The following is a 69,227-nucleotide window of genomic DNA, read 5'->3' on the forward strand; positions in this document are numbered from 1 at the left end:
TGAAAGCTCAACTCCCCACCACTGGAGCACGAGCTGCCAATTAAATATTAGCTACAAATATAATATTTATACTCTCTTTAGGCGAGGCCGAATAATTATACAAAGTATACAAATCTTGGAAGACATGAGGTTCGAACCCCCAACTTCTTTCATAAGAGCTCAACTCCTTACCACTGGAACACGAGCTGCCAATTAGACAACTGCTACAAACTTTGTATTTATACTCTTCTTAGGTGAGTATATAAATATTAAGATATATATATATATATATACATACATATATTAATATCTTAGTCTTAATTTCCAAGCCTTATTTTATATATAGCAAAGAAATTAAGATATATATATATATATATATATATATATATATATATATATATATATATATCCTAAGATAATATTTAAATCTATCACCTAAGAAGAGTATAAATATAAAGTTTGTAGCAGTTGTCTAATGGGCAGCTCGTGTTCCAGTGGTAAGGAGTTGAGCTCTTATGAAAGAAGTTGGGGGTTCGAACCTCATGTCTTCCAAGATTTATATATTTTGTATAATTATTCGGCCTCGCCTAAAGAGAGTATAAATATTATATTTGTAGCAAATATTTAATTGGCAGCTCGTGCTCCAGTGGTGTTCGAGGTTGGGGGTTCGAACCTCATGTCTGTCAAGGTTTATATATTTTGTATAATTATTCGGCCTTGCCTAAAAAGAGTATAAATATGAAGTTTGTACATAACATATTGAGTATAGCTCCTGCTCCAGCGGTGGGGAGTTTGGCTCTTGTGAAAGAGGTTGGGGGTTCGAACCTCACCTCTTTCAAAGCTTATTTTGTATAATTATTCGGTCATAAAATGACCATTTTAGCCCTCAAGCTTATTTTGTATAATTAATCCAAAAAAAAATTTATTAAAAAAAAAAAAACTGAGGGCATAATGGACATTTTGGTGTCAAAAATTGACGTCGTGTACTGATAGTGGGTCGAGTTTCAGATTTCGTGTACCGAAATGTTTGGTTTGAAACTTTGTGTATAAGAATTATTAGTGGTCTTTACTTGGTGTACTGTTTGCGAAATTTTCCCTTTTTTTAACTTTCTAATTGTTTTTCCTTCACGTTCTTATGTGTTGATTCACTCCAGATTCCCAAAATGCAAATCCCTACTCGTAAAAAGTTGGGTGTCAAAGTGAGTGAAATGTTTACTACGGGTCGGTCAGCTGCGATGTCTTGGTTATTTACATATTTTATTCGAGAGTTTACATGTTCAATTCTTACTACAATCAGTCACCCGTTAGTTACTGGGTCAAACAGTATTCACTATTTTTTTATGTTTGTTTCCATCCGCTGGGTCATTAGGTCATTTTAGAAACTGACCTGGATTATTTTGAGTCAATTTATAAGTCATGAAATTAACCAAGAGAGTGACCGAACTAAACATAAAAAAATAAAAATAAAAAAAGAATAGTGTCTGACCCAGTAACCAATGAGTGAATTTGCTCTCATGAAATGAATGAAGTCAATCAGAGTTGATTAAGAGTGACTTATTAATTAGTGAAAACATAATTCACTTAGCACAAACAACACATGCTGCAAGAACAAAGTTTTTTAAAACATTGTAAATTTCACCGGCAATTCATAAAGTACCAAATAGCGGTTAAATATTTACTCATAAGGATTTTAAAGATATTTTGAAAATAGGTTTGAAACCTAATCAAACTAAGAGGCTCATCCCCATATCCCTGTTGATTTAAATATGGCTCAAATATGGATGAAGTGAAATTATGAAAATTTCAACTTGTTTTGTAAATATTTGAAACCTTGGTTAGTAGTTAGTAACCATTGCCTTAGTCGAATGGCTCATCTTATGTGCTTAGAAATCCTGATAAACAACAGATAAAAACTCATAATTTTCCATCGACTGCAGACAGTACACCAGCTTACCATCATTTCATACAGAACATTAACTAATGACCAACTAATATATATCTACGGGTCTCCACAAGCCTATAAATTGGTAGCGCACTTACATCTAACAAATTTCACCAATCAGAAGCTACCTCTCTACAAACCACCAGAGCCACTTCCTGATCCTCCAAGTGTTAGAACCAGACCTTGAAAATCATTTCGGTGATTAGGTTCTCTGACTAAAGATGAAGCTCTAACTCCTGAAAATGGCCGAGCTACCTGAGGTTGTCTGAGGCCTAGACTAGACCCTGGTAGGGAATTCTTCATTGGCTGCTCGGATAGCTTTGAGGAGGATGGCTCTGCATGATTTGAGTTTGCAAAGGGTTGTGTCACAGCATTGGCTATCTGACTTTGTGGAACAATTGACCCTCTTCCAATGACTCCAGGTCCCAGATTGCCAGTTTGACTTGTTAAAGATGAAGAATTTTGTGGAAGAATTGACATTCTTGGGACGATCCCAGCTCCCTGATTTGTCAAAATTGTGCGAGCAAGCTAAGTACATTTCTTTGCCTCTACATTAAAGAATTCAGTGCCAGTTTTGCAACATAGTTAGAAATTTGAAGCTTACCGGTGCAAATAAGACCCCTCTATATATATTTCCGTTAACAGTTGCAGTCATTAGGAAACCGGAGTCAAATGCTCCATCAACTTTGCCATGGACCTCAGCACCAATCTAAACACAAGAAAAAAAAAGCCAATATGAAGCTCAAAAATAGGAAATAGAAGAGTACAAACTAGCAATAGAAGATAAACCTAAAAGAAATGCATACCGGGTTCTGCATAGGCCCTGCAGCTTGAAAGTGCATGCTTGGTCTACCATGAAGATACTGTTCTCGTCTCGCTTTCATTTGATGTGCTCCTAACAAGTGGCTAAGTTCCTCTGGAGTTCTTTGCGTGGAAATTCTGAGATCTTTGGCTGGAATTTCTAAGATCTTTATGTTCGGACTCTGATTTAATTGCTTAAAGATATGAAAACCTTGAGAAGGTGGGGCAGAATCTTCAAGTTTGGGAGTTGGGGTCTGTTGCTGTTCTTGGTCTGAGTGAGATGATGATGAATGCTGGGACAGGGATAGAGAATGCTCTTCTTGTTCTGATTCAACATCCCATGCTTTTGAAGTGGTACTTCTTCTCCTTTTTGGATGCAGAGTATCTACAATGATAATATAAAATCATCAGCAATGACTTCTTCATGTATACCCAGATGCAGAAAATGAACTTTTATTCAAATACAAACCTGATTTTAAAGAGGTTCGCTTTGTTTCTGATTCTGATCTCTTGGACGTCTGTCTTACTACTACAGGATTCCCCATAAGCATAGGTTTCACATTCTGCTCAAGCATTTACAAAAACACTCCCATTTATAATAGGAACATAAAGATGGATAAAGAAACTGGATTGTTATAACAAGTTCTGTACCGTGTTAAATTCAGCTCCCCTAGAGAACCTTCTCCTCTCTTGGTTTAAATGGCTTCCAAAAATTTTGCACATAGGAACATTGTAACACTCATTTGGCAGTTCTGTTCCAAGCTGCAACACCAACAACTCATCGAGAGGACGATCATCCTCCCCACACCTACAGGTTAATACCAGCAAATTAAGATGGAACTCAACTATATGCACTCATGAGGGTACAGGGACTTGGAAGTAAATATGTAACAAAACCATGGCTACCCATGGCTAATTACCCTCCATAGACGGCAATGTCACAGTCGGTAACAACAGCAGTGTGAGAGAACCTCCCTTGTGGCAGTTGGCCGCATACATCGAGTTGGGTCCATGAACAAGTACTTGAATCCAGGACCCATGCATCATTGTAGTACCGTTTGTGTCCAACCCCTCCAATGACATAGACCTGCATTTTTTTTTTTTTTCAGAGGTCAAGGACTTTCTCGTTTGAGATTTAACACTCAGAATGTGAAACTCTAACTAGACTTAATATTTAAATCAGGGTGACACTAATCGTTTTTTTTTTCTTTGTTTAATACAGTAATCTCATCCAAATCTGACATAGGTGGTCCATTTAAAATGATGCTCAGAAAGGAGAGCATTCTCATATCTTGATCTGTATGAATAAGATGAAATTGGTCATTTTCAATCTTTCATGCAATGCCTATTTACCATAAGTGGTAGAGTATTACTTACCTTTGTGCCAATACTCACAGCTGCATGACCAGCCCGGCCACCGGGTGAAGATCCTTGAACAGCCAACTGTTCCAAAACAATCGCATAAACCTCAATTCACTCAAATTGGTCAGAACATGTACAAACTAAGATCATTCTAAATTGAAATTCAAAAAAAAAAAAAAAAAAACCATACCCTTGACCAAGTCATTGTGTCCATGTCAAGCATATCAACATCACCATAATACCTATCACCACGGTCACCACCGTACACAAGCATCTTCTTTCCTATTGCAATAGCACTATGACTGTCTCTAGGAACAGGAATATCACCCTTCACCTCAGGGGAAGTCCATCTCATGGTTTTGAGGTCTAGAACATGCAGATCATTCAAGCTTTGACCTTCTCCACTTCCCCCAAAAACCACTAATTCTTCATCATCCACAAGCGTGGCAGAATGACTTTCTCGGGGCGAAGGTGGAGTTCCGCCACATTCTGGTCGAGTCCATTCTTTGGTCATCAGATTTAAAAAGTGAAGATCATTACACTTCTTGGAGCCACTTGTACCCCCAAAAACTATCATATTATTACCCAGAACAACAGTACTGTGGCTATCCCTAGGACCAGGCCCTTGACCAGTTGTTACAAGAGTGTTCCAGGCCATCGTTTCATAATTAAGCACAAGAACATCACTGTAATGCATACCTCCAGAACATCCCTATATTTAAAAGACAAAAATATAACTTCCAAAGTTCAACACATCAACACAAGAAATTTCATTCCAGAATTAAGAAAACAGCTTAAACCATCAATAATTTATGCAAGGATAATTTTCAAATTAAATAATGAAAACAAAAACATATTAACCAATTTGAATATGAAATATGGAATATTTGAAAATAAAAGAAGATACTAAAGAAAGCAGGTGCTATCACCTACATTTTACTGTCCTACTAATTGGAGAAACATAAACAAACAACAACAGGTAGTCAAAGTTCAAAAAGCATTCTCAAACCAAAATTAAAGAAGGTAGAAAAAAGGAAAGAACAATAGCTAGTTGAAGAAAAGTTGGTTTGGCATTAACCAAGTATAAACCATATTGCATATAACAAGAAAGAATCAGAGTAAACAACAGGGTAAGGTAAGCATTCCACATGCATCCCAACAAAAAAAAAGAACTAGCTTTACCACCATAAACTTGACACAAAAAACAAGTTTATAGCATGAGAACTTCAGAGGAAACAATCAAACTAATTCATGTATATTCATAAATCCATGAAAATTTAAGGGAAATTTATACAGGTTAAAATTAAGGGAAAGAAGCAAGATTTATACATACCCCAAAAACATACATATTCCCTTGAAAAAAACAAGCAGAGTGCCCCCATCTTTCAGAAGGATTGAATCCCACAAGCTTTGGGTAGAGCCACATTGCCTTCTTCCTGGTAGCTTCTTCACCTCCCAAAGACCCCATTATCTCTCTCTATTTCTCTCCTCTCTTAAGAACTCTGAACCAACTCTAGCAGGTATAACTGGAGCACAGTGTTTCTATGACAAAGGATGTGAGTGAAAATAAGAGGGAGATGGAGAGAGAAAAAAAGGGTCAAAAGGACATTAAATAGGCCAAGGGATCTATCATACATCAGTGTCAATAGACATGAAAAGATGGGCGCTTTCAAGTCCAAATCACTGTGGCAACAAACATCAGCAACACACCTTGAAACAAAAAAGAAAGTAGATTTCTTTTCATGGGTTAGGTTAATCTATGAAGCGATTAGAAATAACATTCAGTAGTGGATTGAAGTAGGGTTTGGAGAATATCAACCTAGTGGTGTAAAATCATGGAAATCTGACTGTGAAGTAATTACCAGAGAGGGAGGGACAGAGAGTGCGAGAGGTTTTACCTACTTGTTTCTTGGTACATTTTTGTGTTTATACAAGTGTCTACTCAGTTTACACACTTGTCCAGCACAAAATGATGGAGTGTGAGTGTGAGTGTGAGTGTGGGTGTAGTTGAAATGATGGTGAGGTGGTTTGGGTTAATTCAGGCATTTTATTATCAAACAGCATATAGGCAATGGAGAAAAGCAAGGGAGAAAGCAACGGTTTTCCATTCCATGCTGTGTTTTAGGGTCCTGTGTTTTAGTATAAAACTCACATGGGTTTTCTCTGTTTCTTCCCTCCTTTTTCCAGTGTGATATGATATTGGGATTGATGGCAGTGGATCTCTCTCTCTCTCTCTCTCTCTCTCTCTCTCCCATTCTCACTTCTGGTTCTCTCCCTTCCACAAAACTATATCAAATCACCATATACAATTTTCAAGGTGGGTTATTAATGCCCATCTAGAAATGTCGCTTCTCAAGGGTCTTTGGGGAAAGTGTGGGTCTTCGTCGTATGGAAATTCTTTTTAGTTTTGGGGAAATGGGATGGTTTTGGTTTTTACTTCAAAAGATTGAGTGTCTTCTTGAAAATTGACCTCCTACCAGTCCCAGTTTCTCCTCACCCAACAAATGAGTTATTGGTGATTTTCTTTTCTCAAACAGACTAGACATGACATTTGAATTGAGGTTTTGTTGCCTTTGATTATGGTGATTTCCACTAAACTCATATTAGTGTTGATTATTAGTTTGTTTTGCCAACAGCCAAAATCATTCTAATCCACTCACTTAAATTCGTTAAGTTATTTACATATTACAAACTTTTAAAATAACCGACCGAGTAATTATACATACTATGACTATCAATGTTACACCATTTGACTACTTTATTTAAAATGCGTGTGAACAAAGTAACTTTCGCTTTATTTGGCTTTCTTAGAAAGGTGACCCTTTGTCTAAGCCCGGATGACTTCATTTGCTCGAGCTTATCGTTAGTAATATATTTTGAGTTCCAAAACTCATTAGTGAAAAATAAATACAAGAGTTACACTAGTTAGATGACTCAACACCTTATTGACATAAGCAAAAAGACAACTATACACCACTTGTATTCACGTTTTCGTAGATAGTAACCTTATTTTTCAATGACAATTCGTAACATGTCAAGCTCTGATTAATTTTTTTTGGTCCGCATCTGATCAAACCACATGCACCAACAATCATACAAGTCCTTATAGAACAATATATGCTTTCACGTACACTCCATGGTTTTGTAGTTTCTCCAAGAGTCAAGAGTGTGAATGATCGACAACAGCAAATGACTTGAAAATTAGCACAACAGCTAGTGTATTATTGATTTTGATTTTATAGGGAAAACGAGATATTGAGTTAGGGTTTTAGCAAAATATCGCGAGAAGGAGGAACTGGTACCAAAGTTGACAGAAAGATCGACAGCGGAAGAGACGTAGAATACACGCGACAAACACGGGGACGTGAAATTGATTTTGGCGGTAGTAGTCCCTTCCCTGCCTCTTGGTTCACGTGACTCATTGTAACCTGGGGTTCCTAATTTTCCCCTTTTTTATTTTACCAAAAAGACTAAAAAGAACAAGAAAAGATTGGAATGAAAGGGTGAAAGACAGCTATCTTTTCGAGAGTGCGGTCCTTTTTAAATTAGCTTCATCTCAAAACAAAGCTGATCCACCACACACATGGACTGATGAACCTTCCCATTATTCTTTTCATATTTTTTTTTAATTAGAAATGTTTGTTATATCCAAAAGTTTTACAGTGTTTTTAAATTCTGTCTTAAAATAATTATAGTCTTTTACAGTATTAAAAATTTAAAATTTTGAAAATCAAATGGTTAGGTAACTCAAAGTTTGAGATTACGCATCAGACTTAAGTAATTTAGTGACTCATATCTCATGAATTTCAGTAATTTAGATAACTCAAAGTTTGAAATTACAGGTTAGATAACTCAAAGTTTGAGATTACGCATCAAATTGAAGTAATTTAATGACTCATTTCTCTAAATTTCAATAATCTATGCACTTTTTGAAACTGATTATAATTATTTTTTTGATACATCAATAATTGAAAATTACAACAATTACAAATTATAATAATTAGTCTTATGAAACTTGAACTCCCCAGCTCTTATTTATAAAAAGGAGATTAGTGCTACATCCCCAAATGGTACCGGATGAAATCGGTTGTATTTGATAAAAAGATAAAAAGTAAATAAAATAAAAACTTTATATTAATTGCACAAACTTATAAGTATACTATGTTTCTTGGAATAGGGAGTCAAGCGTGACGGGTACGTGCTGCTCACAAGAACGAAACCCAATGCCTGCAGATGCTATTGTATTCAGACCGACCCGATTACCCATGAACACGACTCGGGCACATAAACTTTCTCGGACTCGGTACCCCATTTGGCATCAACTAAAAGAATTACAGTTACTGTTTTAAACTATATATCTTAAACTCCTCATGCATGGGCCAGAAAGCTGGAAACCCAATAAACCCTAACGGTGATCACTTTCCTAAATCAGAATGGAGACCAAGTTTTTTAGCTTTGACAATCCTATTCTTTAATGGTATACACAAGAAATAGGGATAAAATAGGTGGAGAGGTTCTTTTAGGAGCAAAACTTGAAGCATGAGGTCTAGGGTTAGAATTATGGATTCGGATTGGGTAGATTTGCTGGAGACTTTTGTATTTGATTTTAGAGCTAACAGATTTTTTGCCATTCAGTGTTGTTTGTACGTCATGGCTTTATGTTGCAAAGAATAACCTAAGCCTTGCCAAGATGTTAACCTGCCGTCAACCTCCAATAACCAATTAATGCTCTTGATTGCTAGTATTAATAGAAGGGATACGTGGAATGTATACAACATCCTTGTTAACAAGGTTCTTGATATGCAAAACAGTATACCAACTACGTGATTTTGTGGGTCTTTCAAAGGATGGCTAGAAATCGTGGAAAAAGATTATTCAGTAAGCTTGGTAAATGCATTTTCTAAGGTCATATTGAGGAAAAAAAAACAAAATTCAAGCATTCGCCTTTCTCCTTTGCTTGATTGCTTCATCCAACTTTTGGCTCATCTGATTATGTCAAGAAGGCTATTATTTCAGCAGATCCAATATCAGATGCAGAAGATTGTATTGTCATGTATGAGATTCCAACTAGACTCGCTTTTATTAGACTTGAGAAAGAGACAAATATTACCTTGATTGAACAAGTTCTTTATGCTAGAGTCTGATAGAGATGAGTATTATGCTGTCGGTACTTGGAATAAACTTATATCTCTTGATATTAATTACAACTCCATCCAATTCATACATAAAAGAGATATCTTGCGGATTCTCTTATATCTGTTGATGGCACCATTCAGGCCGATATTGTGGAAAGTGGCAAACATCAAGAGATATCTTGCGGATTCAGATGAGAAAGAATTAATGATGAACTGATGATACAATGAGGTACGGCAAGATCACAGACTTGTGACAAAAAAGTTTAAAGTATTCAAATTGAGTTTTGGTTAGTGTTAATGGGTTGACAAAGAAGGGAAATTCTACGGTACCTATATGTATGTGATACACTCATTTACAGATTTAACAACAATTTTGTTGTCATTGTGGTAAATAGAGTTATTTTTTTGGTAATTTTAGTTCTATCAGAGGTAATTACTCCACCTATGATTGTTGTCGATCGATGTGGTGACTTTGTTCAATTATATGTAAATGTGTAAAACAAATGTGATAACTTTGTTGTCAATTAATGTTGTAAATTTGGTTAAACTAAACTGTAATTTTGGTTCAATTAGATGTAAATGAGTGTATCGTAAACATCCAAGTACTGTAGAAAACCCCGACAAATAAACCTTGGGTGATAAGGCTCTCTTTTTGGGTGATACAATTTTGTATCTCGACGTCAAATTTTTCAAGGTATTAACCGGCCGGACTGAATATACTTTTACCAAGATAATGAATATTTGGCAGATTTCGATGTCGATCGAGCTTTTCAATTTTGTATCTGATGATGATTTTGGTGTGTATAACCTGAAAACCAAGAGCATTGGGAAGCTCTTCACCGGAGATGCTATGACCTTAGTGTTGAAGACCAAACCACCTCCAATCTGGGTTGTGCCAACTTTTCAATTGTGAGAGGCTTCGCATGTGAAGGTTTTACAAGCTAGCTCTATGAAACCGTAATTCTGTACGTTATTTGACATTTAGTAATATTTTCTGAAATGTTAAATATATGATCAATTATTCTCAAAAAAAATATATGATCAATTATTAAACTTTTTCGCATGGCTGAAGTAAGTGTTTTTTTTTTTTTTTTTTTTTTTAAGATTTTATGTCCCATCGTTGCAAAATTTTATTTCAGTAAATGGAAGTAAGTTAGTTTGTGCTAGTCTGCTAGAAATTTTCCCTCGAGCGCATGCATGGGCCTAGTTACTATGCATTTAAAATTTTCTACTTCGTAGATACACAGAGGAACAGGCCAGTACTTAAAAATAGCCCAGTTCTTTTCTCTTACTCGATCACATATAAAGGAAAAAAAGTTGAGACATTAAGAACTTGATCACCGAGGAATGAAACTTAGAAAACTGAGTCTTGTTTTTTTTTTTGACAACTAAACTGAGTCTTGTTTCATCACCAAGAAAGGAAGACAATTGAACAGTGGTATGTACTCGAGAGTCTCAGAATTGAGTTCATGCAAGCTCACGAATTGTGGAGGAGATTCAAGATACGCAAGATATTTGAGATCAGAACACTAGCTAGCTAGCTAGTCTCATTTTGCCTCATTATCTTGTCAAGAGTCATCAACAAGCCTACTGCTGGGGCCTTCGAATCTAACGTACATAATGTTGTAGATCATAAGTTCCCATTATCCGATCACGTCATTCATATGATTCACTGATTTCTTTTCATTCCTTTTTCATGTTTAAAAAATGAACCCAGAAAAGGAATATGATTCAGCACATATATGCAAAGCTTGTTAGCACAAAATGATTTTGAGTACGTACCAGGAGTGTCCATCAGAGCTATCAACATATAAAAACGTACGTGCTGCTCACAAATATGAAATATGAAACCCGACACTATTGTATTACCCCGACCCGATTGCCCATAAAGGCAATTGGGGCACCTAAGATTTCTCAGGCTCTCTAACACAGTTACTCTTAGGCTTATGATATAGCGCCGTACAGAAGAGCTGAAAACCCAATAAAACCCTAGTTTTGACCTAGGGTAATCACTTGGAGTCGGAGACCAAGTTTGCTTTAGCTTTTACAAATTACAATCATATTCTTTGTGGAGAGGATAGCATACCTTCTCTGGATTTAAATATATGAGTTCCAGGGTTGGAACTATGGAATCGGATTGGGCAAATTTGCCCGACCACCTTTTATATTGTTGAATTTGAATGTTGGTGTTTGTATATTGATCACACTAAAACATGTACAAGATACAGACTATATAAAGAGGAAGACATAGCAAGCCAATGACCAACGGGTCAAGGACTGTGCATCATTAATAACTCCAAACTATGAGCCATAAAAGTGATAAAACTAGGACCTAAAAGACTTTACTGCAGAAGACTTTAGAGTGAGGAGAAGCCTTAAAACAAGGAAGACTGAAGACTTCTAAACCAAGAAGAGTATGGGAGCAGGTAAGCGTATAATTTTGTAGCTTCTAATAGCGTTGTTTGTACTTCATGGCTTCGTACGTGTTGCGAAGGATAATCAAAGCCTTGCCAGGATGCTAACTCGTCATCAACCTCACAATGCTTTTGATTGCTAGTGACAGAGAGGATACATGGAACGTATACAGCATTATGGATAACAAAGTTCTAGATCGATTTGCAAATAAACGTGCCGAGGAAACATTTTCTTGGATCTTTCAAAGGATGGTTGGTAGTTGTGGAATATGATTTATCAGTAACCTTGGTGAACGCATTCTCAAGGGTCACAGACTCAGGCATCGAAGAGAAACAAAACTTAACAATTCCTCTTCCTCCTCTTGAACAAAACAAGGCTATGATTTCAGCTGACCCAATAGTGCTAGACGCAGAATTGAAGATTCTGTTATATGTGGATTCCTGTTTATAGTTTCGGGATTGAAGAAGTTCTTTACTCTAAAGATAAATTTTATGCTGTTGGTGCTTGGAATAAACTTATCTGTTTGGATACTACTGCTCAATCCAACTCATATGTAAAGAAGTTGATTGAACAGTTTGCACCATGCGAAGCGGAATACATCAAAAGATATATCGTGGATTTAAATGAGAAAAAATTAATGTTGGTACAAAGATATATGATAAGGGAAGGTGGAAAATTCGTCACACAAAAGTTCAAAATATTCGAACTGAGTTTCGACAAGTGTGATGCGGCTCTCTTTGTGGGCAATATGAATACAATATCTGTTCTGGCCTCAAGTTCTTCAAGAAGTCAAGCGGATTGCATATACTTCAATCAAGATAATGATTATCTGACAGATTACGACGTCAGGTTTTTAACGATCTCTAATGATGATTTTGGTGTGTATAACATGAAGACCAAGAGCATTTCAAAGCCTTTCTCTGGAGATGCTATGACCTTTTTAGTGGAGAAGACCGAACTACCTCCAGTATGGGTTGTGCCAACGTTTCAACTGTGAAAAACCTCAGGTTTTAGTCCGTTCTACAAGCTACTAGCTCTTTGAAACTTATTTGATTTTTGGTAATATTTTCTGTACTATTAATTATTCGATCAGTTCTTCTACCAGGTGGTCATGAAGTTCATTTTTGCATATTTATCTTGTTGGCGGTGAAAAACTAAATCAATCTTGATCACACAGAAAAGAAAAGAAGTTGAGGAAATTTTCTTAGTTGATCACTGAGAAAAGGGAACTTAAAACGTGGAGTCTTTTGATCACCAAGACAAGAAGTCAGACTTGAGACTCATGGAGTCCTTTGTACTCAAAATTTAGTTCATGCAAGCTCAGAGATTTTGGAGATTGTTCGCAAGTTATTTCAGATCACAACTTCGCTTCATTATTTCATCAAGAATCACTAATAATCCTATTTCCATGTTTTTGAATGTAATATGCATTATGGCTCACAAGTCCCCCTGTTTCTTTTCATTCTTTTTCCAACCCAGAAAAAGAAATGATTCAGCACATACACAATAACACAAAGCTTTACCGACACAAAAAGATTTTGAATAAATAAATGATTTACAAAATGTATGTACAAGAAGGGTCCATCAGAGCTATCTCATCTATATCCAAACAATACGAAGGCGTCTTACCGCCACCATATGAAGTATTACTATATCCTGTTTCTGATCAACCCCAAACTCTCTTTCCACCACAGATAACTGCAGACAATATAAGATGATTAGAAAAAATTGAGGGCATTTATTATGATAGCGCTAATGAAGTCGAAAGACAATCAGCAGAACGTACCTCAATATTAACAGCGGGCATCAAATGAGAAAAGACTTCTTTGTTCATCCGTTGGATTCAACAACCACCGGCAGAACATCCATGCTGCCGCAACTACTGATAGGAGTGACAACATCGATAGAAATCCAAAATGTGAAACATCGTTGGCAATAATCGCAACTCCCAACATTGCAGACTCTGCCAGACTAGCAACAGCAACTTCTGTTGTCCCGATGATATTTACTTTGGATGGCGGTATCCCAGTTTGAAGAATCTGGGCTGCCACAACATCGTATGACATGTGTCCTAACCTTGATAATACCTGCATACAAAAGTAGGACAATTTACATTAAATCACTTTTTGTCAAAAAAACTCCCCTGACATAATCTGGGTGATGCAGGGAATCCAAATGAATATTATGGTCACTTTTTGCCTACATTTCCTCCCTCATTCTCTAACATCCTATTTAGTTCTATTTGATCAACTGATGCAGGTAAAATACGAAATCTCATATTAATTTGAAATCAAAGTACCGAATGAAATCAGCCATCTAAGAATCAGTAATCACGATCATAGGTCACAGTCATATTTGCGAATCTAACATAATGTTATAGCTCTTAAGTTCCACTACCCAATCAGATCATTAATATATTTTCTTAGCTGCTAAAATCCAACTATCATCCCTATCCACTAAAGATGAGGCTAGTATTAGAGGCCACCATCGAGTTCTTTTGTTAAGCTTTTGTATCACAGGTGCCAGCTTCATTGATTATTTACTACAAACAAGAAATAGAAAAGTGATTCTTACAATCAAGCACAAGAAGAAAAGAAGGGGGCTTTGCTGGGAAGGAGATCTACTACAATAAACAGCAACAGCTACGGTGAGAAGTGAAGCCTGAATTATCAACCCAGCTGCTCCAGCCTGGTAAAAAACTCGTTCAGAACTAGACAGAATACAAATGACAAAAGAATGTAAGAGAATAAAGAAGATGAGGCGACCTTTAAGATGCCAAGTCGCCTGACCAGGCTAGCCGAGACAAATGTTGCTGCGACACCCATAAAGGCACATAGTCCACTGAAACCGCCAATGATAGATGGATTTAGACCTGTTAATGTCACAATATCTTGGAATTATAATCGGGTTTTTAGAGAATCCAAAAATATATTATGAAGCAAAGGCATATGGAAACTATAACTATCTCTGCAGAAGATTAGAGAAATCAATAGTGAAGATGGGATTCAGATCAACATACATAATATCCCATGATTCTCATCATTGTGCCTTTGAACAAACAAATGACCTCCTAAATCCTAAAAAGCCAAAAGGAATAAGTGCACCCAACAAAGTGCATGCAATAATCAGTATGGCCAGTAACTAGTAGCTGTTAGAAACCCCTCTGATGTACATGACTACATTCTGTCTTAGTGCAAAATGCATGTTGAGCAGATCAAGTTTGGCTGAGGTATATCATTTCCTCATGGGGTTTGAATTTTATTGAAGTCAAGGTCTTTTCCAGAGAATTTAAATGTAAAAGAAGAAAAAGTATCACAATACCACTCTGTGTTAGATAGGCTGTCATCAAACTGCCTGGAGTTAGTACAACATTAAAATAAAGCAGGACATAGGCTAGGCTTGCAGGAAGAACTGGCTGCTGTAAGTATTCCTTCCATCCAAGTTTAATAGCTTCGAAACCTTTACCCACTGACATTCCAAAAAAAAACCAGTCAGTACAGTAAAAAAAAACTTTATTTATTTATTTAATAGAGCCATCAAATGTACTGTATTAACCTATACTAAATTATTTTTCCAAGTTTACCTATATTGTTGGTATCAAGAAGAGGTCCTTCAGTAAATGTCCTACAACAGGTTTGTGAACATTTAGGGCGGTCAAGAACCCCGCTAGAAAGCTTGTTGGTTAAACACGCGAGAACAATCTGAGAATTGGAAATTTATAGTTAATATGAAAAGAGACAGTTATCCAAGCAGAAAAGTCAACAAGAGTAAGGACACGAGCATTACTGCAAAAGGCAACGACCACACCATTAAACCTGTGCCAAACTTCAAGCATGTTACTGGGTCATACTTCGAGATAAGAATGCCAAATAGTGATGCCCCAGCTATCTGTATATACATGAACATACAAGTCACCTCAAGATTCACATAAATTATCAAAAATCGCAAAAACTCATGATATATGCATCCCCTGGAATTTGATGTAGGATAAGCCAAATTCAATTTTTAGGACTGTTTGCATATAAAATTTCAAGGAAAGGTCAGATATTACTCGATGAACATATAATACAACGCTGAAATACATTTGAAGGAAAAGATAAGAATAGCAAATACCTCACAGAGTAGGTCAATTCGACTAAGAATGGCATTTGCTTCTGCGAGTGCAATAGGCCTGTTCACTCCTGCCAACTGTTTACAGATAATCCTCGTTTAAAACATGATGAATAGGAAGACAAAAGTTTGTACATGCATGTTCATATTGTATCTTAATGGAACAAGGAAAGCCTGGAAAGGTGAAAATGCAGTACCTGCACCACCCAATCACGCTCCGCAGCAACTCCTAATGCTACACCAGATAGCCTCTCTACAGCTCCACTCAATACAAGTACAATGAACCAGGGACGGAGAAGGAGGGACGATGCAGAAGGTGGAACTGAATGAGCACGAATTATCATTGTTGCAGATAATAACTGAGCAGCTGCCTAAGAGAGTAAGGGTAAGATTACAAAACTTCAGGAGAATCGTTCAACATACATCTGATTTACAAGGTAAGGTAAGTAGTACCTGGATAATATTAAGAGAGTTATACGCAGGCACTCTGGGGAAATGATCCATAAGTGTACCCACTATAGGACCTCCAGCAATTATTGCAAGCTGTTCAAAATCAAAATTGAGCAAAGTCAGAAAGAGTATTTTCCAACCTTTAACTCTTTAGGTCCTTTAAACTTTATTAATGCAAATAGCAACCTTACTAACAAAACCCATGAGGGCCACTGGCAAAAGGCTTGGATATATTAATGCAATAGCAGAGGGCCAAGCGAAATTCCAAAATTGTTCCACCACATTTCCAGCTAGACAACTAGCATATAAAGCTGAAAAATACGTCATTCAGGTCAGAAACATCTCAAGGATTTATACTATAATCATTGAAATCAACTGTTTTATTCGAATGGTGCATACAAGACAGCTTAAATTAGACAAATCACAATGCTTTAAACTATATTTGGTGTGGAAGGATCTTACCATATAATCCCATTGGATGGGCTGGAGTAGCTGCAAGGGTGTGCTGCTCCTCTTTTGACAAAACCTAAATGAAAACAACGGCATGATAAGTCCACGAAGGACATAACATTAATCAAATGTTAAGAAAGCTAATGAAAAGAGAAAAGCAAATGTGAAACTTACAGGCAGTGTTATCAATAGACTATCCACATAAGTGTCTTCAGTTAATAAACTCAAAGATTCAGTCTCAAGGATATCAGGTGTGAGATGAACAACTGGGACCGAACACTCAATCCCTATGTCTGATGATTCCTCCTGCGTCTCATTTTCAGTAGCCACATGGTTGAAGTGTACATCGGTGTTGGTCATTGAACACCTTGCATTAATAAATCTGTTCCCAAGAAAAAGAGGTTGATAGTCACATTCCTATATTTATCAAGTGATGATCAATGGTTTTGTTAGATTTCTTATCATTTACTTTCCTCTAACTATTTACTGATGAATTCAAGGATCTTTATCAAGACAAGAAATTTTTAATTATTTCAAGTCTTTAATTGATCTCCCCAGATATTACGAAAAAAACTTTGATTTTCTAGTGTCCTCTTTTACTCAATCTAAGCAGCTAAAGCAGTGGTTATCATATACACGCACACCAAGTTGATTCAAATAGTAATTGCTTTACAAGTACTATTGCATAAAACAAATTGCAAATTCTCCACAATGTACATCCCATTGTACTTCACATTTCAGCAACCAAACAGAGCACAGAAGTCACACAACACATTTTTATCAAATATTAAAACTTTGAATGCATTAAAGTCAAATTAGAGCACTAGCACTACACTTAATTAAGCACCAATAAAGCCTGAACAACCCAAATTCCAAAACTTGAGCTTACCTATGAGAACCAACAGAAACATGGTTCAAATTCAACCATTGGCGAGAAGCAATTCGATGGCGAAATCTAGAGGAATTGAAATTGAGAGAATACTGAGAGAGAGTAACCGTTGAACCAAAAGCCAAAGCCATTGCCTTTTTTGCTTCAACCTCCGAAACTTGAAACACCAACTGTGCTCTTGCTCACTCATGCAGACTCCAAAACTAAGCTCTACCCTTTTGCTCACTTCAGCTCAAACACAAAGGGTATCTCTTAAAATCTATGAAAAAAACTTAAAGCTCCAATCTTTTTTGGGTTAATTTCTAAAGAGAGGGATTTGATGGAGATATATCAGAAGTTTTTTTAAGTTCTGAGTTTGCCTTACAGAATTGCAACCAATACCAAATGGGTGGCTCTCAATCTCCATGAACAACTAGGACTCAATCTCAAAGTTGGGTTTTTCAGGAGGGTGTTGAGAAATCAAGGTGTTGTTTCTGTGGGTTTAAGCTTTGGTTTCATGGCCTTATCCAAGTCTCTGTGTTTCCTGACTCCGCCGCTAAGCGGACAGTTCAAAGACGATGGTATATTTGTGTTTGATCGTGTGGCCAGGAAAAGCGTCGGAGTTGTGTGAGACATAGATTGGTAATTGGTTACGTGGTCATGTTGACACGTGTACAATTTCCTCTTGTTTCTTCCAAATTAGGGATTTTTGTTTTTTTTTTGTTTTTGGGGGATTTAGGGAGATGAAGTATTTGGACTTGGATTATGGAGAAGGAAATATGACTCTATCTTCTTTGATAGTCCACAGGAATGGATGACTGGTTTTGCCAATTGGGTACCAACCAACTCCATTCTCCATTTCAACTATATATATGATTTGCTACCAAATTTGCATCAATAATGGATTTAAGTGTGTATGGTGCACATTTGCACAATACTCTGCTCAATGAGTCATGATATATGTAAAGTGTAGTTAAATATACATGGTAAATCTCTCGAGTCTCGAGTATTATATTTTGATAGCTGATGCATTGGTAACTTGCGTCATTGATAAAATCATTCTCGTATTTCAAGTTCAAAAGAAATGATTGTGTTAGATACTCAGCAAATTAAAATTTTCAAGGCTTACATTTCTTAAATAAAATTTCTTCCTTACTATAGAAACTCTGAAAACCGAATTTTATATGAAGAGTAATTTTTGATGAAAAAGATACTAGTGTTATGAATTTGGTTTTTAATGTTACCCTTCAGCTTTTCACCTCAGTCTAAATTTTAAGGGCTATGATAATGAACCGCATGAAATAAGAAGCATGAGTCACCCATACGGCCTTCACACCTATAACTGTTTCTGATTTTCATTTTGGTGCCATGTATAGTATTTGACTATTTGTAAATAAACACTTGATGACATTACCATAAACCATATAATTCACACAATTGCAAGTATGTGTGAGAAGATGATGGAGTTCTTCATTTATATAGAAGAAAAGGGTTCGAGAAAATCTGATATTATGAGAAAATAATTTTCTACTACAATATCAATTGTTTATGCATGAAATCATCAACAGTCAATTTGAACATTTTAATCATCATCATGTGAGAGTATGTGTGTGTGTATCAATTGATCTCGGTATTCCAAAAACTTCCTCAATCATCATGTATATATAGTGACTGCTTAGTCATGCCTTTGTGTGGAACATTTTACCAGGAAGGCCATGTTTATTACCACAGTGAAATTAATTGCTTACATTACTAGTCCTTACTCTGGATAAATGAATTAATCAAGAAATTAATTTACTATGCAAGTTACCGTTCAAAAAAGAGTCATTCATTGAGGAAGACCAAAAAATAAAAACGAATGTTCCTGCCCGGGATCGAACCGGAGACCTTTTGCGTGTAAAGCAAACGTGATAACCACTACACCACAGAAACTTAGTTGAAATGTTAGTCATAGCTAAAAGTATTAACTATTGATAATCAATGTCAAGTTCTGAATACACAAAAGACTCCATTTAATTAAGGGTTTTTATCTATTTACCCTATTTTTAGGGATTTTTTTCTCACTTACCCCATTAAGTTTTTTTAATTCTCTCTTACCCAAAACACTCTAAGGAGGGTCTTCCCTAATACCCCATTCAGATTTTTTTTTAATACCATTTTACCCTTATCCTTTATTACTTAGAGAGAAAGAGAGAGAAACCATAGGAGACTTCGCCGGAGCCGGTCACCGGCCGCCGGAATCCGGTCACCGGCCGTCACCCACCAGATTTTTCTGAAAATCTCTATTGCCCCCAATAGGCGTCTATTGACCCCAATAGAGGGGCAACAGGGGTCTATTGCCCTCCAATTGGCGTCTATTGCCTCTCAATACAATAGGGGTCTATTGCCCCCCAATAGACGTTTCGATTATCGAAATGGGAACTAATCTTTCTATAATTAGACAAATAAAACTTTGATTGAAGAAAAAAGAGAGGAGATCACATCAATTTAAATCGTGTATTGACCCCCAATAGACATTTAACAGCCGTCTATTGCCTCCAATAGTCTTTTTCTTTTTCATTTTTCTTTCCTTCTATTCTTCTGCCCTCATTTTATCCAAAAAAAAAAGAGAAGCCAGGTCAGCTGGTTCAAAGTTCTACCATCTGTTTGCTTTGCATCACTAAAAAGCTCAGATTAGCTACGAGGGAGCTTCGGAGGTGTGATTTACGGACACTAATAACATTCAATTTCGCAAGCAACTCCAAAATTCAAGTTTCTAGTCACAATCGATTCACAAACACACACATCTAAACAACAATTCGAATCAGGTTCAGGAAGGTATGGTGCACCAAGTAAAAGACTGAGCCACCAATAGCTCCAACTACATACAACTACAGCAAAAATTCAGGCCCAAAAACTCCTCCAATCTGATCAATGCACCAAAACAAGAAACATGAAAATGATTGAATGTAACACTCCATAAAGACTCTGCAAGAATCAACTTAATACGTCAAGCTCCCTTAACTCTATTACTCTTCGTCTCGAATTTGGTCAACATCTTCACCACCACGATCACTGTAATCCAATCCAATCAAATCAAAATTCAACCACCGCAAGAACAAAATTCACAAATGAAATTGCATCCACTGTCTTCCTCTAGCCAACGAATTTCATATCACAAATCAATCGTAATGCGAAAAGATAAGAAGCGAAACAGATTTGAATCAGAAGCCAAGCGGTGAAGAAAATCGTACCTTTGATCCGATCAGTGGGTGAGAGGATCCAAAGGAGTGGCTAGGGCGCCGACAAACTCACTGAGTTCCGCTTCACCTCCGACGTCCGATTCTCCATTGCCGCTGCCGGATTCTGCTGCAGATATAGTCAAGTTGATCGGACTCGGAGCTTCTGTAATCACAGAGGGATGAGTGCATGGGAGAAGGCTGGAATCGGACTCGGAGTGATCGTCGGGGTTGGGTTGGTTGGACTCGGAGCTTTTGTAATCAACGTTCTCGTTGTTGTCATTGACGGAATCCAGCAGGGGGGAGGGAGAGAGAGAGAGAGCTGTGAATCGTGACCGTAGAGAGAGGGGAGAGAGAATCGCATGGTTGTAGTTTATTAATTAAGTCGAGGGCATATTTGTCATTTCCTTTTAAATTGTGTTAATGGGAATAAAAATATCTTGCTGGGGTAAGTGGGATAATTTTCCCTCATTTTGATGCTTTGGGTCAATAACCCTTTAATTAATCAACAGAACTTGACATTGTTAGTTATCAGAATTACGATCATCAAGAGACACAGTATATATGTATGGTAGACTGACTATCATTATAGAGTAATGGTAATAACTCTTTATCACATTGCTTCTAAAAATAAAAATGAGAAATTACAAAGACATTATTATAATCTACTGAACAAAATATAAAATAAGACATATATATATAAAACATCCGAAAGTTGAGATTTTTCTGTTATTTTCTCCTCATTGATTCTAACACAATAGAGTCGCTTTGACTTTCAATGCATTGAGTGTTAATTTGATTTCTAGACAAATGCACTTGATCGACAAAGCAAATTACGATACTAACTTCATAACATTGATTATATGATTGGACATTTAGGTACGAGAAAGACTTTCTTTATCTCCATATTTTTATTATTTATTTACCCAACTTAAAGAAATACGAGTAGTAGAAGCAAAACTTGTTGATTAGGTTCAATAGGAAAATGGGTAAAAAAAAAAAAAAAATTCTAATCAATCTTTATAGCCAGAAATTGAGAACATGATTTACCGTCGTAATAGGTAACAACTCAACGTATATAAATTAGGGTGATTTTACTTGATACAAAACAAAACACCAAATTATCTATATTATCAATAGTATTATCGTATCTAACAAAAAGCACATCCTTTCCAAAAGAAATCCTAGTAGTATCAAGATGCCATAAGTCGATAAATTAAGCACAGTGTGCAGGTACATGTTCTTCATTGATGAACCGAAAACACACTAAATACGTACACAATGCAATAGAAGACTTGCTAGATAAGACCTCATGTCTTCAATTAATTTTGCTTAGGCTTATTTGGGTTGTTTTTCCAACCATCCATCTTGGTTTATGAAAGAAGCTGTATTACTGAAATAAGACAGTTCCTCAGCTGATAGCTGTATTACTGAAATAAGACAGTTCCTCATGTCTTCAATTAATTTTGCTTAGGCTTATTTGGGTTGTTTTTCCAACCATCCATCTTGGTTTATGAAAGAAGCTGTATTACTGAAATAAGACAGTTCCTCAGCTGATAGCTGCTTCTTCTCCCATGGTACACGATCGGACAAGTCTGCCCCAGGCCCTTTACAATCCTCCTCCGAGAACGCAGTCAATTCACTGTTCAATAATGCCCAAAAGGAATCAGAAAAATTGAAGTGTGTATAGTTTTGTATAATATTATAACCACTCTTTGTCACCACTCACCAAAAACAACCAGAAAAAAAAAAAATTAGACTTACTATCGACCATTGTTCCATGGTGCGTCCCAACCCTCTGGCTTAATGATATCTTTCATATATGTTCCAACAAACAACACTCTAGCGTATGGCCTGTATGCTCTTCCCAGCAGTACTGTAGGACCTGATCCGGATACATGACAATCTTTGAATACGAAACCAGTTGTAGGGTTGTTGAGAATATATACATCACACATGGGAAAAATGGGACATTGCCTATGAGTTTATGTAAGGGTTTGGGCCACTCGCCAATTGGTTTTGGATGCGAACCCCATATTACTTTATCATGGTATCAGAACGGGTTATCCCATGTGTGCATGCCTCGTGGCCACACGAGCTCCACGTCACCCAAAGTTGTTCACGTGTATGGCTTGAAAATTCGCCACACGTGCGGGGGCGTGTTGAGAATATATACATCCCACATGGGAAAAATTGGACTTTGCGGTCTTTGCCTATGAGTTTATATAAGGGTTTGGGCCAATCCATCCATTGCAAATTGGTTTTGGATGCGAACCCCAGATTACTTTATCAGTTTGCGCCATCACGACCCTACGCTGTGATATAGCCGGAACCAAGTGAATTAATTGACATTTCTGCAAAGAGTTTGATTGAATGTATGTGAATATATGTAACCAAGTGTCAAAATAATTATGCTAATTTTTGAATAGCAAAAAACAAAATAAGAATGAAAGAGGAGAGGGATTTTAAACCTCATAAATGGACTGGTCGAAACCCCAAATAAAATCTACACAACCTTCAATTTAGCAATTATAAAAATAGTGACGACCTAGAATATCGGCCGGTGTATCTTGCACGCTATGGAAACTACACTGATAAAAACTTGCTTTATCTCCATATATTGCAGCTGCGGGTGCTAGGGCTACTTTCCTTCCATTGCCGCCGTACTTTGGTGGAGGAAGACGATTATATGTGTTCTATTACCAGACCAAAGAAAGAAAAAAATTATTAATGTACGTATTGTACTGTAGTAATTACCGAACTTTATGTGAATTTAAGGTTTGAATATGTTTCTAACCTTGAATACTATATTTCGTGGCACAAAATTATATGCATGCATGTAACTTAAATGTAGGACTCTTAACAACATCTCCAGCATCTGATCCATATTCAATCACAGGGAAGTGGTTAGGGTCTCCTTCAAGAATTATATATGGTTTGTCTTGAGGGATCTCAACTTGTTACTTTGTGCAAGTACGTATAATAAGGAGGGTGAATTTAAAAGTACCCTAAAAGTAAAGCTTAGAAATACAAACTTGAAAATAATGTTTACTTACACATAGACGCCGAAGTTGATGTGGATACAAGTCCACACATAATTGTTTGATGGTATAGAATCAATGGCTTGTTGCACCGAGGCAAAATCACCTCGGCCATGCTTATCAACTATAATGGTTCTTGAAACAACTTGTGGAAGATCATATATATTTAAGTGGATAAGGGCGAGCATCCAATGCACCAAAGAAAAAGAAGAGGGCCGGGCCAACGTTATTGATATAAACGACTGCATAATATTGCTGCAAAACTTCAAGACAGGCTTATCCCTTGTGCTCATTATGTCACTTCGGTCTATTTTGGCAAGACAGGCTAATTCAATTAGTAGATGCGCAACAGCTATTCAGCTAGCGATAGGAAGTTTCGAATGTTGTTAATGGTAGAATCTGCTATATATATGTTGACTTGATTTCCTCTTTGTAGTAGGCTTCACATTAGCTTTGCGAGCTGCGTACCACCTTGTTATATTTTATGCCCGATTTACCTTATTATTCCCTTACATCCTTGATGTTCTTCAGCAGAAACTCAATATGACGAGCACGTACACTTTCCTTATTATTCCCTTATATCCTTAATGTTCTCCTCCGCTAACTCAAGATGACGAGGAGAGACTTATGCCCGATTCTCCTTAATTTGGTTACTCCTTGATTCTATGTTCTCTGTTCCGTTGATGTGTATTTCCAAATAGATCTAGTAACTAATTAAGCTGAAGATTACGTTGATACACAAACGAGAGCCAATATAAGACTTGGTAGACGGTCAATTTCAGAGAATAATTATGAGAAAGATATAAATAAAAAAAATAAAACCTGTGGCGTGTTGACGGTCAATCTATTCATTTTCTATGTTTGGTGTGCACAAGGGAAAGTGAAACCTCTTCTCTCATCCTCCAAATGATTCATTTTTCCTCCCACTTTCTCAACATTAATTGTGTATTAATTACATGATAAAAATACATTTATATCCTTGTTGAAAATTGTTATTGAAAATTTTATTTGGAAAGTTTATGATTTGTGTTTTAATAAATGAGGATATTGGAATATTAGTATAATTTAGTTTCATTTCCATACACAAACCAAATACTAAAATGGAAACCAACATATCTTTTCCCGTTGCTTTCCCAATGTTTCCAAACAGCAGAAATGAAAGTTAGTGGGAAATTTGTTTTCCTTTCCCATGGGAAAAAAAGCCTTAATACATCATGCATTCATTTTTTTTTTTTGTCAGACAAACAACTCAAATAATTAAAGTGACAACTTAGTTTGCCTTCAACCTCATACTACTTTATTTTGCTCCTGAAATTATAAGGGCTTATCTAGGTTGCTTCTCTATCCATCCATCTTGATTTATGTAAGATAAACTAGTCAAATCATTTACTTCTTGATCTGATAGTTTCTTCTCCCAGTTTACACGTTTCGACATGTTTGCTCCAGGTCCCCTGCAATTGGCCTCCGAGAAGGAGATTAAATTCCTGTGAAATAAGAGCAAAGAAAAATAACAAAGCAAATAATTAGAAGAGCATCAAACAAGTATAGTCCAACTCTGGAAAATTCTACAGTACTGTCACTACTGTGATTAGACAAAAGAAATAACGAAACCAATACTCACTCGGAGCCCTTAAACCGTGCCCCGTCCCAACCTTCTGGCGTAATAACATTGTCCATTGTTGTCCCAGCAAACAATACTCTTGCGTAGTTTGTATGAGCTCTTCCTAGATGTATAGGGCCAGATCCAGTCACATGACAATTTTTGAATACAAAACCAGTACTTTCCTCTGGACTTTCACGAGCCTGTGCTGTGATAAAACCTACCCGTGGAGCTATTTTTGATGCCAATGAATTGATCTTGCAATTCTGCATGCAAACAATTTGATCGAGTGTAAATACATGTGATTGTGTGAATATATCTAAGTATTGATCGCAATGATGGTTTTTTTTTTGTTTTTTTTTGTTTTTCAACCTCGTAAATTGATTGTCCATTTCCCCAAATGAAGTCTATGGCGCCGGAAATTTGGCAGTCATAGAAGTAATGACGACCTTTGGCATCAGTCAATGTGTCCTGCAAGCTAATGAAGCTGCAATGGTAAAAACTTGCTCTGTCTCCGGCAATTGCAGCTGCAGGTGCCCAAGTAGTGTTCACCCCGTTGGCGGCTAATTTAGAAGGAAGACGATCATAGGTATTCTGTTACGAAACAATTTTATTAATTAGTTATTTCTAATTCTAAGAGACGAAATATAAATTTACACCCATGTATAAGTAAAAAAGAAGTGCAATTGTACACGAAATATAATGACAAGTGGAATGTCAAAATCACTTCTCATTTTTCATTTCATTAGTTTGTGTGCTTAAAATAATAAAACTTGAGTTTGTCGCTTAACCTTGAATAGAATATATCGTGCCACAAAATTATCTGCATTCAACTTAAATGTAGGACTGGTAACAACACTTCCGCCATCTCCAAATTGAATCACAGTTTGCTGATCGCGGTCTCCTTCAAGGATAATATATGGTGTCTTGATCTCAACTTTTTCACTGAACATGGTTATATTAGCACATAGGGTTCCAATTGACAGTATACAGCTCACAAAGAAAAACAACGAAACACAAATATATGTTACTTACTTGTAGACACCGGAGTTGAGGTGAATTAGAGTCCACGCGGGGTTATTTGGTGGTATAGAGTCGACGGCTTGTTGAACAGTGGTAAATTGTCCTTTACCATTCTGATCAACTACGATGGTAGTTGAAACTTGGTCTAGTGGACGGATTGCATCCAATCCATTCAGAAAAGAGAAAAGAGCCAATATCACTGAAATAATAAGAATAAGAGACTTCATTTTGCAAGATCTGAAGAATAACTTAGCAGTATACTGAGAACCTTGTTGAATATGATTTTCATTGATGAATGATTTACAAGTGTACACATATATAGCAGAGTATTACATGCCTAACAATAACTGCATATTATAGCAAGAACCATAAGATTAGCCTAATATCAATGCTAATAAGTAACTGACATTTCCAGAAGATATTAGTGTTAATGAGCTTGATTTGAGGAAGAGATCAGGCTTGATTGAGGCAAGTTAAGGAATTAATGTCGCTAACACCCCCCTCAAACTGGGCGACTCGGGACGCACAAGTTTGGTACACAGGAGATTATGGCTAACAGACCCTTACTATTTATAAGAAGACGGATGATGAATTGATATCAGTGCTCTGTAATTAAGATGATGAAATGCATTTAGTTTTGTCTGATTTGGAAATAAATCTTCAATGATAATTAATAGGGTTTGAAATTTTTAAAGAGGCACAAGGTAAATACAAAATCTATCCAAAAGGGAGGAATCTATATACCTACAAAAATCAATCATTTGAGGAAATAAATTTGTACACAATCAATCAACACTGATGCTATTATTCCTTTATGAATGACGTTAAATTTTCTCGCCTAATAATGGTGCTGCATTGGTGCAATGATTGTGCTATTCATACACAATACTGCTAATGTCTTTTAGTAAACCTCCACATATGGGTGGTTAACGTAACCAGAGTATAGGCATTGTGAACGCGTATATGTGCGTCAGGGGAGCAGTTTGGCTTCACTAATTACAGAGTTCGAATTTGAATGGTTTATTTGCCGATTGATCAAAAAATCATACAATAGAAGAGTTGGACATCATATGTGCATTAATATACCGTAATTTAGTTTTGTATATTTTAGTCTCTTAATCAATGAACAAAATATCGAGTGTCGAATATTTAAAAAAAAAAAAAAAAAATTTGGTCAAAAATATGGGATATCGTTGATAAGTATATTATTATAAAATTTAGATGCATGTAGTTGTACAAAATAAAATTCTGAGAAATATTAATACTTGTAGACCTTGATCTCAACGTAACATAGGTGGATTTATTATGCTTCTCTGTTTCTTTGCAATTAATAATGACTCAGTGGACTAACCAGGTCACCACAATTTAGTCTTTTACCAAATGAGCTCCAAGATGCCAAGAACTCCATGGCTAAGAGCTAGAAAACAGCTGTCCACAGTAAACCTAAGTTCATCTACCCCAATGCGGACACGTGTAAGGCTGCAGAGTACATTGCAGTTTCCCATATAGAGTTTGGCCTTCAGATCAAGCCAGTGGAATCATTTGGAGTGAGCAGCACAGCCATATCCAATTAAGCATTTTCTTCAGTATGCCAAAGAAGAATGTGAGAGAGGACACCAGAGATAGCCAGATCAGCGGCTTCTCTGAGTTCTCTAAACCACAATGCTCTGGTAAACTGATCAATCCCAATGTGCCCAATTCTGGGTTTCAGGGGAAAAGCATGTTTGACAGCTCTGATAGTGAGAGTTTCTATGAAAGGCTAAGCAAGTTGAATGAGTCACTTGGGTACAATCTTGTGTAAGTTCCCTAATTCACTCTTAAAGTCTTAATCTTTTGGGCTTCATTTTCTACCTTCCTTTTATGCATTCTGTTTTCCATTTTTGTAATGTGTTCAAAGTAGGGATTTTTAATGATAGGTTCTGTACTGTGTTCAGAGTACAGGACTATTATGTGGGTTTTTGCTGCTGTGTTTGGTTCTGTGAGAAACTTTTGGGAAAGAGAGAGAGAGAGAGAGAAAAAGTTGGAAACTTTTATCACATGCAAATCAAAATTAAGTTTTATTCGAATGCATGATGAGTGATGTTGATGTGTTTTGACCTTTTAGTTTTCATAAAGCTTTGGATAATTCCTGTCATATTAATATTTTGGCTTTATTAGACTGGTTTTTACTCTTCCATGTGGAAGATATACATATAGGCAGCTAATAGGAATGGAATGGTGGTTAAATATTTAGAAATGTATCTTTGATTTGGGTTATTTCTGAGTGAAAATTATTCAAAATATCTTCCTTTTGTTGGGCAGCTTTGATGTCAGACAAACCAAACTGAATTTGCATCTGTTTTACAAGGAAGTAACTCTCAGGGGAGGCTTTAATCAGGTTTTCTATCATTGACTTGCTAATGTTTACGTATTTATTTAGTGAAAAAGGAAATAGACTTCGTGACCATGCCATTTTAGTATCTTATATCCTGAAAAGTTTGCTACTGGATTGTGTTGTTCTTGGCCTCGTGGAATTTGATTGATATCTTGTTGCCATTTCCAGGTGAACAAAGATAGGAGATGGGAGGAGATTGCATCCTCTTTGAAATTGGATGGGAGGAATCTCAATTATCCAGATATTCTTCTAAAGCTTTATGCACTCTTTCTGTTTCATTATGAACAGATTTACTTTTATAGGGGACCTGAGAAAGTGGCTTCAACGCCAGGTATAGGAGCTAATCCGATACCTTAGCCAAGCCTTCTGGATACTACCATTTATATATATGTTTGGCAAAATCTACGCAAAGTGTGTGGTGTTAACTGCTTAGAAGTTTTTGGTTTCAATTAGATTTGCATCTACTTTCTTGTACATAAGAAATAAGTTGAGTGCATTTTAGAGCTTATGAGGTTGAAATTTGCAGATCTCACTATTGATATTGAGGATAGCCCCCGAATGGAAATGAAGTGCACCAATCATTCATCTCAAATGGTAACAAATGTTGAAGATGGGCCTGGAGAGAAGAAGATTCTCAAGGAGAGCTGTTCTCAATCAATGTCGACAGGTATATACGGTATTGTCACCGTTTCTTTTACTTTGTAGATTAGTCATCATGTTGCAATTGCACACTGAGCTGTTATAATTTAACCTGATATTGCATATAGGCTAACGGTGCTGATTGTTTCTCTTTATAATGAACAAAGACCGAAGTGTGATGTTAGGTGATTTCATAGCTTATTGAACTTATTGTTAACCCCTTGTATTTCAAATATGAGTAGGTTCGGCGTCTGCAGAAAAACAATCAGCACCAGAAGCAGAACAGAAGCATATCCCCCAGCTGCACTCAGAGAAAGAAGAGATATGGACAAAAGATATGCACTCATCGGCAGAAAACCAACTAGCAGTACCCGAAGCAGCACAGGAGCAGACCCCCCAGCTGCACTCGAAGAAAAAAGAGATGAGGAAAAGAGGTTCAGCATCAGCTGAAAAACAGTTGGCTGTACCCAGGAAAAAAGGGATGAAGAAGCCAGGTGCTCGACAAGGGATACGCAGTGGTTACCACATCTTTATCAAGACAGAATGTGGGAGATTAAAAAAAATTCAATCTAATAAAGGCCAGAATCTCCGACAAATGGCCAATGATGCATGGAATCAGCTATCTGAGGCTGAGAAACAGGTACAATTCCCTCTACATTAATTTCTTTCCCTGTTGTTACAGCAGTCCCTAATCAATTTGTGTATTTAGTCACTTAAGTTGTACCCCATTTACATGCATGATGACATGCTACCTATTCGAAGCAAAACCTAGGGGGCAGGAATACAACCTGATCCAAGTGTGATGACCTTATAGTGACTTAATCTAGAGGTGTGTTGGGTTTGAAACCAAACTTGTAGCACACATAGTGGGAGTGTTGAGTACTAGTATTCATGATCTCCATGCTTTGAGGACAATCAGTAATTTATCATCAAGGAGCGGACTATGTTAAGTAGCAAGAGTAACAGAAAAAGGTTGATTGCTGCTAATTTTTCAACTGATGTTCACTCTCGGAGTGCTCATATGTCTATAAAAGTTGCTCCCTTTTCCTTGCAGCCCTTCCTTGAGCAAAGTATCAAGGAAAAGGAAAGCTTTGCTAACAAAGTGGCTGTTGATGATGAACAAAACCATGTCATGGAAAGTGCTGATTTGGAGAACAAGCAGGCTTCGCCGGATGGTGACTACCATGTGATTTTGGATCCAAGTGATGCAGAAAAATCTATTGAGGTAAATTAATCATCAGTCGACCCAATAGTAAAATCAGAGTACTGGGATAACTGATGGAGATAACTTGGGAGCGACTAATTTTCAGAAATACGGAAGGTGCTTTTATATCCATGGGAAGATGGATTCTTGTACATATCCTATGGGCCTATGGAAATTTTATTGCATATGGATGTTGTAGGAGTTTCTGTATAGTTTGTTAACGTGTTCCCCTCTTAACTAATGACTGTGCTAGCCTCTAGGCTAATATTTTTGCTGGGAAGGCATCTGCAATAGCATTTGAATCTGTCCTCGGAGGTTTAATCCATTCAAGCACATCTTTTGCAGTATAATCTGCCTTCTTTCAGTTGCAATTTTTCTTGTAGTACAGAAGAATATAGGGCTTAATTCGGTTGCTCATCGATCCATCCCTCTTGGTTTATGAAATTAGTTGTGTTTGTTAAATTCATCAGTTCCTGATCAGAAAACTGCTTCTCCCACTTAACACGGTGATACATCTTTGCTCCAGGTCCACTGCAGTTTTGCTTCTGAATATGTGATTAAATCCCTATTCGGAAAAACAGAAAACAAGGAAGGATTAGACAGCAGAATTGAACTGCTTGAACAAAAATTCAAACATCAAAGGAGAAACTTACTCACAACCAACACTCCACGAGGGTAATTCCTTCTCGGGTATAATATATATCTTTCATATATGTCCCGGCAAACAAAATAAAACACATATGCAGCTGAATGTATCCTTGTTTCAGGTAATGTTAGTAAATGAATAGGACAAAAAGCTACAAGGATTTTTACCTCGTTCATTGACTGGCCATTGCCCCAAATGAAGTCTATAGCACCTGCAACATAGGAATTATAAATATAGTGACAACCTTTGGCATCACTTAACGTGTCTTGCAAGCTAATGAAACTAGGCACTGGCACACTGATAGAAACTTGCTTTGTCCCCGGCAATGGCAGCCCCGGTGCGCATGTAACTTTCCTCGCTTCGATATCCATTTCCAGAAGAAGTATTGTATGTATTTCTATCAGGATCAAAGTAATAATTATTAGCAAAATGTAAAATTTACCTACTTAAGGCTAAAGAAGGTGACAGTAACTCAAAGCATCGTACTTAACCTTGAATGTTACATAACGTGCAATGAAATTATCTGCCTGCAACTAAAACGTAGGGCTTGAAAAAAAAAAAAAAAAAAAAAACACTGCCAGCATCTCCATATTCGATCGGGGTTATTTAGACCATTCGGGTCTTCTTATAATGTATGGTTTGTCTCGAGGGATTACAACTTTCTCGCTAAAACACATTAGTATTTAAGTAATTAGAGTTCGAAATCTATCACGCAGCTCAGAAATGAAATCTTTTTATAACTTGCATGCTGGTACCGGAGTTAATGAGGATATGAGTCAGAAGTCAGAACTACGATGATCTTTTGTCTTTCCTATTAGATTACTTGCCTGATAGAGCTTATCAAATTTAATTATCCATTCAAAGTGTGACCAAAAGAAGAGAATCATTCACCCCTAATTGTATGATTTCTGTTTCTGTGGTTTTGACCACATTTTCCATCTTTTCAGAGAACCAAACACTTTGGTCAATTAAAAACAAAAACAAATAAAAAGAATTAGCTAAAGAACAAATTGAGGATAAGCATGTCGTGCAGTTCAAAACCTACAAACGACATGTCATATCAATGACATTATCGCTTTATCTTCAGTGATACGTAATCTGCACCTTAGCCTAGACCGGATAGATCGAGCACAGCAAACATGAACACAACCACCACCACCACCACCACCACCACAAACCTTCCTCATCACATCAAACCAAAGGAAGCCTCACCAGAAACCAAACCTACCTTCAAGCTCTCCCAGAAAACAATCCTAGACATCTTGAACACAAAATGCACCACATCTCTACAAAACCTCAAGCAAGCCCATGGTGTTGTCCTGAGGTCAGGCCACTTTCAAGACCATTATGTAGCAGGCACCATACTAAAATGCTATGCAAGTCCTCACTTCAACAACTTTGGGTTTGCTTTGAAGGTGTTTGATAATGTGTGGAGGCCAAATGTGTTTGTATGGAACATTATGATCAAAGGGTGTGTGGAGAACTATGAGGCACTGGAAGCTATTTCATTTTATTCTAAGATGGTGGATATGAATTCCAGGCCTAATAAGTTCACCTATCCTATGTTGTTCAAGGCCTGCAGATTAGTTCAAGCAGTGGAGGAAGGTCTGCAAATTCATGCACATGTGGTGAAGCAACAGCTTAGTGAAGATGGGCACATAAGAAGTGCTGGGATTCAAATGTATGCGTCTTTCGGGCTTGTGGAGGAGGCAAGGAGGATATTGCTAGATGACGCGGCGTCGTCTGATGTTGTTTGTTGGAATGCAATGATTGATGGGTACATGAAATGTGGGGATGTAGAAGCAGCTAAGGAGTTGTTTGATAAGCACATGCCAATTAAGAATGTTGGGTCTTGGAATGCAATGGTGAGTGGTTTTGCTAGGTGTGGGAGGTTGAAAGATGCAAGGGCGGTATTTGATGAAATGACTGAGAGAGATGAGATTTCTTGGAGTGCTATGATTGATGGTTATGTGCAAGGAGGGTATCACAAGGAGGCATTGGAAGTTTTCAATGAGATGCAAAAGGAGAAGATTGTTAGTCCAAGGAAATTCGTATTGTCGAGTGTGTTAGCTGCTTGTGCCAATGTGGGAGCACTTGATCAAGGAAAGTGGATTCATGGTTATATTAAGAAGAACTCAATTCAGGTGGATGCAGTACTGGGGACCGCTTTGGTTGATATGTATGCCAAATGTGGGAGGCTTGACATGGCATGGGAAGTGTTTGAAAATGTGAAACGGAAAGAGGTTTCGACATGGAATGCCATGATTGGTGGGCTTGCTATGCATGGCCGAGCAGATGATGCATTGGATGTGTTCTTCAAGATGCAAGGGAATAATTTGGAACCAAATGGGATTACTTTTCTGAATGCTCTAAGTGCTTGTGCTCATGGGGGTTTTGTTGATGAAGGTCTTACAATTTTTAGTTCTATGAAGGAAATGTATGGAATGGAGGCTGAGGTAGAGCACTATGGGTGTGTGGTTGATATGTTTGGAAGGGCAGGGCTATTGGAAGAGGCAGAGCAGGTACTAAATTCAATGCCAATTGAACCTAGTGCAGCTGTTTATGGTGCCCTGTTGGGCGCTTGCAGGATACATGGAAATGTTGAAATGGGTGAGAGAGTGGGGAGGATTTTGCTTGAATTGGAACCGCAAAATAGTGGACGTTACGCGTTGTTATCTAACATCTATGCAGAGGCAGGTATGTGGGATGATGTTGCAGAGGTAAGAAAATTGATGAAGGAAAGGGGAGTGAAGACTATTCCTGGAATCAGCATGGTTGATATTGGTGGCAAAGTGCATGAATTCAAAATGGGAGATGGGTCACACCCACAAATGAAGGAGGTCTACTTGATGCTTGAAAAGATTATAGAAAAGCTGGAGACGGAGGGTTATTCACCGAATACATCTCAAGTTTTGTTTGACATTGCAGAGGAGGAGAAGGAAACAGCACTGCGGTACCACAGTGAGAAGCTTGCAATTGCTTTCGGAGTACTTAACACAAAACCTGGAACAACCATCCGTGTTGTGAAGAACTTGAGGATTTGTGAGGACTGTCATTCTGCCATAAAGCTCTTTTCACAATTATACAACCGGGATATAATTGTGAGGGACCGTATGCGCTATCATCATTTTAGAAATGGAAAGTGTTCGTGCAAGGATTTTTGGTAAGGTCTTAAATTGGATACACCATTTGGATGTTCATGCAGTATCCAAATTACACATGTATGTATGTAGCTTAAAATACCCTTGCATACATTGTTAGATTGTTAGTTTACACTTCACATATGAACTGATCCATGTAAACATCATCAAAACTCACGGAGACATTAGAAACGGTTGTCCATATATATTACAAATGCAGCTGAGACACCAGGTATAGGCGCCGGACAAGCATTAATTGGTTGTTATCGAGGAGCTGGTGTCGGCCACCCTGGAAGCACAAATGGGTAGATATGTTGCCCATATGGAAAATCAAAAGCTGAAGCGTCTGGGATCTTTAGTACAATATCTAAGGTTCCACCACAAAGCGTCAACTGCAAACATATGATATTCTCATTTATTTGGGTTTCTTAGCATCCTCCACCATATATATTCAGTGAGAAGAAAGGAATATCTTGGCAAGGCAAAGAAATTCTCTCAAGCTATATATTGTTGGTCTACGTACAACTGCATAGAGTTGATGTATCTGTGTGTTAATACACTATATAACATTTCTTGAAAAATACTAAAAATTGAAAAGTGGATAATAAATTCAACGTCAGCCCCATTTCTCCAATCTCCACCACTGAAAAAAAAGTAAACAACAAACAATAGAGACTGAACTTATATTTTATTTTTCAAAAAAAAAAGAACACACTCGATTTGGCTTGAATTGCCCCTAAAACCACAAACGAATCTCGAAATTACCAGAACCCATTCTCACTTGCACAGCACACAGAAGGACAATTTCGTCCACAGAAACACAAAAATATAACAGAGTCCTCTCCCCGCCACTCACTAACAGAATAATCAGTTGGTGTTCTCTACGACTACCCAACCAACCTCCCATGGCCATGAGGCTACTCTCACCACCCTCCTCTTCTCTCTCACAACCCACCAGGCTCTTCTGCTTACATTCCGCCTCAACCAGACCAAAACCCATTTCAGTCCCAACCCTTCTCTTCCAAAGGACCCCAAAACGGTTCGTTTTCTCCAAGAGAATGGTGGTCAAAGCTTGTGTGAAAGTGGAGGAGAAGAACGTTCAAGAATCTTCTGGAAGTGAGTGGGGGAAGGTCTCTGCTGTGCTGTTTGACATGGATGGAGTTCTCTGCAATAGCGAAGAGCCTTCTAGAAGGGCCGCAGTCCAAGTTTTCGCCGAAATGGGGGTTGAGACCACGGTGGAGGACTTTGTTCCTTTCGGAGGAACTGGTAAAATTTCTCTGATATTCAATGGATTTGATCAATTTTGTTACTTCACCTCTCTTTACATATGTAAAGTAAATAACTTTTCTGGTAAAAAGATTTTAACTTTGGTTGAACCATTTGTACAATAAGTTAACATGAAACAAAATAAAGATTGAATTTTTACTTATTTATCTTATTGTTTAGTTCTCCCATTGTCCTTGTCTGTATTTACATTGTGATAGAGAGTCAGTAAACTATAATGTGATGGACCAATGTTGTGGAATTTTTTTTTTTCATAGTGTTGCATTGATGTTGTAGGTGAAGCGAATTTTTTAGGAGGTGTTGCTGCTGTTAAGGGGGTAAAGGGATTCGATACCGAGGCAGCAAAGAAGAGATTCTTTGAGATATATTTGGATAAGGTTATTGTCTTATCCCAGTATTCATTGTTTATAAGTTATCAATGTAATGAATTGAGACTAGACCTTGATTATAAGTATATAACACTAATTCTCTGGTTTTTGAATGTCTTGCTTGCAGTATGCAAAACCAGATTCTGGAATAGGATACCCCGGTGCCCTTGAACTTGTTACTCAGGTGTCAAGGAGATTACTTATATTTACCTAATGTTGCTAGGCTGCTAATTGAGTTAGTTATTCTTTAATGTATGCAAGCTCTGATGTGAAACAGTGTAAAAGCAAAGGCCTTAAGGTTGCTGTTGCATCCAGTGCTGATCTAATCAAGGTTAAGGCAAATCTAGCTGCTGCCAATTTACCACTTTCATTGTAAGCCATTATGGTGATTGGCTGTGCTTCTCAAGTTGTGCAATAGTTTTATAATATTATTTTTTGTAGGGTCATTATTTTCAACTCTAGCTATCTTTTTATCCTCTTTTGTCAGGTTTGATGCTATTGTGTCAGCAGATGCTTTTGAGAATCTGAAACCTTCTCCTGATATATTCTTGGCTGCATCAAAGATCTTGGATGTAATCCCTAGTGAGGTATACAAGAAGAATTTTATATTTTACCTGAAGAGAAGATTTTTGAATAATCAAGTAGAAGGAATTGGTAAATGTCACTGGTCAGTACAGTTGCACATTCACAGCAGAAATAGAAGATGACAAAATAGATATAAATACTACATAATTGTGACCATAATTTTCTTAAATGTCTCGCAAAAGTTTCCCCAAGATATTGATTATATTAGCTTTCACCATAGACTATATAATGAAGTTGTTCTGTTTTTCTTATTCTGTTGTACACGTATCTAAGGAAGATGTCAGGAGTTAACTCTTTCCATTTTAATGCTCATTTGGGATTTGCATATGTTTTGGCAGTGTATTGTAATTGAGGATGCACTAGCTGGAGTGCAGGCTGCCAACGCTGCAAAAATGAGGTAAATTTGCAAAAAAGTCTTTTATCTGTAAATTGGCAGTGTTTTGTCTCATTTTTCCTTTGTATCACCAATTGCATTATTTTTTTATGTTCCACTCACAGGTTTTTTTTTTTCTTTTTGATGTAGAATTACGAATTATGTTTATGTGGTAACTGCTAATGTTCTTCTGCAACTTGCAGATGTATAGCTGTGAAAACTACTCTATCAGAAGAGGCTCTAATGAGTGCTGGTCCATCCATTATTCGAAATCAAATAGGAAATATTTCACTCGATGATATTCTCAGTGGTGGCTCTGATGGCTATAGTATGTAGTCCTGAGAATATGTGCAAAGTCATTTGTATCTTCAAATAATGTAGAATGGTGAAGCTACACTACTGCCATTGTTTTATGAGTTATAAGAAAAGACCTCTTTTAGGGGTCCTCTTTGTTGAAACTCTTCCTCGATATTGCTATATGCACACTTCTGATCTTACTGATCTGTAGTTTGAGTGATAGTTCCATTAAGATGATGTCTCAAAAGCTTTTAATGTCATTAGTCCGATACCAACTTATTACAGGCTAATCTTTTCTCCTATATGTTCTGGAAAATGAGGTCTTATGTTGATATGCCACTGCAGATGGGAAGATGCAGGGACTTCAATTTCTTAATTCTTCATCTCAAACCACATCAGAAAAGCTCACGGAAAGAGATACTGATTCTTCTGGTGCTGCCAATGACGGCATTTTCTCGTTTGGAGGGTAAGAAGAGTTCTAGTTGCAAAATATCAGTCATATAATTTGATTAAATTTTTTATTAACTTCATTCTGTATAAGTTCAAGACACATAAGGGCTTTAACCATATTTCAGACAGCACATATTAATCAACTATTCTGCTTTCTCTCCAACAAAATCATGCTTGCAATACAAAGCTTATCCAATTTGCTTTGACACACACATATGTACTATGTTGTGTGCATCTAGTGTGTTGGTCACATGGATCTGAGAGGTATTAGTAAATGCTCCAAGAGTATTATTTTGCATTGTGTGAGGGTGTAATATCCTCTAATATGTGGCTCTCTTTGTTTTGATGTCTAACTTAATTGCTAGAACAGGTTCCAAAGAAAATAATTGCTTATAAAGAAATTGAAAATTTATACATAAATTACTTTAATATTGAGCAGTGCAATCTATTAGCATGAGAATAATTATCACATAGTTGCATTTTCGAATGGAAGAAATACCATATTAAACCACCTTAGCTTGCGGCTGGAGAATAATTGATGGACAGGTTTCAGGGTTGTTCGGCGAGATATAGTGAAATATGGAAGCTTGGGGATTGCTTTGTCTTGTCTTGCCTTCACCATATCAAACTGGAAGGTACAACTAAATAGAGTAGAATGCTCAGATAGAGAGAGTGTGTGTGTGTTTTGAATTTATGCATTGTAATTTACAAGTGATCATAAGCATGGAAACAATGATGTAGTAATCTCTTTTCTTTTTCCTCAAGTTATTCTAGTTTCTATATATGATGTATATATTCTACTCATGGACAGGCAATGCAATATGCATCACCTAACGCTATTTGGAATGTGATATTTGGGGTCAACCAGCCATCTATTGCACAGAAAGAAGGTACTAATGTCACAAACCTCTGGGTGGCATATTCTTTTCAGTTTATTATCTGCCTAATCCTTCATTATCTTATGTAATATGTGCATATATTGTTCATTTAATTCTTACGAAGTTGGCATTACAACGTATTCTTATTATCTGACTAAAGTGTCTCTATTGGTTCATAGTTCGAGACTGAAAACCACTTGTTTTTTTTTTCTTCATTCGATTATAGGTGAATCAAAGTTGGAAAGAATCCAACAATTTGTGAACTATATATCTGACCTGGAAACCAGGTAAATTGCTGACATACTATGTGTTGTATCTGTCCTCATAGTTCCTCCATATCTCGTTCTTACTGTATAAGAAATGTATGTCTAATCTGCTTCAACGATCAACCTTGTACTATGCAAGAGGAACTGCTCCAATTGTGCCAGAATTTCCACCAAAACTTGATTGGTTGAATACAGCTCCCATCAAGTTAAGCAAGGTGATTTGTTTTGAATCTGAACTTCTATTTAGTGTAACCAAGGTTTATCTTATAGCTTTAATTTTGATAAAGTTTTTGGCAGGATCTCAAAGGAAAAGTGGTTGTGCTGGACTTTTGGACCTATTGCTGTATAAATTGTATGCATGTACTGCCAGACCTGGAGTTTTTGGAGAAAAAATACAAAGATATGCCGGTAATCCTTTTTTGTGTTTCTCTTCATTTGAAGTCTCAGCTTGTCTGCCATCTCAGTTTATTATGTTCCAGGCTTCTGCTTTATCAGATTGCTGATCGTAAAATTTAACAAAGTTGTATAAGGTTAACTTGATTTTTTTCCTTATAGATTGAATGTTTTTCCTCCCATCTTTTGAGACAGCTATTACTTTATCATTTAGATCTAAAACACAGTATATCCAATCTAGATTTTCATCATCCTAGAGTAATACTCTCTATGTGGAACAAAGAACCAAGTAACAAGTTAATAGCGAATTCAGGAGACTTACAAAAGAACAAATAATGTGTAATAGGTGGAGCTTTTCATAATGATATCCTTATAAACATATATATAGATATATGAATAGCATATGTACTTTTACCATGTTGTTCTGAAAATTTGCCCGTTTCAATAATGTTTATATGGCTGATCCATGTGCCAGTTGGCAAAATTTAAAACTTTAAATAGCCACATTAGTGGATGCTATATTTGTTAATTTATTCTTATGTAGTTCACTGTGGTGGGAGTTCATTCGGCAAAGTTTGATAATGAGAAGGATTTAGAGGCCATTCGGAATGCAGTGTTACGCTATGACATCACTCACCCAGTAAGCCTTATGCTTTGTACTTTGTATAAGCTGATCTCTCGTTCTATTCTGGGTGTTCTAGTACTCTGGAGTAGTTTGTTTCTTTGGTAATGTTTGACCATCTGTCACTGATTGTTCTATTAAAGTATCAGAACTACTTGCCTGGAAACTGCTGTATGAAAAGTATGATAAATATGTAATTGTTGATCTTTTTGATGATTATACTTGGTTTATGAGCTTAATATTGCAGAACTTGAGTAACATGTTCCCAAGCATATAAATGTGTTTCCTAAAAGATACCTGCATCATTGGACAGAGTTATCTTTGTATGTTAAGATTCTTGTGTTCTATAAAGTCTCTTGCATTTAACCATAAATCAAGTAACATTTCAGCAAAACGGTCTTGATAAAGTTGAAGTTCATTGCATATTGAAGTTTATCCTACCAATTAAACTTTTATGCCTTTTATTTTTTAGGTAGTCAATGATGGAGATATGTATCTATGGAGAGAGCTAGGTGTGAATTCATGGCCAACATTTGCTGTTGTTGGGCCCAATGGAAGACTTCTTGCTCAACTATCAGGTGAAGGTCGCCGCAAGGTATAATAACCAATTTCAAAATTTTCTCTGTGGTAGACTGTAGTTGTAAGTTACTCAGTTTCATGTATTTCTACGATTCTACTTTGCAATTGGCTAATAAATAACTTTTTATTTTCAAAGGATCTTGATGATTTGGTGGAGGCAGCTCTTTTGTACTATGGCCGAAAGAAAATCTTGGACAATGCACCACTTCCTTTGCGTTTGGAGAAAGATAATGATCCCCGTTTGTTTACGTCTCCATTAAAGTTTCCTGGAAAGCTGGCAGTTGATGTCGAAAACAAGAGGCTCTTCATTTCAGACAGTAATCACAACCGCATAGTAGGCTCTGTCTCCCTCACTCTCACCCACACACCCCCTCTCTCTATTTGGAAACACTCCTGCACTGTGTGTGCGCGCGCGTGCATTTTTTTTTTCTTTTTTTCTTTCCTGTGCCTTAAAATGGTCAACTACTGTATGTCCAATTTGGATTCCTATTCAGCATATCTCACATGTCAGGCCCAGAATGCATGCATGGCATTTGAGTTATATATGCAACTAGTGCTGAAGTATATAAATTGGCTTTTCCAAAAGAAAAATTTATTATAGGGTTTATATAACTGATGAAGTGGTACATCCTGTGCATACATGTTTCTTGTAATAAATGTCATATCATGGCATTTGAGTTATATATGTGAGGTAGTGCTGAAGTTTATAAATTGGCTTTCTCCTAAAGAAAAATGTATTATAGGGTGTATGTAACTGATGAAGCGGTTACATCCTGTGCATGCATGTTTCTTGTAATCAATGTCATATTTCTTGAAAAGTTATAATAGTTTGATACCCAAATTTGTAGATTAAACTGCGATGATATATTGATAAGTGGACATAATATAGCTTTGCAGTTCAACACTAGATTCTCTCCAGTAGAGATCCTAACTTAGAAGATATTTCATGTCAGCTAGTGTATTATGAACATTTCAGTTTCTTATTGTCAATACTTTTAAGTTTTAAGGTATACATTTGTTGCAAATTTGTGATAGCAGAAGTGAATGTGAACTGGATTGTTATCTAACCATGCTGTTGTATGTGGAGCTCAGGTTGTAACCGACCTAGATGGAAATTTTATTGTCCAAATTGGAAGTACAGGAGAGGAAGGTCTACGTGATGGTTCTTTTGATGATGCCACCTTTAATCGGCCTCAGGTAAGAAAAGAGTCGTCTTAAAAGCATGTTATATACACTCTGCTGAGTATGCTGACACAGTCGACACAGATTTATTCTCTGAATCTGCATTCTTTCTGAGGTTTACCATCTCATTTCATGTATTTGATGTATGCATATAACCTTTGGGCATGTACTTATCCTAGGGCCTGGCTTACAATACAAAAAAAAATCTTCTCTACATCGCGGATACTGAAAACCATGCGTTGAGGTACGTGGTGGCTACAGAAATCCCTTTTCATTTGATCGTGTAACTCCCTGTGTTTCCTGCTATTAGAGCATATAAGAAATAAAAAGACGGAATCATCAATAGTTAAATATTTAAATATAAGAACTTTCTGAAGTCTTCACATTTGAAAGAATTCCTGAAACATTAAAAGGATTTATCACTTATATTTCAAGGTTTACTTCCCTTGCTTTTTCATCTTTTACAGAACAATATAATGATTGAAGTGGTATTGACCCATCTGTTGACATTTTATAAATGAGTTCCTGTCATAATATAGCTTTGAAATTGTAGGGAGATTGACTTTGTTAACGAAACAGTGCGTACTCTAGCTGGAAATGGAACCAAAGGCTCTGATTACAGAGGAGGAGGAAAAGGAAGCACTCAGGTAAGATTAGAAATACCTTGAGTTTGAGGATGTAAACCTTTTTTATTAGGACTAATGAACTTCTGGTGATTTATCTAAAATAAAAAACTGAATTACAAAATTCTTGGATAAACATCTCCATTTTATTAAAGAACCTGGTTATATTATTCAGCTACTCAACTCTCCATGGGATGTCTGCTTTCATCCAGTCAATGAGAAAGTTTATATTGCCATGGCTGGCCAACATCAAATTTGGCAACTTGATACAGCTGATGGGATTACTAGAGCATTTAGTGGTGATGGTTATGAAAGAAATCTGAATGGATCAAGGTAATTGATAATTTGAAGATGCTAATGGCAATATCAACATTTTTCTGCTATTATGTACTTCCAGACTTGACTCGGTCCTTTTGATCTTTCATTGGGATAGCTCTTCAAGCACATCATTTGCACAGCCTTCTGGAATTTCATTATCTCCTGGTATTATAACACTTTGACACATTCATGACTTTCAATCATCATTTAAGGCTTTTTTTTCCGTATATGGAGTTTTACAGGTTATAACAATTTTTGGTTATTTTAGATATGACGGAACTGTATATTGCTGATAGTGAGAGTAGCTCCATCAGGGCAGTTGTTTTAAAAACAGGAGGATCAAGATTGCTAGCGGGTGGTGATCCATTTTTCTCAGACAATTTGTTTAAGGTGATCTGAATAACTTGTCTACTATGGACATCATATGCAGAAATCAAAGAAAAAATTAAAAGTTAATGTCCTTCTGTATATGATCCTTTTTTAATAATGATTTTTATCAATTCTTTAGTTTGGGGACCATGATGGAATGGGTTCTGAAGTACTTCTTCAACATCCACTCGGTGTCTTGTGTACAAAGGGCAGTCAAATCTATATAGCAGATAGCTATAATCACAAGGTAGCATGATAATGACCGCCAATAACTATTCTAAGATGTAGCATGTACTTTTGGATGCATCAATTTACCTATTATTTAAGACTGGAAAATATTGTGGTAGTTTTAGAAGTGTCTGGTCAAGTATTAATTTGGTCTTTCTAATTCCAAACTTCAGATAAAGAAGCTAGATCCATCTAGTAAAAGAGTTAGTACCATAGCAGGGACAGGGAAAGCTGGTTTCAAGGACGGAACAGCTCTTGAAGCTCAGGTTGGCTAATCTGTTCGGTTTCCTTATATTTGAGCAATTTAAGATACTAATGATGCAGGAAGTTTAGTCACTCAGATTGCATAGCTTTCTTTCAAGTATTAGGCTGATTAAATATGCTTGTCTAGGAAGTAACAAGATTCAAAACACTCACTATTTTCTTGAATTATTTTACTGCAGAATATTTTTTCATGTTTCTTATATTTGTATCGCACTATCACACTCTAGAAAAGAAATGAACAGGTCAACGTATTGATTCATTCTCCATGTTATCTCTTTGCAGCTTTCAGAGCCATCAGGAATCACTGAAGCGAAAAATGGTGATGATTTTTTATAACATATATATGCCACTTGAAATTCTGCATGGGTCATTTTTGGATTCATTTGTTAAATTACATTCTAATCTTGTAAAGATTCTAGATGTTCTCTTCTCTCTTTTATTCATGGAAAATTATAAAGTGAGATATCAATGTATTTGTTGCAACAAGAATTTTTATTACAATTCTTTTTCTTTGCAGGGAGACTCTTCATAGCCGATACAAACAACAGTCTAATCAGATATATTGACTTAAGCAGCAAAGAACCTGAACTTCTTACTCTGGAGCTAAAAGGGGTTCAGCCTCCCACAGCAAAATCCAAGGCTTTGAAACGCCTCAGAAGGCGCTCATCAGCTGACACACAGACCGTTACAGTTGATGGTGGTTCATCCAATGAGGGGAACCTCTTTATTAAAATATCATTACCTGAAGAGTATCATTTTTCAAAGGTCCCTGTCCCTCTTCTAAATCAAACCACACAATCTTGTTGACTCCAATTTAGTTACTGTTCTCTAATGATTTTTACCATCTTACTTTCAATTTGGCTACTGTACTTTGGCGTTTTCAGTTTTTGTCAGTTGTCATGTATAAATTTTAAATGCAGGAAGCTCGCAGTAAGTTTAGTGTTGAAACTGAGCCTGAAACTGCAGTTCTCGTTGATCCCTCAGATGGATATCTTAGTCCAGAAGGATCAGCAGTACTTCATTTTAAGAGACCCTCTCCCTCAGCTTCTGTGGGGAGAGTTGATTGCAAGGTATTGCTTATTTTTCGCCACAAACTAATCAGCTCTGCCAAAACATAATTGAATTGTGGTGGTCTGCCTTTGTACCAGTACTGTTACACCACATGCTTTTGTTGTACCACTGCTGTTAAACCACATGCTTTTGTGATCAGGCCAGCATTAGTAGCCTGACCCTTAGAAATCTGATAGATTAAAAACGATTAGCACATGAAAAGCTCACCATGTCATATTCTGTTGTTTAATCAAGTTGGCTTGTCTTGCAGGTTTACTATTGCAAAGAAGATGAGGTCTGTTTATACCAATCCTTATTATTTGAGGTACCATTCCATGAGGAAATTCCAGAATCCAACCCAGAAGAAATCACACTTGCCTACCTTGTAAAGCCTAGAACTTCAACAGACAGCTTACAGCTACCAGTTGCACGCTGACACGATTACACAAACATTTTGTATAGATCTTGTACTACTTCACCATGAAAATAGGATACCAAACTACGTATAGCAGTTAGATAGAAAACATTCGAGTTATTTGTGGTCATTTCATGTTACTTTGTTTTTCAGAATTTGTACCAAATTTTATAATGAAAAATCCAGAGGAACTATGCATTGACTTGTATACAGGGGAAAATTGATGAGTTGATCCAGGGAGACAGGACATATTCCACAGTCGGGGCAGGTCCAACAGTACCCTAACATTTGTATCAAAAAAAAAAACAGTACCCTTAACGTGACTGGCATGAGAATCAATGCATCAAACACATGACCACATTAGTAGACATTGAATAGTTTGTGTCATTGTCATATTCATACTTCATTCAGCAAATTAAACTATAATAGTTATCCACTACCAAGTGACTTATTCTCTGGTGTGTACAAGGCCTCCCTTTCCTCGAGTTTTATCCTCGGGATATTTTGTCGTAGTCTTGTAGCAATTGCCACAGTAAGGTTGGGTAATTCTTCCCTATCTCCGGTTATGGATACACTGTATACAGATATTTTTCATCATGGACTAGGGCTCTTGTTAGGGCGCAACAACGGTCCTTCAACAAAACAATTGTATATGCATTGTGGCCTTGTGGGGGGTTGGCAGTTGTTGATTTGTATTAGAGACTCAAGCTCGAACGCATTGTGAGACTATTGAGGAGTCGATTCTCATAAACATTTTCTTTAGTACGTTGTTAATTGTTATTATTAGTTTAAGATAAACACCATCATTATGACTCGTGGCATAATTAAGCTGGGAATTGCTTATCAAGACACGCAATCTTGCACCTGGTTCTCGTTAGGGCATAGGAGTCGTTATTTCGATAAAACAATCGTTCGCACTTTGTGAGCAGCTGACAACCGTTGATGTGTCGAAAATCGGACTAGAATGTATTATGGAACTTAAACAAACGATTTTGGAGCCAATCCTCCTTAGCAGTTTCATTGTTGTTAATTCTCATTAGTAGTTTAAGATCGATTAAACACCATCATTAAGGTTCTTGGCATAAGCAAGGTATGAATTGCTCACCAAGACACGCACTCGTGCGGACCTGTCTCCATTTGATCAAATGATGAAAGTGTAATCACTTATTAAACATTTAAGCTAAAGATAGCACATTAGGCCCCAATTGGTACCTACAGCTTAAAATAATTAGTAGATTGGAATCAATCTTTGACAAACTCTCAAGACTTAATCAAATCATGTGAATGGAACATGTTTCCTAACTTGTTTAATCATATTAATCAAACCCTACGCGCACAGAGATTATAATATTAGAAGATTGACAGCCTAAAACGTGCTTCTTCCACCAAATGACCAAATCCCATGTTTATCTTCTTCCCAACATTACATTGCCCCCATTTTTAGTGCAATGCACTATCTAATTGGGTCTGTTCATGAACCAGATTTCTAATTCATGGGCAGCTGAAAATCTCTAAGACTGGTTTATGGAAAAAGATCGAAGCGCGCAGTTCTAGTTTCTAGCTAGCTAGGAATCAAATAGAGGATAAACTATTTAGTTTACTTCGATAACCTAACAACTCAGACCCAACATCCTCCGTGACATATGAAACAAATTAAGGGTTAAGTTTCTTGTCAAACAAGGATTAATGTGAGGAAAACTAATAATTAAACAAGAATATGAAAGCATGGAAGAATAAGAAATGAGGAAAATCCATGTTAGGGAGCAAGGTTGCACCAGAATCAATCAAGTTCCTTGTCTTATGCATGCAGTCACACCTCGCCGGTATTTGATTCATGTTTTCAATTCAGTGAAATCATATATTTTAGTTAGTGGGGAAACTCCAAGTGAAACCTAATTGGATAATGTTTGCAACTAGTTCAGAAGAAAGGATAAGCAAGAATATATATGGAGGATTCAAACCGTAGCATAGTCAATCAGCAAACAATAACCAATGTAGACCAAATCTTTTTCTGGAATAATTACCAAAAGTTCAAGTGGATACTTAGGTTTCTGAAGGATCAAAGAGAGGGTCAAAGTGTACGTGATATTAAACTCTTGATTTAGTAATCTTGCGTGAGTAAATTATTGCTGCTAGGTTAAAGATTATCTAACTCTGGTCCAGGTGTTTTGCACTGAATCATATACAGAAAATTTTAGTTGAATTCTGATACAGAAGCCTGTCTCACGCTAGGAGACAGATCTCTCTGGCATGTAATTAGCAGTTCTATTTCTTTCAAATACTTTAATTTTCCATTTTGCAAAGTCAGGCCCCTTATGTTTTAGTCATATTAATCTAGGATTTAAGATAACATAATCAATCAAATGCTCGCCTTTAGTGACCTACTTGCATATGCCAGCCACCTTCAAAGTTCAAACTACTATTGAAGAGCTTCATTGATAAGATTAAGAGTATATATATATATATATAGAGAGAGAGAGAGAGAGAGAGGGTTTTGTAGCTACACCAAGTCACTAACAAGAACAAAAGGCAGTAAACAACAAAGGAAAAGAGCATGTTCATGTTGGGTTGTGCCAATTTTGATTTAGAAATGTAATAGTGGGGGGATTGGGAAGATAAAATGGGTGAGGCAATGTGGATCATACCGGGCCACATCCTACATTGATAAGAAAACAACAAAATAGAGGCCCAGATGATAGAAAGTGCCATGAAAACAACCACATGCCCCTCTTTAATTTTCTATTTGGTGCATCACCCACTAATCATTGCCTAGCTAGAAAACAAATTCCATTGGTCCCATGCCAAGACCAATTAGTGCAAGACTGCAAGCCAACACATTTGTTGTTTTCTAATAACTTATTTCCACATCATCAATCACCATAAAAAAAATAAAAAAATTGACGGATCGAGTTTAGTTTACTCTCCTTGCTCGAACTTTATAATCTTATACTAATTGTTTTGTTTTCAATTTTAATCTAACAATAAAATGCATAGAAAACACTTTTTAATTGAAACTTTTAACTTTAGCTAGTCGTAATTAAGAAGTCCTCGATTTTGCTTTGCCAAGATGGAAAGTCCGAAATTATTTGAGAAAGGAATAATGGTTCTATCTCTTTTAATATATTTAGTTTTTTTTTTTTTTTTTGAATCAAGCCCACGGGGCGAAATAGTATATTCATCACAAACCAGAATAGGCCGTTACATACCCTTCCGTTGTCATTTAAGGACATAGACAGACAAGAATGTAGTGGTAGTACCCACAATAGTACGTAGAAATAGACCCACTCATTATACATTTCAGATCGTAAAGATAGCGGATATCCTCCTTCGGTATTACTCCAGAGACGCTAAAGAGACGTAGAGTGCACATTATATTGATCTTTTAATATATTTAGTAAATAAAACTCAACTAAAAATATAGATGAATTTTCAAAATTGTGAAAAAATCGAGTAAAATGAGCTAAATCATGAAGCAGCATTGATCATATTCATTCCCAATCGGCTATAAAGAAACTAATTTTATTTGTATATGTATAACGACAAAGTTCAAAGTTTTCTAACCCACCAAATAGAAAACTAAAATTGAGATTGCAAATGTATAAGAAAACATTAACATACATACCGGCCTTGCAAGACAAGAAATCAAGAATCACGATGAGTAGACAGACCCATGTTTTTTCCTTCTTTGCCGGTGCCAACTTGTTCATTGCATTAATTTAATTTGGACTGTGGATTTCACTTTATAAATGGTACTTGAAGGTTTGGTAAAAATGTTTAAACACAAAGTGGCACGTTTGTAATGCTCTTACCATTTTTTAGGGGACAGGGGAAATGTTTCACCTGCCGGGGGGTGATGTATTACTCAAAACATTCATGTTACCAAACACTTCCAAAGTCTCTTTGAACTATGATTAGGTTTCACCAAATGAAGATTTAGTAGCGGCTTTGGTTGACCTAATTCATCTTTCATTTCTTCAACCATCATTCATTCTATGATTTTAGAGTTTCTAGAGTCATGCGCAATGAAGTATCGCATTGATTTTAATAGCAAACACTGAATCTAATCTCAAGATCAAATCACACGGAATTCAGTCTCGGATCAATTAATATAGACACGTTTACTTATATAAAATGGAGATGAGATAAATTGGAAGCCCAACTATATAATCAAATCCATAAAGAAATGGGGCAACTTAATTGGTTTCTTTTGATAAATTTTAGGGGAAGTGATCATTTACCCAATTTCAGCTTAAAAATTGCCCACTTGCTCCACTAATAGTTTTTTAACCCCATTTACCCAAAACACTCTAAGAGATTATTTCCCTATTACCCAATTAACTCTTTTTTTATTCTTTTTATTTATTTTTGGGACTTTTTTGCCCTCTCCTTCTTTCTCACTTAGAGAGAGAAGTCGTTGGATACATTGCCGGACTCCGGTGACTAGTGGCCGGCCGTGGAATCCAGCGATCGGTGACCGGAATCCGGCGATCGGTCCCTAATAATACACAATAACCATATTATTGCCCCCCAGTAATCATATTATTGCCCCCCAATAATCATATTATTGCCTCCCAAAAATCATATTATTGCCTCCAATAATCATATTATTGCCGTCCAGTGAATTGTATGAACTCCCAAAACCAAAATGAATACACTACAGGCACAATTGATCAATTTATAATCATATTATTGACTCCCAATAATCATATTATTGCCTCCCAATAATCATATTATTGCCTCCCAATAATCATATTATTACCTCCCAATAATCATATTATTGCCTCCTAATAATCATATTATTGCCCCAATAATCATATTATTACCTTCCAATAATCATATTATTGCCCTCAAGTGAACCAAAATGAATACATTACAGATACCATCTCCACTGACCATCTCCATCGTTCATCATCATCTTCTACTTTGGTCAACTTCAGTTCAATTCCATCCACATCATCTTCTACCCAGTACCCAGTTAGCCTCAAAACCTTTGAATTCGTTGAAAACAATCAAAACCCCTATTTGGTTATTTACCAAACAACGTTTTTCTCAAATGGGTCACTGAAAACTCCTCCTCCGTGGAGCTCAAGTCGGTCCTGAACGCAACAAGAACTGCCGCTCACCTAGTTTGATTGGAACGAGGCGGAGCCGAAGCGCATCGGAGGTGCAGGATCGAGGGTGGTCGGGCGACGTCGTAGGCCTGGATCGAATCGGATCGGACTGATCCGATCTGGACTGGGTTTTCGAATAGCTTGAAGGTGCAGGTTCGAGTTTTGCCGGGCGACGTCGAATCTGTGGCGCCTGGATCGCATCGGATCGGACTGATCTGATCTGGACTGGGTTCACAGATCCAAGCTGGGGATCGATTTGCTTGGAGGAGGCGACACTTTTATTTGGCGCGACAGGGATGGCGGAATGACGGTGTTGCCGGATTCGGGGGATGGAGGAGAGAAATCGGTGGGGGGGGGGGGGGAGAGAGAGAGAGTCGACGAGGAGAGAGAAATCGGTGGGGGGGGGGGGGGGAGAGAGAGAGATAGATAAGTGTAATTCATTAATTAAAATGAGGGCAATACTGTCAATAGATGTTAGATTGGGTAAATGGGGTAAAAAAATTCTTAGTGGAGCAAGTGGGCAATTTTTAAGTTGAAATTGGGTAAGTGGTCACGACCCCTAAATTTTAATATGATATTCACATGCATTACGATTCATTTTGTGTTGATAAACGCATAAAAATTTAATAAATGTAATAATCATTTTCATTGTTTTCGAATCCATTCCAAGTTAATGAATGTAGAAATTGCTTGATTTACTTCTTTCTTTATTAATTAGTATGGCCCGATGATCTTATAACTCTACATATTTAGAACGCTTCTGATTATCTAAACTAGCCTTTAACCCGCGTGTTTACACGGATAATTGAAGAGAGTAACGTGTGATAATGTAATTGTTCATTTAATTTTGTTTGTTTTCATTTTATGTTTACCTAACAATTAAAAATAAAAATATATTTTACAGTTTTAACCTTTAAAAATAAAATAAAAATATTGATATGATAATTTATTAAATAAATGGTATTTTAGGTGTTTTAAATTTTGATGAAGCCTATGACACTAAAATTAGGCTTCCCTTTATAATAGTAGAGATGTGATTTTGACCGTATAATTTAATTAGTTAATTATCTAGAAGTGGTGTTGATTGTATAATTTAGTTAACTACAGAACAAAGTCATCAAGTCCTAATGCCACGTATGAAATTCGAAAAAAAAGAATCGAGGAAAGAAATAACAAAGACTTGGCAAAAAAGAAAATAATAAGGATGATAGAAAACACATTTCTTATTTTCTGAATTAGAGGGAAAACAAATAAAAAGAAGAGAACTTTCTTGAGGAAGAAAGGAGCGGCAATAAATGTGACCAAGGAATTGACACGTGGTTCCCGTGGATTGCTTTAATACTCTTCCCTCTTCCTATTTTCTCTCAACCCCCCTCCTCTGCTCTCTTCTTTCTTCTCTCTCTCTCTCTCGAACTCTGAAAAACTTCCCAAAGAAACTAAAATTCTCAGAAGACATCACCACCATTAACCTCTTAACCACCTTTTGCTTTACTCCTTCAAGGTATAAATACAATCTCATAGATATAGATGTTTTGCTTCTATATATATATATGCTTTGTTCATCTTGCTTTCATCGAAATAACGATCATTTCTACCGTTATAAATTACAGGTTTCAGAGTTTTTGTATCTGTTGAATTGCACATTCGGATACCCAGCTTTCATGGCGGCCTCGTTTGTCTCGAACCCCGACCCCTGTCTTGACTCGAGTCGCAAGAAACGTCGAAAAGTCGAGGATGATCGGAATCCGGCTTCAACTACTCAAGTGAGATGGAGATCCGATAAAGAGCAACGGATCTATTCAACTAAGCTGGTGGAGGCGCTACGGAGGGTTCGCCAGGGATCATCATCGTCGCCGGCAGCGGTCTCCGGGGGGAAAATCGTGAAGGAAGCAGCCGACAGGGTTCTGGCCGTGGCGGCGAAAGGTACGACTCGGTGGAGCAGAGCGATTCTGAGGAGTCGACTCAGGCTGAGCAAGAGGCTTCAGAAGTGTAGAAAGGCGAGGGTTACCGGGGATAGCCGGTGTAAGAGGGCGGACGTGAGGAGAGAGAGGAGGAGGACGCCGGCTGTGCAGAAGAAAGTTAAGCTTCTTAGCCAGTTGGTTCCCGGTTGCCGGAAGGCTCCGTTGCCGAACCTTCTAGAAGAAACGACCGATTACATAGCGGCGCTGGAGATGCAGGTTCGAGCTATGACGGTTCTGACGGAGCTTCTCTCCGGTGCTCCGGCGGCCAATCGTCTCAACCTTACCAGTTGACGCCATTGAATAACCGCGCATGCACCTTGCCTTATGGTGCCAGGTGTTATTTTTTTCTTTTTTGGGGGGGGGGGGGGATTATGTAATTTTTATAAATATTCTATATCTATGAAAATTTTAATTCGGGTTGTGTACAGTAGAGGCTTTACTTTCTTCTGAGCTCCGCTATCAATTTCTTTTCTTTATTTTTGATAATTCTCTTAGTTTATTGGATTGATTGAATATGCCACCTAATTTGATCCCCAAACCTCATTTATCAAACCAAAGTTCTTGTTTTGGGTTTGGGTTTGTTTAAACTTTTAACAAGCCGTATCTTATAGTTGCTCTACAATAATATATTTTTTTTAATATAAATAACACATTAAAAATGCTAAAGTGGTCTCGTTAAAATTTCATCATATACAACATATTAACTCGGCGTGACATTTCCCACCTGAGAAAAGTACCACATGCTCACATATAACAAAATTGTTCACGAACTCCTTTATCACACATTTTGTTAGGTATGTTTCTGAATTTTTCTCATTGACCAAACATTCGAGTGAGATTTCACTAAAACTAAATGACAAAGCCAACTATTGTGTCAGGGGACAATGTTGCCGGAGTGGGTCAAAGGATTAAGCTAACAGAATTGTAAAAAGCAAAAACCACAACAATATGATTCATATATAGTAACATTACTTGGCCTTAATAACTCCATCATTATCTAAACCAATAGTTATTGTTGGTTGAAATAGACTATCTCATTATGTTACTATGCACGAATTGTCTAACAAGAAAACTTTTCTTTATATCATGAATACAAAGGAAGAAGGATATTTAAGTGTGTGATGATAAGTTGATCTTACGTCTTAAGTCTCACCTAAACAAAATTAAAGTTTTTCAAGTGAAATGACAACCATAAATCAAAGTGATTAGTCATCACCTAAGTGGAGATCGATAAAGACTCATGATAATTACGTTTCTATTCTCTAGCTAGCTAGCAACCTACTTTTCCTTTGGAGATATGTCATAGCTTAAATGGGTGATTGATCCCCGGCCTTGATTGATCAGAAAATTGTGTGATTCACATGCATCTGATTCTATTAGCCAGAGCTTAATGATGTAATTAACTAACCATACATTAACAAAAAAACACAGGCAATTAATTTAAGAGGGGGTACTGTATGGCAGTGGCTTTGGATATTTCTGAGATACGAAATCGCGAAGAAGAAGGAGGTGGTCGGGAAATTCAGCCCCCCACTACAAAAACAAAAACGAACCCTTTGAAAATTTGGAAGAGCTGAACATCATGTGGCTCAGTGACCCTACAAATTTCAAGTGCAAGTACTCAGTGACCCTCTAAACCCACCCTTTTCCCCAAAGGCTGTTTGCATTTCCATGTGCCTCTAAACCCAAAAGAACCACCCCTCACATGGTGGCTATTTCCAGCAAATGGGATATGCCAGAAACCTCATAAGCATTTCAAAAAAAAAACCCACAACAACACTGTAATGCTTGTTTGATTGTGAGAATAAACACGTACACTTATAACATGGACCAACCCTACCATCAAATGTCGTTAGCTCTCTCTCTCTCTGGCCATTTCGTTTTCGTAATTTTGAGAAGCTAGCAAGTCTGGCTGTATGGCCACGGTAATCACCCAGCTGTCACTTTGCTAATGGAGACGGGAAGACAGATCGATGCCCTAGTGGGATCGTCGATCATCTCCTATCCCTGTCTATCAACTTAACTATCAAAAAGGGTTATTCATATTTTGATGGTCGAATCGAGGACCACAGATACACAGAGCTTGGTATTTAGTAGGCTTTCATGTCGAAACGGAAACCCTAAGAATCAATCTCCCATTCTATTTGCGTGCTATTTTTTTTTTCTTTCATTTCGGTTTGTGCATTTTCAAACACTCCATACATCACATGCAACCATGTGCACTCTTTAATTCTAATGAACCTATCTCTTTCTTTGGTTTGTAGCTTTATTATTGTTGTTGAATTTATGGCACACATGAACTTTATGTGTGTATGGTGGCCTACACCGTGAAATAATTATTGTAGGGTTTGCTGGATTGGACTTGCTTAGGCTCCAAAACATTCCCTAAAATGATGAGGCAATCTTTTGGCTTATATATTAGGGTTTTTCCCGGGTGAAATTTAGAGTCTTGTGCTATGAATTTAGAGATTGCTTTTGACTCAATAGTGCGATGCGTTTGTCTTCATTTTAGCGTTGATTCTTCTAGTCATTAGAATTGCAAGAGTGTGGATTTAGGGTTTTGCTTTTGAGTAATTCGAAACATGCTTTAGAGTTCTTGGACTAGCGTATGTATTTAGAGTTTTCGAGTACTTATCTTTTTTTGGAGTTTATTCTCCTAAGATTTACAATTGCAAGAATCCACCAAAGTTTAGGTTTCGACTTACGTACCAACGGAGCTCAACATGCGTAAACATCAAATTTTTTATTTATTTTTATATACTTATGATTAGAGATTAGAGATTAGTGTAAAAGTATGGAGGGTTTCAGCTTTTTGGTTACTTTAGCTAGGGTTTACCTATAGGACGGTTAACTGAGCTCGTACGTACAATGATATTAGAGGTTCCTAACTTTTAGCTCTGTTTATGCCGTACGGTTTCCTTTAATAGTGTTGCTGACCTGAGGTACATTAATCCGATGAGCCTAGTAGTGAGTGAATAGTTATGAAGTATATCTAACAACGTCATCGTGACATGCGACTGAGTTTTAGGTAGTGAATTCATTTTCACTTTCTGAAAAATGCATGGACCAATGTGTTGACAGGTTCCCAGTTTTTGGCCTTTTAATTACTTTTCTTTACATACCCATGCTTTGGACCATTTTGATCCAATTCATGGCACCCATATGCATGTGTATGAGTGTACGTATGTGTCTCTCTATGTTCATGTAAGAATGCTTGGACCAATTTATTGATAGGCCTGCGATGTTTTATACCTAAGAAGGAATAAGTTCCTACCTCCCTGTGTACTATGTACGTAAATGATAAAAAGCTTAACTCAATGACAACCTCCACATTTATTGTGCTCCTTAGTTTGATTTAGATCATGGGAGATATGCTTCTTTTAAAAGTTTAAAGACTGTAATTGTTTAACATGATATTAGAACTTCACGTGTAAAAACATTACAAGTTAAAATCTTCAATTGACTTTTCATTTTGGTCGATATGATGAAGATGAGGATGCATGTATACGAGTCCAAAGAAGTCGACATATGATTGAGTGAATTTTGTTGATATACATTGTTAATTTATCTCCAATCGCGTAAGCTTATTTTTGAGGCGAATAATCTATCTAAACACAAAGACATAGAATACTGCCCTACCCTTTCTTTGAATTATATGAACATCGTTGTAGAAGATAGCTATCTGAGTTTGGAATAGTCTTCTCCAATAATGGTCCCAAGAAACTTTGGTTTTAGGGTTACGGGTGGAGAGCGATGATATGCGATGATATATATAAATTATAAAGCTTCGCATTCACAATCGCTTTTCCATTTAAATTGCAACACCTGTTCTAAGTTCCAACTTATCATGCATGCAATCTGTTGTTTTCTGATCGAGAGGTACCTGATTCTGAAAGGTGACAATTAGCGGCATGTCACTTGCTAGCTGCCAAACGACATGTCAAGGTCGTATTGGAGCATTGGAGCATTGGACCATAACATCAGATAAAACCCGCATATTCTTCTGCAGGCTGCAGCATTATTAGTCTCTCTTTGTACCAATTTTTTTTTATATTAGTTTCTCTCTTATATATGCTCTGCGTCATATCATCATGAATTTCTCATATAATTGATCACCACCAACAAGCCTAGAATAGAGTAGCTTGATTATTTGAACTACATCCTCACGCCAGAAATGCCATATGCATCTCTCTTTTTTCTGCTCACCATGGATTATGTTTGTGCCATATCTGACAAAGCTAAAGAACCATATCCTTTATAATTGTGAGACCTTTCACATGTTTTTGCTAGCTCGCACATGAGCTAGGGTTCCAAGGACTAAGGTCACGTCGCTTCACAGTGTTGTAGCTTTCTTTTCATTTAATTAGTTACACTCAATTTTACTATAATCCCAATACAGGACTTTATTGTCTTACGTACATAAGATGATAAGATACATTTTTTAATGAAACTGTATTATATGTATATTGATCATATAATCTTTTTTGTTAGTTGAGGCGAATATTTTAAGACTATAAATTTAGTTATTAGATAATTTTATATGTTATTCAATAATATTTATTTTAAATACAATGAGAGTTGTTGGATTAAGAGCAACTCCAACAGCTTTTTCATATTTTGTTTTTTCTCTATTTTAAGAAAAAAATGAGACTTTTTTGCTCAAACAGATTTCATATAACTATTCCTATATTTAAGGATAGTGAGGAAAAAAAATAACAAATTTCCTAAATTTACAGCAATCTCTAAAATTTAAGGAAGAATTATGGAGATTTTAGAGATTGCTGTAAAATAGGGAATCTGTTGGAGTTAGAGAAGAAAAAAAATGCTAAAGCTTTGACTTTTGTTTCTCTATACTACAGAAATTATAAGAAAGTTGTTGGAGTTGGTCTAACCGTTTACCAAAAACCAACAAGAACTTCATTTCCATGATTATTCAACATTGTTTTGGTTTAACACCATTGAACTGCAAAATTAGCAGTAAGCGACAAAAGAGAAGGAATGGGATGCACTTTTGAGTTGTCAAAGTCCAACAACCATCCCCAATAAAGGAGCCAACAACAATGGTCTCACTTGGCATCGGACCCAGAACCATACAGATCGGTATAACATGACAAAACACAGAAGGATGTTATATGTGCCTGCCACATTGTGAACTTGTGGCTCGATTCCGAGAGATAATTGGCAACTCGTGGCACAACCTATTAGCACACACCATGCTTATTATACGTCTCTCTCTGACAATCGACCAAAGTGTTTGTTATGTTTTGCTGCACGTGGATCCTCGTTGGCTAAAGAAAAAGACCCCGACCTAGCTGCAGCCTACACAGTGCTCTCTGCTTCTTCACTTGTTTGTTCCTGACCATTATTGATTGTTTTGTTTATTTGATCTTGCTTTGCTAATGGCATAAGGTCTCAATCTTACAGGCTTATATTCTTATTGTTGTTACTGTGATTATGGTTATTCTCGGACTATTGGTATAGATAGGTAGAGGAAAGACAAGCGTCGAAACCCTAAAATACAGCTGGAGCTGAGAAAATTGTCCGTTTTTAAATTAAGGGATGGTAATATAAATATAAGACAAAGATAATATCTAGTAGTCAGAGATTTCTCCTAAGTCATGATCTCATGGCTAATGGACTTGCAATAATTGAGCAAGAAATAGGTCAGGTGGAAAAGGAAAATCCAACAACAAATATGAAATGACGGTAACTAAGCATAACGTACACAACTTCAAAGCCCAACAAAGAAAATGACCGAACCCATTCTCATCTCAACAAAACCGTCAAGCCCACATTAAGGATGATACCATGCGTTTAGCTCGATCAGGTAGTTCCTCGTGCATTTTTTAGTCCTTCATGTATTTTCTGCACAAGCGTTTGTGATTGTTCTTATGTTCTAGATATCATTGAATTAGTATGGTCAATATACTACAAAATCCAGTAGTCTAGAGGGAGATCTGTTCAATTCGCTGTCGTGAAAACTTCTCGAGATTTTCTTGCACCAATGTTAAGTTGAATTTTAATCGAGAAATGTTTTAATTCCTCAATCTATGCATTGTCTTGTAAATCAAGAAAAGATCCCTTTCTTTTTGCAAGGAGAAAATCTAGTGTATTAAGCTAGGATAACAAGTTACAAAATGGCAGTAACTCTAAGCTATAGGCTATTCGTATAGTAAATCAATTGATTTTCTTCTAGGCCCCGTTTGGATGGCAGGAAATCATGGTATGGAATGAGAATTAATTTCATTTTCCATTCAGATGTTCCGTTTGGTTGTAATTAAAGATTGGAAAGGAAATAAAAAATAAGATTTGACTGGAAATTGACTCCCTCATAAAGCCTGAATAGAATTACCTAGTCAGGGGTGGTATTCTATTTCCATTTCCCACCGTCAAAGGCAAAATTACATTAATTATCCCTCTAAAAAATTACATTCCCCACCAATATTCCTTATAAATTGATGTACTTTAATTAGTAAAAGGGCGTTATTGAAAATTATAATTTCATATTCCATTCTTATGACTTACCAAACACTACAATAGAAATGAAAAATTAATTCTAAAATTTAATTTCTAGTAATATTCCAAACACTCATATGGAAATACCAAAACATATTCCATTCCATATGCATCTAGAAAGGAAAATAAATCCTTTTCCAATTTTGACATTCCTGCGAACCAAACGGGGCCAGGGTGGTCGGTTTCCATCTCCTCGTTCAAGTTGACTATGGTTGACTTTTTGTCCTTTTATCGAAAACTCCGAATTTGCACAATTCCACACCATTTTGTTTGGTTTCCGCAACTCCACTTATTTTCTACAAAATAAATAAAAGTGGATTAATTACATAATAATTGACATGAGGATTAGCTTAATTCTAGTGTTTTAGATACGATAACATGCAAAAAAATGCGTGTAATCACATCCCCACACTTGAACTTTGCTTGTCCCCAAGCAAATTAAATGAAATCTAATCCGAAAATCCACTAATTCACAAGCATAAAGAAAGTGTAGTATTAGCCTTTCCACCCATAACCCTCAGAGAACTAATTATGTACATGACCATGAAGTCGACAAAGCATGACATAAGATTTTTGAATTTGTAAGGCAATTAAGATGCACATGTGAGAAATGCTCAAGTATATGCATGTGTTGACCATGTGTCAAATCAATCCACCATAATCAAATAGGCACATAGAAGACCCGATATAACCCACTAAACTCACATAGGTTCACTAAATATTACCGCTCAAGTGTTTAGGGGCTATATGTGTTTCACTCAAAAGCAATTTCACAACACACGCCGCCATATGCTTGAGTGAAATTGCTTTTTTTTTTCACCCTTTTTTCTTTTTTTTCTTTTCTTTTCAAACAACTTTTTTTTTTTTTTTTTTTGAAACTTTCCTTTCTAAACACACACACACCCCCACACTTATTCTTTTGTAACCTCACACTTTTGACTTTTTCTTTTTCTTTTGAAGCACTCAAACATAAAGTCATTCTCTCGAATCGCTTCCGTTACTTGCGGATCAACACCGCCGCGTCCACCTGACACAGGTAATTTGAGGATGAAGCTTCAAGTCGAGTTAGAGGAGACAGCGGCGGGATTTCGTGAACTTCACAAATCTATGGCATCAATGGCGACGGAGCAGGCTATATTCCAGTCCGAGATATTAAAGGAATTGAGGCAATTTTGGTTGGAGCGAATAGCTCAGTTGAGGCCGCCGCCACCACCACCACCACCACCACCACAGTATCCACCAACTTCGTTGCCTCCGTTTCCTGCTTCGAACCCTACACCGTTGGCACAGTTCACTGTTAGCCCACTTCCTCTGTTGGACGACGCTCCTCCGCCTATTCGCCCGCCCAAAATCCATAGCTCGCGACTCCAAATCCACACTCCACCGCTAGCACAGCCCACCACCAAGCCGCCTCCTCTGCTCGACGGCGCCGTTTCGGCTCAGCCGAACAGTTCACCTGCATCCTTTTGCTCGGTAAGTGGTATTAGCAAAAGTGTTTCTAATCAGTTCAATTTTCTGAATGTTGATTGTAGTGGTGTGGGCTCAGTGTTTGGTGCTGAATTAAATGTTATTGATGAGAAGTTTGAGAATGGGGAAGGAGAGAGTTCTAAAAAGAGGGCTGAGGTGAATATTGGAGATGGTAGAGACTTCAATGAGCTTGAGAGTGTCGGTGCTAAGCAGGATGATTCGGGATGGAGTTTGTGTGGGGAGAATAGAGAATGTAACGTTGATGAAAGTGGAAAAGGGATATTGGAGAATGAAATCGAGTATGATCAGAACCATGCAAATCCAAATTTGAATATTGGCTTCACCAACACCAACACCTTTAATCAACTACAGTCAGGCAACACAAGTGGCCTCAGTGGTTTAGCTGGTATTACTGGTCAGAACAACTTTGGACAATCATCTGTAGCTCAAGGTGTTGCCACTGTACCACAACCAATACCTGCTATAAGCCCTATTGGATCGCTTACTGCGCTGCCTCAGATGTCAATTGCTCATGTGGGAACTACACCATCAATTCAATATGGAATTTCAAGCATCCATGTCATACCTGATATTGGGTTAAATAGTGCTAAGTCTCAGTTAAGTGCGATGGAGATGGCTGCTTATATGGTGAAGAATGAAAGATGCTTATAGTGCTTTGATTCCCAGTATTCCGAGCATTACTAGGGTGGAGGTTGGTAGCTGCTTGTCTATTGTTGACTTGACTTGTAGTCGAGTTCCTTTGATTGGAAACAGATGAGTAACTGTTAAACGAAGGTCCAGGCCTACTTGCTTGGGATCTAAACTACCTTTGTGTACTGTTCCTTTCTTCAAAGATTCTAGCTAACTCATAAGCCTGATAAAGAGTCGTTGGTTGCATGGCTTTCACATCAACCTGAATGTTCTCCTTGAAACCCCCCATAAAACAAGCTAGTAATAAGTCATCGGTGTACCCAGGAGCTCTCATTGACAGTTTGTTGAATTGAGACTTGAAATCTTGTACTAAACCTTTCTGAGTGAGTTTAGCCAAGGCAGCTTGACAATCTGTTTTGTTGCGAGTACCAAATTCCCTCATCAATAAATCAGCAAACCCTTGCCATGTCCCTGGATACTGATGTCTAAATAAGTGCCACACATAGGCAGCCTCGTCGGTGAGATGCATGGCTGCTATAGCAACCTTCCTTTCATCAGGGATTTGGTACAATTCAAAGTATTGTTCCGCTTTATTCAACCACTGAAGTGGATCTCCGTCTCCAAATGTAGTGAAATCAAGACGCATCTGCTTCATGGTAGGCAAGTTGGGATCCGTATGGGAATTATGATATTGCATTTGATGGTGCAAAGGATATCCCTGATCTCTAATATTTGGTTGCTGGGGATAATATCCAGGTAATGCCTGCATCGGTGGGGGTTGCACATAATATGGAAACTGATGATGACCCGTAGAATATGATGGTAGATGAGATGTGGCAATAGTAGAGTAAACCGGTGGTGCTTGAATCATCTGAACTTGTGTATGTGTACTTAGAAACTGGTTCACAGAAAAAGGTAAAGTAGGTCTAACATTTGGTGCATGAGCAATAGAACTGCTGGGATTAGCTTGCCACTGAGGATAATATGAAGAGGCACCAGAAGGACCAAGATGTGTGGAGCCACCATGAAAAGAATTGCCCAGTACATAACCCATAGTAGAAGCAGGCATATTAAAAGATTGGTACCCTTGGTAACCCATGCTTGGAACAGGAATATTGGATGAATGCGATACATGATTAGGAAAATTGAAATCAGTATAAGCAAGACCAATAGTATGTTGATAGTAGTGTGGGGGTTGTTGCCAATTCCCGGAGTCAGAGGTGTCAGACCTATCTCTGCCTTTAAATGCATCATTCATCAACTTACTACCACTAGGAACATCACTAACAACAACAGTACTACCACAAGTAGCAACCATTTTACCTCGTTGGATACTAGCACAAGCTCCAGAATTAACATAAGTATTAGCAGGAGAATTAGATATGGGTAAAGTAGTAGCGGTCGAAGAAGCGATCATACCTGACACTTCATCAGGAGTGAAGCTCAGAATACCCAGTCCTTGAGGGTAAACATGTGGAGGAGCCGAAACCGTCGAATTAGATGGTTCAGAAAATGGGAGAGAGCCAAATTGCAGTGGGTTAGGAGACACCGGAGCCGGTGAAGAATGAGTCACCGAGGTAACCCGAAAAGCTCGAAGTTCGTCAAGCAACTGAGATCGGAATTCAGCATTTTGAGCTTGAATCTCGGCTTTCTCAGAACGCATACGCTCATGAGCAACACGAATCTCGTAGACAGAGTCGCGAACTGCTTGAAGTTGAGCTTCTGCCCCCGTCTGTTGGGCCAAATAGTCCATCTCCACCGTCGAAAGATCCTTCGCCGTATGATGGGTGGTGCCGCCCTTACTCGCTGGTCCCATGAGACCAACGACTTTGATACCAGTTAATGCGACCCTAAAATGGAAAACTGGGTCTGAGAGAAAAACGAAATGACAAAGAAGAACAAAATTGTATTGATAATTGATGATAGTCTCCCATCGATACAACCCATGAAATATAAAGGATAGAAACTAATAGCTGGCAGCTGCCAAAGCCCTACAAAAGGACCCGTGTCCACCTACAACCTTATCAGATAGGAAAAGAGAAATATCTAACATTAGTAATGGGCTTGGGTCAAGCCCAATAGCCAGTATAACAACTCGGTGTCCCAACATTCCACCCCACTTCAAAATAAACCTGGGACTCAGGTTTGGAATTCAGGAAATTGCTGCATGAATGATCTGGATCCTCCCAAGTAGAATTCTCTTCACCGGTGTTCTTCCATTTGATTAGCCACTTTGTCACCGCTGTCTTGTTCTTCTTGAATATGCCCCTGTCAATGATCTTCTCTGGGTACCACTTGGCTTTATCACTCTCAAATATTGGTGGTAAATTAGGAGATGTAGGTTCAGCTGAGCCAACTTTCTTCTTGAGTCTCGACACATGGAACACAGGATGGATTCTCGCAGTAAAAGGTAGTTGAAGCTTGTATGCAACTTTTCCCTCTTTGATGATCACCTGAAAAGGCCCAAAGTATTTGGGTGCCAACTTCTTAGACTTCCTTTGTTGCACGGATTGTTGCCTATAAGGCTGTAATTTCAAAAAAACATAGTCTCCCACCTCAAATGATCTCTCTGTATGGTGCTTATCATAATAGTTCTTCATTCTGGTCTGCGCTGCTTGCATATTCTTCTTTAAAACAGATAGAAGTTCATCTCTGTCCTTCAATTGCAAGTCAACCTGATGTACTGATGTGCTACCAGGTATATAGGCATGAATAAGAGGAGGTGGTCTACCAAATAAGGCTTCAAAGGGGCTCATTCTTATGGCAGAGTGGTAGGTCGTGTTATACCACCATTCTGCCCAACTTAACATCTCGACCCAATTTCCAACTTTCTCGCAGATGGTGCATCTTAAATATTGCTCTAGAACCCTATTAAGTGATTCAGTCTGACCATCCGTTTGTGGATGATAGGCTGTACTGTAGCATAACTTGGTTCCCTGCATAGCAAAAAATTCCTTCCAGAAAGCACTCAGAAATGTAGAATCCCTGTCACTTATGATTTCCTTAGGAATCCCATGTAAACGAAAAATCTCTCTAACAAATACTTCTGCTACAGACTTTGTTGTATATGGATGAGATAGAGCCACAAAATGTCCATACTTGGTCAACCTATCCACAACTACTAAAATAGCTGACTTTCCAGAAATTGCAGGGAGACCATCAATAAAATCAAGAGATATATTAAGCCATGCGTCAGCAGGAATGGAATTGGGTTGTAATAATCCTGGAGGGGATATGGCTTCATAATGATTTCTCTGGCAAATGATGCATTCAGAAACAAAAATTTTTACCTGTTTTTTAATCCCAGGCCACAAAAAGTTTCTGGAGATTCTCTTGTAAGTCCTCAGCCAACCAGAGTGTCCACCAATCTTCCCTTCATGAAACTCCTTTATAATTCTGCCCCGCCAATTGTCAATCTCAGGTACCAAAAATCTCCCTCTGTAAAATAGACTTCCCTGCTGGCAAGTGTAATTTCTTCTTGCTGTAGGATCTTGTGACAATTCTTCAAGAATTTTTTTATACTCAACATCTCTTGCACATGCCTCGTTCAATTTCTGCATGAAAGGCAACACAGGTGTAGAGATTCCCATCACAGTCTTTAACTCTCCTTGTCTTGATAAGGCATCTGGAACTGCATTGTGGGAGCCAGACCTGTAAACAATGGAATAGTCATAACCAATTAGTTTTACAAGCCATTTTTGTTGGGCCGTTGTAGTGATTTTCTGACTCAAGAAATGTTGAAGAGTTCTGTGGTCAGTCAGGATCTTAAAGTGGTGCCCTAACAAATAAGGCCTCCATTGTTGAACGGCATAAACTACTGCTAACATTTCCTTGTCGTAAACTGACAAGCCTAAATGTTTCTGCCCCAAGGTTTTGCTCAAGTAAGCAATTGGATGTTTGTCTTGGGACAACACCGCTCCAATCCCAACTCCTAAAGCATCACATTCGACTACAAACTCCTTTGAAAAATCAGGCAAAGCTAAGACCGGTGTAGTAGTTAACGCTATCTTCAATTTTTCAAATGCTTCTTCTGCCTCTTGCGACCATTTAAACCCATCCTTCGTAAGCATGTTAGTAAGAGGTTTGGCTATAATTCCAAAGTGTTTCACATACTTCCTGTAATAACCGGCTAGTCCAAGGAACCCTCTCAATCCTTTAAGTGTTTTTGGCTTAGACCAGTTTTTAATCACTTCAATCTTTGCTGGATCCACAGCAACCCCTTCAGATGAGATGACATGTCCCAAATATTCAACTTTTGACGCTCCAAATGAGCATTTGCTCATCTTTACTTTCAGTTCATGTTGTTGGAGAATGTTGAACACAGTTGTCAAGTGGTTCAAGTGTTCCTCCATAGATGAGCCAGGATGTCGTCAAAGAATACAAGTACGAATTTCCGCAGTTGCTCTCTGAAAATGTCATTCATGAGTGATTGAAATGTTGAGGGAGCATTAGTGAGGCCGAAGGGCATCACTAGAAATTCATAGTGTCCCTCGTGGGTTCTAAATGCAGTCTTTTCAATATCCCTTGGATGCATCCGCACTTGGTGATAACCTGATCTGAGATCCAATTTTGTGAAAATTACCTTTCCATGGAGCTCATCTAGCAACTCATCAACAATGGGGATGGGAAACTTATCCTTGATAGTAACAGCGTTCAAGGATCGATAATCAACACACATTCTTTGGGTTCCATCCTTCTTCTTTACTAGGAGCACATGAGATGAGTATGGACTTTGACTAAGTCTAATAGTACCACTCTCCCACAACTCTTTAACAATTTTCTCAATTTGTTCCTTCTGGAAATAGGGGTACCTGTATGGTCTGACATTAACAGGTGCTGCATTTGGACTTAGCTCAATTCTATGATCATGTGCTCTCTGGGGAGGTAGGGCAGTGGGATTTTGAAACAAATCATCATATTTTTCAATCAAAGCTTGGATTTTTGGTGGTACCTGTTGCTGATGAGCTGTCTCAGACTCAATTGGCTGTACTTGAATAATCAAGCCTTCTTTTTCTTGCTTTAGCAAACGAGTCATCAACTCACAACTAACCATTGTTGGTTCTTCAGAAAGCAACCCTTGTAACTGATAGTCTTTGTCATCTAACTTAAATTTCATCGTTAATTTTTCAAAATTCCAAAGTATATCCCTGTCACACCCTAACCCAGAATCTGCAAATTTTTTTTTTTTTTAAAGTTCCGAGTAAGGGTGTGAATAGCTTTTAATTGTCAAAGATAAGAAACACTTTGGCAAATAAAAACTATATTGAAGAAATGAGAATCATAGGTGACTTGGTTTAACTCTTTATTACATAAGTAAGTACTTACAAGAGAAACAAAAGTAAGCTTAGGAAACAAGCTTTATTGTACAAAGATAAACCAAAACAGTAAACTAAAAATTTATTTCTCCTTCTCCTACTCCCAGATTTCCAGAAATTAAATTCTAACCCTCAAGAGCATGATCTGCACAATATCATAAAAGGGGTGAGCTTAAAGCTCAGTAGAGCAAACCTCATACATATAATTAATGATGATGCAAGACAAAAAATAACTCCTTATACTCCAGTTGTTAGTAATCTTGTACTAATCTCGGTCACCAGTGTCTTCTTGCCAAACATTAGATCGTTTTATCAATATATATTGAAGGGGCTTCTCTCCCCAAGTGTATATACCATTGGCTGACATTGCTGGTCCCTTACGAGTATTAGACTCAACTACACAACCATTTTCACTCTCTCTTCAAGCTAGGATCACATAAAACAACATGATAATGAACTAAACATATATTTTACACAATATAAACAATCTGATCAGTAGCAAATGTCACTCAAAATCATATCAATAGACTGATATAATCAAACTTGAGGTTCCCCAAAACTTCCCCTACCTTAAAGCTGGTTTAGTAAAGCTGAGGCTTTGTTTCCAGACCTCTCAAAACTTGTTTTCTGGACTTTGCTGACTCTAGAGTCTCTAAATTATTTTCTGCTATGTTTTCTAACTTGTGTTTCTTACTGCAGGTAAAGGCCTTTTTATACTAGAAGATGTAATCATGAGAACCTATATGTAGACTAGCCACCTCCTGTTTAGCTCAGTCAGTTAGATAAACATTGGGAGCAGCTTATTGCCAGCTCCTGCTTAGAAAAAACATCTGAAGGTTATCCCAAACTGCCAGCTCCTGCTTTGAGCTTGTTGCCCAAGTTTTAAGCTGCTCTAAGAGCAGCCACTTGCTGCACACACTTAACTTTATGTCTGCAGGTTCTTAATTGTGGTTAGAAGTGTGTACACATGTGTTTCCAATAAGCTACTAGGTGACTCAGCAGTTAAATAAGACAAATAACATTCCAGATTATTTTTTTTCTTCTTCTTCTAATATGTTTTATTCTGTGCATGCATTGCAGGTTTTAAAAGCACTTCCAGCTAAAGAAAAAAAATCAAGAAGAAGGAGCATAATAAGCTAAGCATTTGCTGGAAATTTTGGTACATTTGCAAGAAGTAATGGCAGCAAATCAAGGAAACTATAAGTACAAAACATAAATAAGAAATTGATGTAATGTGACATTTGGAAAGATGTATTAATGTAAAAATAGTACTTGTAGCTATCTATGTAATCTTCTTGAAAACATGCACAATCTGTACTATTTTTTCTTTTCTTTTTCTTTTTGACAAAGAATGTAAACAGGTAAATGTTTGCTTTTGTTTGTAAGAAACACTTGTGTTCTACTCTAGCATTTTGTTAACAAAAGCTAGTTGGTTTTTGAGTTATAAAAACAAAATCAGCAGGGATCAAGTAATTCATCATTCATGACCCCATACACAAAGCTAGACCTCTATATTTGGCCCTTCTTTTGCCAAAACAAATAATTATATAGCTATAAATAGTTTAGAAGTAGAGTAAACTAGACTAATTAACTTAAATAGAGTTCAAGTCTTCACAATCCCCCAATGTCCTTAAACCACGATGCTCCCAATAAAATCTCACATCCATTTACAGGCATCACATAAGCTTGGATAACCACCGTTAACCCTTGCAGCTGCATTGTTACCTTTATTTGTCCATCTGTCTTCATTTTTTTCCCACTTGCTACCATAACCCACAAACTCTTAGTCTTGTCTAGAGGTTCTTTGTAGTTTTTTAGTAACTGAGGGTGAATAAAGCAGTGAGTGGCACCTCCATCTATCAGAACATGCACTTTGTTTTTGTTGAAACATCCTTTAAGCTGCATAGTTCTAGGATCTTCATAGGAAGTCAATACATGTAAAGTCACTTCAGGTTCATCTATGTTCTCACCACGTGGACTCTTTTCTGATTCATTATCATCACTTTCTTTGAGTAGCCCTTCCTCATCACCCTCACTTGCAGCTTCGATCAAAAGAGCTTGCCCGGATTGGCCCTTCTTACACACATGACTAGTCCTGTATGGTTCATCACAAAAGTAACACATATTTCTTGCTCTTCTATCATTAAAATCAGCTCTTGATATAGTGCCTTGATTCCCAGTATTCCGAGCATTACTAGGGTGGAGGTTGGTAGCTGCTTGTCTATTGTTGACTTGACTTGTAGTCGAGATCCTTTGATTGGAAACAGATGAGTAACTGTTAAACGAAGGTCCAGGCCTACTTCCTTGGGATCTAAACTGCCTTTGTGTACTGTTCCTTTCTTCAAAGATTCTAGCTAACTCATAAGCCTGATAAAGAGTCGTTGGTTGCATGGCTTTCACATCAACCTGAATGTTCTCCTTCAAACCCCCCATAAAACAAGCTAGTAATAAGTCATCGGTGTACCCAGGAGCTCTCCTTGACAGTTTGTTGAATTGAGACTTGAAATCTTGTACTAAACCTTTCTGAGTGAGTTTAGCCAAGGCAGCTTGACAATATGTTTTGTTGCGAGTACCAAATTCCCTCATCAATAAATCAGCAAACCCTTGCCATGTCCCTGGATACTGATGTCTAAATAAGTGCCACACATCGGCAGCCTCGTCGGTGAGATGCATGGCTGCTATAGCAACCTTCCTTTCATCAGGGATTTGGTACAATTCAAAGTATTGTTCCGCTTTATTCAACCACTGAAGTGGATCTCCGTCTCCAAATGTAGTGAAATCAAGACGCATCTGGAATAGAAAATTCATCTGTTAAGAGAGTGTGGCCACCACCTTTATCACGAACCTTCTTATCAAAGACAGAGAAGCATAGTTGCAGTACATAGTAGCTAGTCTTCTTTGAACCCTCAATGTAATGCTTAAGCCTTATACACAAATCATTAAAAACATTCACTACACATGTACTAATTTTCTTTCCATCCAAACAACTCTGGGATAGGACATACTGGAAGTAATTTCCTACCATATTCAACCGGTTATCAAGCTCTGTAAGTTCACTGGTCCTATTTTTGTCGGCATCTCCCTTCTCTAGTAGATAGTTGGAGACCTCTAGTTGGAGACATAAACTGAGTTGATCTTGGAAAAGATTGAATTGGCGGTGACAGCAGCGAGCTCACAGATTCGATGGCTGACGGTAGCTGTGATAAAGACCCTAGAAGTGCGGGTTTACCATTTCTGCCAATTTTACTCCCAAATCTTTCATTCT

General features: G+C 37.3%; 9 protein-coding genes, 1 long non-coding RNA gene, 1 other non-coding gene and 1 pseudogene across 11 annotated transcripts; 6 read left to right on the plus strand and 6 right to left on the minus strand.

Annotated features, from left to right (window-relative positions):
- Positions 1 to 1,877: 1,877 nt before the first annotated feature.
- LOC133721314 (uncharacterized) lies at positions 1,878 to 6,023 on the minus strand. Its single transcript, XM_062147888.1, has 9 exons — positions 5,418 to 6,023; positions 4,275 to 4,796; positions 4,100 to 4,165; positions 3,643 to 3,809; positions 3,374 to 3,530; positions 3,192 to 3,285; positions 2,728 to 3,107; positions 2,526 to 2,630; positions 1,878 to 2,422 (listed from the first exon to the last, which is right to left on the minus strand). Exons 1-9 carry the CDS (start codon positions 5,550 to 5,552, stop codon positions 2,054 to 2,056), a joined length of 1,995 nt encoding a protein of 664 aa, XP_062003872.1. The 5' UTR covers positions 5,553 to 6,023; the 3' UTR covers positions 1,878 to 2,053.
- A 6,041-nt stretch (positions 6,024 to 12,064) lies between these two features.
- Positions 12,065 to 12,631, plus strand: LOC133722718 (uncharacterized). Its single transcript, XM_062149591.1, has one exon. It carries the CDS (start codon positions 12,065 to 12,067, stop codon positions 12,629 to 12,631), a length of 567 nt encoding a protein of 188 aa, XP_062005575.1.
- A 521-nt stretch (positions 12,632 to 13,152) lies between these two features.
- LOC133722095 (solute carrier family 40 member 3, chloroplastic) lies at positions 13,153 to 18,123 on the minus strand. The gene is made up of 14 exons (XM_062148914.1): positions 17,534 to 18,123; positions 16,819 to 17,026; positions 16,657 to 16,720; positions 16,381 to 16,505; positions 16,198 to 16,287; positions 15,942 to 16,115; positions 15,748 to 15,822; positions 15,421 to 15,522; positions 15,218 to 15,335; positions 14,956 to 15,102; positions 14,400 to 14,506; positions 14,209 to 14,322; positions 13,421 to 13,721; positions 13,153 to 13,332 (listed from the first exon to the last, which is right to left on the minus strand). The coding sequence occupies exons 1-13, from the start codon at positions 17,662 to 17,664 to the stop codon at positions 13,428 to 13,430; spliced, it is 1,749 nt and encodes a 582-aa protein (XP_062004898.1). The 5' UTR covers positions 17,665 to 18,123; the 3' UTR covers positions 13,153 to 13,332; positions 13,421 to 13,427.
- A 1,248-nt stretch (positions 18,124 to 19,371) lies between these two features.
- TRNAV-UAC (transfer RNA valine (anticodon UAC)) lies at positions 19,372 to 19,444 on the minus strand. The gene has a single exon. It is a non-coding gene; the product is annotated as a tRNA-Val (tRNA).
- Positions 19,445 to 22,206: 2,762 nt separating this feature from the next.
- Positions 22,207 to 22,688, minus strand: LOC133722719 (probable pectinesterase 66). Its single transcript, XM_062149592.1, has 2 exons — positions 22,495 to 22,688; positions 22,207 to 22,372 (listed from the first exon to the last, which is right to left on the minus strand). Exons 1-2 carry the CDS (start codon positions 22,686 to 22,688, stop codon positions 22,207 to 22,209), a joined length of 360 nt encoding a protein of 119 aa, XP_062005576.1.
- A 507-nt stretch (positions 22,689 to 23,195) lies between these two features.
- On the minus strand, positions 23,196 to 24,064 carry LOC133722720 (probable pectinesterase 29; annotated as a pseudogene).
- Positions 24,065 to 25,095: 1,031 nt separating this feature from the next.
- LOC133722722 (probable pectinesterase 29) lies at positions 25,096 to 26,621 on the minus strand. Its single transcript, XM_062149593.1, has 5 exons — positions 26,407 to 26,621; positions 26,163 to 26,316; positions 25,744 to 25,965; positions 25,408 to 25,637; positions 25,096 to 25,255 (listed from the first exon to the last, which is right to left on the minus strand). Exons 1-5 carry the CDS (start codon positions 26,619 to 26,621, stop codon positions 25,096 to 25,098), a joined length of 981 nt encoding a protein of 326 aa, XP_062005577.1.
- A 1,167-nt stretch (positions 26,622 to 27,788) lies between these two features.
- On the plus strand, positions 27,789 to 31,161 carry LOC133722653 (high mobility group B protein 10-like). The gene is made up of 6 exons (XM_062149524.1): positions 27,789 to 28,191; positions 28,696 to 28,771; positions 28,937 to 29,099; positions 29,295 to 29,435; positions 29,650 to 30,047; positions 30,462 to 31,161. The coding sequence occupies exons 1-6, from the start codon at positions 27,983 to 27,985 to the stop codon at positions 30,639 to 30,641; spliced, it is 1,167 nt and encodes a 388-aa protein (XP_062005508.1). The 5' UTR covers positions 27,789 to 27,982; the 3' UTR covers positions 30,642 to 31,161.
- Positions 31,162 to 32,345: 1,184 nt separating this feature from the next.
- On the plus strand, positions 32,346 to 34,545 carry LOC133720689 (pentatricopeptide repeat-containing protein At5g66520-like). Its single transcript, XM_062147113.1, has one exon. It carries the CDS (start codon positions 32,397 to 32,399, stop codon positions 34,422 to 34,424), a length of 2,028 nt encoding a protein of 675 aa, XP_062003097.1. The 5' UTR covers positions 32,346 to 32,396; the 3' UTR covers positions 34,425 to 34,545.
- A 541-nt stretch (positions 34,546 to 35,086) lies between these two features.
- On the plus strand, positions 35,087 to 45,149 carry LOC133720688 (protein SUPPRESSOR OF QUENCHING 1, chloroplastic). Its single transcript, XM_062147112.1, has 28 exons — positions 35,087 to 35,663; positions 35,958 to 36,058; positions 36,177 to 36,233; positions 36,327 to 36,421; positions 36,537 to 36,636; positions 36,973 to 37,031; positions 37,211 to 37,335; positions 37,650 to 37,770; positions 38,308 to 38,389; positions 38,566 to 38,644; positions 38,859 to 38,919; positions 39,038 to 39,113; positions 39,196 to 39,306; positions 39,836 to 39,931; positions 40,386 to 40,508; positions 40,629 to 40,826; positions 41,585 to 41,689; positions 41,854 to 41,918; positions 42,228 to 42,321; positions 42,473 to 42,630; positions 42,731 to 42,780; positions 42,884 to 43,005; positions 43,124 to 43,231; positions 43,386 to 43,478; positions 43,759 to 43,795; positions 43,994 to 44,241; positions 44,397 to 44,546; positions 44,798 to 45,149. Exons 1-28 carry the CDS (start codon positions 35,303 to 35,305, stop codon positions 44,960 to 44,962), a joined length of 3,240 nt encoding a protein of 1,079 aa, XP_062003096.1. The 5' UTR covers positions 35,087 to 35,302; the 3' UTR covers positions 44,963 to 45,149.
- A 6,234-nt stretch (positions 45,150 to 51,383) lies between these two features.
- LOC133720950 (transcription factor bHLH149) lies at positions 51,384 to 52,440 on the plus strand. The gene is made up of 2 exons (XM_062147440.1): positions 51,384 to 51,553; positions 51,663 to 52,440. The coding sequence occupies exon 2, from the start codon at positions 51,714 to 51,716 to the stop codon at positions 52,302 to 52,304; it is 591 nt and encodes a 196-aa protein (XP_062003424.1). The 5' UTR covers positions 51,384 to 51,553; positions 51,663 to 51,713; the 3' UTR covers positions 52,305 to 52,440.
- Positions 52,441 to 65,904: 13,464 nt separating this feature from the next.
- Positions 65,905 to 67,442, plus strand: LOC133723658 (uncharacterized). Its single transcript, XR_009853180.1, has 2 exons — positions 65,905 to 66,952; positions 67,043 to 67,442. It is a non-coding gene; the product is annotated as an uncharacterized LOC133723658 (long non-coding RNA).
- Positions 67,443 to 69,227: the final 1,785 nt, after the last annotated feature.

Source organism: Rosa rugosa, chromosome 7, assembly GCF_958449725.1.
Source record: "Rosa rugosa chromosome 7, drRosRugo1.1, whole genome shotgun sequence".
In the NCBI taxonomy this organism is placed as follows: Eukaryota; Viridiplantae; Streptophyta; class Magnoliopsida; order Rosales; family Rosaceae; genus Rosa; species Rosa rugosa.

Excerpts from the sequence above, each read along its gene's own strand:
- LOC133721314 (XM_062147888.1), bottom strand. The coding sequence starts at position 5,552 with ATGGGGTCTTTGGGAGGTGAAGAAGCTACCAGGAAGAAGGCAATGTGG. Across the intron at positions 3,810-4,099 it reads CTGTGAGTATTGGCACAAAG|GTCTATGTCATTGGAGGGGT; the intron begins GTAAGTAATACT and ends AAAAAAATGCAG. Across the intron at positions 2,423-2,525 it reads GAGGGGTCTTATTTGCACCG|GGAGCTGGGATCGTCCCAAG; the intron begins GTAAGCTTCAAA and ends TTGACAAATCAG.
- LOC133722718 (XM_062149591.1), top strand. The coding sequence starts at position 12,065 with ATGTGGATTCCTGTTTATAGTTTCGGGATTGAAGAAGTTCTTTACTCT.
- LOC133722095 (XM_062148914.1), bottom strand. The coding sequence starts at position 17,664 with ATGGCTTTGGCTTTTGGTTCAACGGTTACTCTCTCTCAGTATTCTCTC. Across the intron at positions 15,523-15,747 it reads GAATTGACCTACTCTGTGAG|ATAGCTGGGGCATCACTATT; the intron begins GTATTTGCTATT and ends ATGTATATACAG. Across the intron at positions 14,323-14,399 it reads GGCGACTTGGCATCTTAAAG|GCTGGAGCAGCTGGGTTGAT; the intron begins GTCGCCTCATCT and ends GTTTTTTACCAG.
- LOC133722719 (XM_062149592.1), bottom strand. The coding sequence starts at position 22,688 with ATGTGTGATGTATATATTCTCAACAACCCTACAACTGGTTTCGTATTC. Across the intron at positions 22,373-22,494 it reads CCATGGAACAATGGTCGATA|TGAATTGACTGCGTTCTCGG; the intron begins GTAAGTCTAATT and ends ATTATTGAACAG.
- LOC133722722 (XM_062149593.1), bottom strand. The coding sequence starts at position 26,621 with ATGAAGTCTCTTATTCTTATTATTTCAGTGATATTGGCTCTTTTCTCT. Across the intron at positions 25,966-26,162 it reads CACGATATATTCTATTCAAG|AATACCTATGATCGTCTTCC; the intron begins GTTAAGCGACAA and ends GTTTCGTAACAG. Across the intron at positions 25,638-25,743 it reads ATGGACAATCAATTTACGAG|AATTGCAAGATCAATTCATT; the intron begins GTTGAAAAACAA and ends GTTTGCATGCAG.
- LOC133722653 (XM_062149524.1), top strand. The coding sequence starts at position 27,983 with ATGCCAAAGAAGAATGTGAGAGAGGACACCAGAGATAGCCAGATCAGC. Across the intron at positions 28,192-28,695 it reads TCACTTGGGTACAATCTTGT|CTTTGATGTCAGACAAACCA; the intron begins GTAAGTTCCCTA and ends TTTGTTGGGCAG. Across the intron at positions 28,772-28,936 it reads TCAGGGGAGGCTTTAATCAG|GTGAACAAAGATAGGAGATG; the intron begins GTTTTCTATCAT and ends TGCCATTTCCAG.
- LOC133720689 (XM_062147113.1), top strand. The coding sequence starts at position 32,397 with ATGAACACAACCACCACCACCACCACCACCACCACAAACCTTCCTCAT.
- LOC133720688 (XM_062147112.1), top strand. The coding sequence starts at position 35,303 with ATGGCCATGAGGCTACTCTCACCACCCTCCTCTTCTCTCTCACAACCC. Across the intron at positions 38,920-39,037 it reads ATATCTGACCTGGAAACCAG|AGGAACTGCTCCAATTGTGC; the intron begins GTAAATTGCTGA and ends GTACTATGCAAG. Across the intron at positions 41,690-41,853 it reads CCACCTTTAATCGGCCTCAG|GGCCTGGCTTACAATACAAA; the intron begins GTAAGAAAAGAG and ends TACTTATCCTAG.
- LOC133720950 (XM_062147440.1), top strand. The coding sequence starts at position 51,714 with ATGGCGGCCTCGTTTGTCTCGAACCCCGACCCCTGTCTTGACTCGAGT.